This window comes from Capsicum annuum, chromosome 7 (assembly GCF_002878395.1).
Source record: "Capsicum annuum cultivar UCD-10X-F1 chromosome 7, UCD10Xv1.1, whole genome shotgun sequence".
NCBI lineage: Eukaryota > Viridiplantae > Streptophyta > Magnoliopsida > Solanales > Solanaceae > Capsicum > Capsicum annuum.
In genome coordinates this window covers 206896594-206968682 of record NC_061117.1, presented here as the reverse complement: position 1 = coordinate 206968682, position 72089 = coordinate 206896594, and the positions used below count along the sequence as shown (strand labels likewise).

General features: G+C 33.8%; 4 protein-coding genes and 1 pseudogene across 9 annotated transcripts; all 5 read right to left on the bottom strand.

Moving 5' to 3' along the window:
- Positions 1-18242: 18242 nt before the first annotated feature.
- On the bottom strand, positions 18243-21447 carry LOC107878339 (reticulon-like protein B17). 2 transcript variants are annotated; one of them, XM_016725292.2, is made up of 8 exons: positions 20702-21447; positions 20275-20419; positions 20113-20187; positions 19878-20019; positions 19709-19778; positions 19377-19442; positions 19162-19284; positions 18243-18708 (listed from the first exon to the last, which is right to left on the bottom strand). In XM_016725292.2, the coding sequence occupies exons 1-8, from the start codon at positions 21171-21173 to the stop codon at positions 18566-18568; spliced, it is 1236 nt and encodes a 411-aa protein (XP_016580778.2). In that variant the 5' UTR covers positions 21174-21447; the 3' UTR covers positions 18243-18565. The 2 variants fall into 2 exon arrangements, with proteins under 2 accessions (XP_016580778.2, XP_016580777.2); XM_016725291.2 differs by having other exon boundaries at positions 20275-20431; positions 20702-21443.
- Positions 21448-22802: 1355 nt separating this feature from the next.
- LOC107878340 (tyrosine aminotransferase) lies at positions 22803-34917 on the bottom strand. 2 transcript variants are annotated; one of them, XR_001676843.2, is made up of 7 exons: positions 34398-34840; positions 33244-33583; positions 32933-33151; positions 24852-24911; positions 23845-23929; positions 23657-23750; positions 22803-23365 (listed from the first exon to the last, which is right to left on the bottom strand). XR_001676843.2 is itself a non-coding variant. In XM_016725293.2 (7 exons), the coding sequence occupies exons 1-7, from the start codon at positions 34676-34678 to the stop codon at positions 23247-23249; spliced, it is 1266 nt and encodes a 421-aa protein (XP_016580779.1). In that variant the 5' UTR covers positions 34679-34917; the 3' UTR covers positions 22803-23246. The 2 variants fall into 2 exon arrangements, 1 of the variants encoding a protein (XP_016580779.1); XM_016725293.2 differs by having other exon boundaries at positions 23845-23997; positions 34398-34917.
- A 6821-nt stretch (positions 34918-41738) lies between these two features.
- LOC107878341 (tyrosine aminotransferase) lies at positions 41739-46747 on the bottom strand. 4 transcript variants are annotated; one of them, XM_016725295.2, is made up of 7 exons: positions 46170-46747; positions 44984-45323; positions 44682-44900; positions 43712-43771; positions 43271-43426; positions 43089-43182; positions 41739-42513 (listed from the first exon to the last, which is right to left on the bottom strand). In XM_016725295.2, the coding sequence occupies exons 1-7, from the start codon at positions 46442-46444 to the stop codon at positions 42395-42397; spliced, it is 1263 nt and encodes a 420-aa protein (XP_016580781.2). In that variant the 5' UTR covers positions 46445-46747; the 3' UTR covers positions 41739-42394. The 4 variants fall into 4 exon arrangements, with proteins under 4 accessions (XP_016580781.2, XP_016580782.2, XP_016580780.2 ...); XM_016725296.2 differs by having other exon boundaries at positions 41739-42607; positions 46170-46721; XM_016725294.2 differs by having other exon boundaries at positions 41739-42603; positions 46170-46721.
- Positions 46748-49198: 2451 nt separating this feature from the next.
- LOC107876785 lies at positions 49199-53616 on the bottom strand (annotated as a pseudogene).
- A 5766-nt stretch (positions 53617-59382) lies between these two features.
- Positions 59383-65886, bottom strand: LOC107878342 (probable aminotransferase TAT2). Its single transcript, XM_016725298.2, has 7 exons — positions 65487-65886; positions 62461-62800; positions 62158-62376; positions 61022-61081; positions 60585-60740; positions 60403-60496; positions 59383-59824 (listed from the first exon to the last, which is right to left on the bottom strand). Exons 1-7 carry the CDS (start codon positions 65765-65767, stop codon positions 59706-59708), a joined length of 1269 nt encoding a protein of 422 aa, XP_016580784.1. The 5' UTR covers positions 65768-65886; the 3' UTR covers positions 59383-59705.
- Positions 65887-72089: the final 6203 nt, after the last annotated feature.

The following is a 72089-nucleotide window of genomic DNA, read 5'->3' as shown; positions in this document are numbered from 1 at the left end:
TAAAGAATTGCAGTGCTATGTTATATACGTATGCAGATAACTAGGCAAAAAATATTAAAATAATAATAAATTGATAAAAATTCTAAAATTTATGAAACTAAAAATAATTATTTATAAATTATGAAAACTGAAATATGACAATAAATTAGTAAAAATTATAAAATAATGATGATTATCAACAATTTATTAACAATTGCAAAAAATATGTGAAAATTGCATTTTTGTCCCATTTAATGATCAAGAAGTCTAAATGTATTAATTTTAGGCATGGAGAGCCAAACTTGGGTGTCAACAAAAAAAATTTTGATGATTTTAGGAAAGCAATGAAGGAGGAAAAAATACACGAACTTTTTAAGAAGAGCTTCTTTAGACACATTCTTGAGCTGCCTGAGGACAACAAAGCTCGTTTCCAAATGAGCATGGTATATGGTCTTCTCAAGTGCAGAATCATGTACGTGGGGGATGATAAAGTTTCGAACGAGGAGGGCTAAAATAAGGATGAAATCTGGATCAACTACTGTGGCATGCCAGTTTATTTTGACATGAAAGCATTTGTTGTTGACACCTAATTTTTGCCCTCTACAACTAAATTTAATCCTAAGTTTCTTCGTTTTTTAATAAAATTAAAATATTTATTTAATCAGAATAAAAAAATTTAAAAATATTTTTTGTACGTGATTTTGTGATTTTAAGTAGCGATTATATATTATCGTGTTCAGTTATACGAGATTATATAATTTGATTACTTAAATATTTGTTCTATGAAATATTGGATTTTAATTAAGGATTATTTTAAAAATAAAAATAATGATTAAAATATTGATTTTCATATAATTTATAATCATAATAGTTTATTTGGATAAATATGCATTTGATTTTATTAAATCAAGAAGCTCGGGATTAAAAAAAATATTAATTCATATCGAATTTCAATTTAATTTAGTCAATCTATTAGATTTGGCCATAATTAAAATCAAATTGGCCATAATTGCAATGCAATCCGTCAATTGATTTTTAATTTGGTCAAATTAAATAAATGTGGCTAAATTTTAAATTCCAATTGGGGTTATATTTTAAATAACCCCAAAATTCCCAAAAACTCTCATAACTTCTACCTAATTCCCACCAAAAAATAATTTTAAATTGTATTACATTGTACTATTTCCCCTCAACTTTGTCTTTTCCCAATTTTGAGTTGGTCAGGTAATCAAAATTTTCGAGTTGCCGGCAATATTTTTCGGTAGTGGTTGGTTCCGACCAAGCTCGTAGTCTCATTTTGCTTCCCCAAAAAGGTACACACACATTTTTTTTTTTAGTTTTATTATAATTTTCTTCTTCATTTTTTTCTTCTTCGTAGTTCGTAGTTATAATTTTGTTTGTTGGGATTGTGCGCTATAGATGGCCTTGAAGGCCATAGGACGTTGTGGTATCTATATTTTAATTATTTTCATGTTCATGATATAAAAATGAGCAAGTAATAGTTGTACGTGCCTTTTTGACTTTATTCTTTGATTATTATAGATAAAGTTTCAATCTTTGCTTAAAAGATGTACTTATGGTTTGTTTAAACTCATTGTTGGTGGATATATAGAATGTAAAGTATTTTCTTTATGTTGAAAATAATAGTTAATATTGATTGTTTCGCCTTTTCACCTTATTCTTTGATTATTTTGGATAAAGTTTAGATCTTTGCTTGAAAAACGTACTCATGTCTTGTTTAAACTCATTGTTGGTGGATATGTTTGTTTTTAGCATGTAAAGTTATTTTCTTTATGTTGAAAAGAATAGTTAATATTGATTGTTTTGCCTTTTGACCTTATTCTTTCATTATTTTGGATAAAGTTTAGATCTTTGCTTGAAAAACATACCCATGTCTTATTTCAACTCATTGTTGATAGATATGTTTATTTTTAGCATGTAAAGTTATTTCCTTTATGTTGAAAAGAATAGTTAATATTGATTGTTTGTCTTTTAACTTTATTCTTTGATTGTTATGTATAAAGTTTTGATCTTTGCTCAAAAGACGAACTCATGCCTTGTTTAAATTCATTGTTGGCGGATATGTTTGTTTTAACATGTAAAGTTATTTCTTTTATGTTGGAAAAATTGTTATTATTGTTTGTTTCGCCTAGATAAAAATAGTAATTAGTTAAGTCAAGAGTTTGTCATTTGCTTGCTAATTATTTTATTGGATTTCAAAATCCTCATATAAGAGATAAAGTGTTAGCTTTATTTTCCATCCAAGATGTTTATTTCTCTTTTGTTCGCATGTTGCCTTGTCAAAATGATGAGAAAGTTCGGACTTTTGTGGCTAAATAGAATTATTTGGATATTTTTGACTCATGCATAGTGTGATTGTTGAACGATATTTCACTTTTAGAGATGCTAAACTTTTATTCTTATTTTCTTACTCCGGATTGTTATATGTTCTATTTGTGTGTATAGACTTGATTCATGTTTCTCTTTTATTCATAATGTCAAAAGAGAATCAACGATGTCTTAAAAATATAGGTCGTTACACGTTTTTCCATAAAATTTTGATTGTAATTTAGATGTATGAATTTTCGTTAATGTCGCCTTAATTGAAATTTAAAGATTCTCTTTCTTAAAAAGTTAACCTTTATTTTCTTTTGTTATATGAATTAGTGTCTATGTTTGTTCAATTTTAGAAGTCATGAGTATTTTCCTTGTTGCCTCATCTCTTTACTTTCGCAAGCTTACGTTGTTTGTTTCTCGCATTAATTCATTGAATATGACTTTCTTCCTTTTATCTTTATTCATTACTATATGAACATAAATCATGAGGCATGTAAGTGAGTGTCTTTGCTTTGCATTTTATATGTTGACTCTCATTCTTGTGCAAGCGTGCTTATCATTGTCATTCAAAAATTGATTCTTGATATTTTTTTTGCTTTGAAATATGTCACTTTTATGCCTTGAACATATATTAATTTTTTTATCTTTTCTTTGCATGCAAAAACTATATCGAGTCCAAATGTACTCCTCTCCTCTTGTATTTCGTAATGGGCCAATGAGGTCCACCTCTTCGAGTCAAGTTCGAAGTTTAAACCCAAGGTCGACTACATGGCGTGCGGGTGCTAGAATATAGATGAAGAAGGAAAATAGGTCAAAACCCATTGATGAGGTCGCTAAGAGACTTGAAAAATCTCGATTTTTATTATTGTCTTCTTTTTACTTAGTCATTTATTTATTCATTTATTTGGGAACTCAAAGTCAAGGTTGTATTCTAATAAAGGTGAAGCAGATTGTGGGCCAAAAAGTGCTCGCAAATATAGATTAGGACAGGTGACGATGGGCCAAAAGCCCAAATTAGTTTAGTACAGGTTTATTGGTTTAAGCCTAACAGCTTAAATCTTCTAATTTCTCCCTTTCCCCTTTTATGTGTTTATTTTGATTTTTATTTGCTTAGACTTGGTTAAATCCCCTGCTAAGTTGTCAAAATTTATTTTTTATACAAATCTTTTCCTAAAATCACTTTCTTTTAAAAAAAAAACAACAACTTCTTCTTTATTCAAAGATAGTCAAAAGATGTTTTCAAACAGTCCGGATAACCGCAAGTTAGCGGACATTTTAGGTGCCTTAAACCTTCCTAAAACGTTATTAGGAACCGCTTACTCAGACTCTTTAAATTTTAAACAATTTTACTGTTTTGGATCGTTTAAATTATCTTATAAAGGTTTCTTAATTCCATTTCAAAATTAAGTGGTGACTCTCTTAAGTCAAAATTGCCTCAAAACAGAAATGGCGACTCAGCTGGGAACATTTAACTAGGTTCTAACCAATGTTTGCTTTCATCCTTCGACTAACCATTTAAAACGCTTACGTGTTTATGTTTTTTGATTTTTTTAGAATTTAATTATTGCATTTCATGGCATGTTCCTGCATTGATTATTACATTGTTTTGGGGTTTCGTGGATGTACCGGCCCTTGTTAATTCCAAATAAAATGTTGGAAATGCAACAATTTACCGGCACGTTAGGCAATTAGAGGCTGCTTGTATTTCCAAACTCAAGTTGTCCTCTTGGGAACCTTTGTTCAAACCCACTCTAGACACTTAGGATAGAGCCAAAACAAAACCCTCTTTTAGGCGTAAGCCTAGGACGACCCAATACCCGAGGGGGTATTGGGCCCATTAGAAAACTTGCCCTGCGTCTATTGACCCCGAGTTAATTATCGATGAATCATATTTATGTGTTGAAGAATTATATGCTTATTTAATCCAATCCATTATCCTTTGGGGTCGGGAGAGGGCTTACTTTGCTTACTTTCGTGTAAGGATGCCTCAATCATAGCGAGCCAGTCAAGAAGTTAATTGATTTGAACGGTTGCATAATTTTCCAGACTAATGATTTAGAGCATAGTCATACGGAAATTGCTTGGTCATCAACAGATGTTGCCAATGATAAGAAATGGACAAAGCTAAGAGGGCGAAGGCCGATAGAAGAACATTCAGAAACTAGTATTTCCTATCCCTACACGGGACATTATTCTTTTTCTCATGTTATTTTCCCTTTCCCTACAGATTGTACCCCTTTTGTGCAACTTTTGTAGGCATTTATGCCATTTATGTATACCTATGAAGGTTTTGGGGGATAATGGATTGACTTTAAAAAGGCGTATATTTTCTTCAAAATTCGTTAGGCCTAAACCCTTGGCTCAAAACCCTAGTTAGGATACGCGTTAGTATAATAGTTTTATGTGATATAACTGTCTTATGTGTTTATGTGCGTTTGTTTGAATCAAATACAAATTTATCCACTATGTTCATGTGGATCAATTTGGCTATGACACAAATAACTCTACATGGTTACTTCTTGTCAAGTATCTTGCATTACTTATCGCATATGGGAACAAACACATCTACCTTTGAGTTATTTTACTTTACGGATAACAGAAAATTACTCTGTGTTGAAACAAGATGGCAGAACATCCTTACTTCACTCGGTCAAAGGCGCATAAGATCCCATCCTCTAACCATCATTCAAATATGACTGTAAGTGACGAGGAAAATGCATTGACCATCAGGGACAATGTAATAGCAGAACAAAGCGAGATGATTGCTAAACTCGCGAGAAAATTGGAAATGTTTCAGGAGGAGATAAATCATACTCGATACTTGGCTAACCTGGCCATCACTGTCAATGCTCCCGCTCCAGGAGAGCACGAGACTCCGCTCCAGATCCCTCCCCTTCAGTATGCCTGTTCTCGAGGACCATCCAAATAACATATCGTCTGCTTCCTCTCCTCAACCTGTCCAAAACACCAATTAAGAAAATAATCCAGATGCTTACCATCCACAAAATACATCCCTAACCCCACAAAATCTGCTTCCAAATCCACAAGATTCATTCTCGAATCCCCAAAACCCATTTTCAAACCCACAAAACCCACTCCCAAATCCGTAAAATCCATACTCGAATCCACAAAATCCACCTCCAAATCCACAAAATTCATTTTCAAATCCACAAAGTTCCTCCTATATTCCAGCAAACTACTCTCAAATTCCAATAATTTTTCTCAATTTTCTCCCCACCCACCACCCAACTTTCTCTCATCTTCAAAACCAAGCTCCATTCCAAATATCCAATCCGAGTACCAAGCTCTATTTCTAAATATCCAATCCCAATATCAAGCTCCACTGTCAAATATTTTACCCACTACCAAGTTTTGCAGCCAAATTATCAGTCTCATGTTTAAATCTACTCTTCCAAATAACCAAATAAATGTTTAAGCGCCTCCTAACTATCATCACTTACCTCATCCTACTAATCAAAACCAATATAACCTCCCACGTCTAAACCTTGAAAAGAAACCTCTTAGAAAATTCACTTCATTGGCTGAAAGTCATACCCAACTATTTGGATGATTGATGAAAGCTGGTTATTTACATCCTATTCCACCGAAGCCTACCAATCTCAATTCTCGATTCTTGCAGGTTGATCAAGTCTGTGTAAATCATTCAGGAGCACCCGGGCATAATACTAAAGATTGCATCAATCTGAAACACAAGATCCAAGACTTAATTGATCAGAAGATCATCACTCTTAAAGCACCGACACCAAATGTCACTAGTAATCCATTGCCTAATCATGGGGGAGCCACAGTTAGTATGATCAAAATAGCAGGCGAATGGGTATCTAGCAATACTATTACTAAGGTAGATTCGCAAAATTCCAAAAAGATAAAAGGAGTGGGAAAGATAGAGAGAGTTGTGGCTACCTTAAGTATCTTGGGTGAGAATTTGGAAGGAAATATTAAGCCCATTATGGTTCCAGAAATAGCATCTAAGTATTGGTTAGGATGTCATCCAAGAAAGGAAGATAAGATTAAAGATAAGTCAAAGATGAGTCTGTCCAACCCATCGCCACTCCTGTACCAGTCATGCATTGCGTGCGAGATGTCAAAAGATGATGGTCTTGGGGATATGATAAGAAATCTGTTCGAGGTATGCAATGATATACCAGAGGATTTCCCAATGTCTGATGGGGTGAGGAAGGTTGCACCAGGAGAGGCTTTGCAAAACTGGACCTCCACTCCGCTCATAATCTATCGCCCGTCGTAGTAGATGAAAGGGCAATTACTAGTAGTTTTAAAAATCGGTGATGATCCGGAAAAGGACTTGTGATCCACCCTTTTATGTCTCAAATTTTTGTTTCGTATTTTACAGCTTTCAAAAAGGCATAGGCCCGCATTTGCGTGGGTCATGAGCCTTAGTTTTAATTTATTTTCCAAAAAGATCTCCCTTTATTTAAGAAATTATTTTGAAATATGATTATATTATTATCTAACATGGTTTATTTTGGGTAGCAATAATTTAAAAACCTTCCAATGTCATGCAAAGAGAATAATGATGAGCAAAAAGAAGGTGATGGGGAGCAGTTAGTTGAAGATATAGAGGAATTTGAAAACTGAAAGAAGCCCTACCTGGAGGAGCCCTAATTCTACCTGAGATGGATGGTCAAGAATGGACCAAACCAATCAATTCTGATGTGGTAAAGAGATACTGTGTCTGAAAGATTTTTTAGTTTCCTTGGATTATTTGTAATCGCCTTTATGATAGTATCTGTTATATGATGTGCAATTGCCTAGAATCTCGTTCCTTTCATGTATGAACTACGTGATAACCTGAATTCTCAAAAAGTGATACGTACGCGGCCTATGTCGGCTTTGGTCAACCCAATAGATTTTTCTATATATCCTTAGTGTAGTCCTGAACTATGTTTGACCTGATTCCTGCTTCAACAGGATACATAGGCGCCCCAACGGCTCGGTTATATAGCCCTAGAACATGGAAAATGGGGCGGAATTTTTGAGAAGAAATCTCAAAAATTCACAAGAAGAAGGTCATCATCCAACAAAGAGAACGAAGACCAACAAAGACTTCGGATCCCCTCAAGTTGATATCATCTCAAAACACTTTAAACTGGGGCAGAAATTTTGAGGAAGGCCTCAAAATTTCCACAAAACACTAAAATATATTTCAAATTCCCCAGCACCAGAGGCCAAAGTCAAACTTTTGAAGTCACCAGCTGCGACAAAGTCTAGGTAGACTCAATTTTCGGCTATGACAGAACTATTTGAAGAACCCTCCAACAATGATGATGAGTTTTGTAAATCCTCCATTAGAAATAGTCAAAACCAAGAGGAAGACGTTTGTTGAGCTAGTACATAACATGACTGGCACAGATTTTCTAGATCTTTTACAGAAGTTTTGAAACTAGATTTTAAAATTAAGACAACTTTCAAAAATCTATGCAAATATTTTTACTTAGTGATTGCCTAGGCATCAATTGGGAAGGAGAGTTCGGGTGGAAGTCCCAACATGACGGAGTACTCGAAAGATGGTGAGGAGCAAACCAAGGATCGAAGAAGTTCAACACAGAGTAGTTTCACTCAAAACTAATCAATTTTTCTGTGGATGCAGGGATCAATACACAAAAATGAGAGTCTTTTTCAAAAACCATCAAGCAAGTTGGGAGCCACACCAAAGCATATAATGCTCAAGAACGGTATTTTTGGGTAGCCCCAAAAATGGGTTTTATACCCATTTATCGAGGGCCTTTTGAATTGTCTATCTCATTTCTTGAGATCATGAAGGACGAACAAAGGCATCTTATCTTCTTTATTAATATTATATTTAGAATTTTTCTAAAAAATAGTCGCTAGCAAAAGCGACTTTGTGTCTACTAAATATTTACCTTGAGCGCAGGTACATTCAAAGGAGTTGGCATAATAAATATAACAATCAAAGAATCACTCAATAGGAGAAAGAGAAAAAAGTCATCCTCAAAATTTGCCTTGAAGCAAAGCAAATGGTATTTGAGTAATCCCCAAACTAGGGTTTTGCCCCATTTACTTGCATCCAGTAGATTTGCTATTTGATCATTTCTTCAAAAAGAGAAGATTAATAGCAGAATAAGCCATTCAAATTATGATGCTCAGTATTTGTCATTAAACTATCCTAAAGATTGAGTTTGGTCGCCAGTGAGAGCGACATTGTGTCTACTAATTGTCTACCTTGAGTACAAGTACAAGTAGAAAGTAAGACGCAGACAAACAAACTCAGGTGAAACTATTTTCAAATAACCGGAAGAACCATTTCATATCATCTCATTGTCGAGAGGACCATTGTATCTAATATCTGTTGAAACGTGAGATATCATACACTGGCATCGAGGATATCATCATCATCAATATCTATTGAGACACGAGATATCATACACTGGTATCGAGGATATCATCATCATCAATATCTGTTGAAACGCGAGATATCATACACTGACGTCGAGAATATCATCATCATCAATATCTATTGACACATGAGATATCATATGTTGGCATCGAGGATATCATCATCATCAATATCTTTTGACACACGAGATATCATACACTAGCGTCGAGGATATCACCTGCATTAAATATCTAATGATGCATGAGATATCATACGCTGACGTCGAGGGTATCATCTACATTAAATATCTGATGATACGCGAGATATCATACGCTGGCGTCGAGGGTATCATCTGCATTAAATATCTAATGACGCGTGAGATATCATACGCTGATGTCGAAGGTATCATCTGCATTAAATATCTAATGATGCACGACATATCATACGCTGGCATCGAGGGTATCATCTACATTAAATATCTGATGACGCATGAGATATCATAAGCTGGCGTCGAGGGTATCATCTGCATTAAATATCATATGATGCATGAGATATCATACAATAGCATCGAGGGTATTATCTATATTAAATATCTAATAACGCGCTAGATATCATAAGCTGGCGTCAAGGATATTATCAGCATATAATATCTGTTAACACACGAGATAGCATACGCTGACGTTGAGAATATCTCATCATTTTATGAATTAGTATCTGAATGCATCAAAAGCACATGATTCAAAGGGACATCTTTAAGTCGCCATCTAAAAGCGAACGACATATGAGATTTCCTTGAAATTGACAATTTGAAGATCATCTATAAGTCATATTATTTTAAATAGGATAGTGTGAAAGATTACCTCTGAGTTGATAGCCCATAGGTCATCCGTAAGCCGCAACAACATCCTAATCGGAGAGTGTGCAAGGTTACCTAAAAATTTATAGTCCGAAGGTTATCCATAAGTCACAACTAAATCCTTATCGGAGAATATGCGAGATTATCAAATTGACAAATCCAAGGGTTCTCTATAGGTCACGTCATATCCCAGATCGACTATGTGAAGGATTACCCAAAGACTACCAATTTGAGAGATATCTATAAGTCATATTGTATCCAAGGTCGGATGATGTGCAGGAATACCTAAGAACTAGCGATTGGAGGGATATCTGTAAGTCATCTCTTATCCAAGGTTGGATAATATGCGGGATTACCTAAGGGATAGAAATTTAAAAGATATATGTAAGTCTCCTCATATCCAACATCAAATAATATGCAAGATTATTAATTCATGAAAAATCTATAAGTCGTGTTGATACAAAAGATGCGCAAGACTTACCCGAGATCATATGCAAACAATTATTGGCAATAACCGGAGAGGTTATCGTTTCACAAGCATTATAGGTGACTCAAAAGGGTTGCCAAATCAACACAAGATTACACTATTGCAGGGATCGTTCTACATAAAGTATCATCGATGTCCAAAAGGGCCACCCTACTTTGAAGAAATATTAAACCGACAAATAAGATAAGTATGCAACAACCAAGAGGCTTGTTGTGTCTATTTTTGCAAGCTATTTCCTTCCAAAAAGGTACATGAAGGGATGACTTTGTTTTTTAGGCGACAACCCATGTGAAGATATGGTAAAGGACTACATAGCTCTTTCGTGAATTAGCACTAACACTTTTGCTTGAAACATTGTCAAGAGGATCCGAGAAGATGAAAATCTCAAATTAAAACCACAGGTGCGGACGACTCCAGATAGGACATAGCACAACATGAAACTCTTTATTAGCAGTAAAATGGGACATATTCTAGAGAGGAAACTCAAACTCTCTGGACGCGAGAAAAAGGATGATCGCCACCACCATCAAACCACACCCCTATTAGAAGGCATGTGGGAATTTTGAGATATTCTAATTTTAGCTTTACCTTTGGGATTTTCTAAACTCATAGCGAGGGTAAACTTCTCTTTCTTTTAAATTCAAGTGATAGTGCACCTAGAGTTTGGAAATTATGTTCGGGTAAGTTCTTGCCAATAGATGTGAAGGATCCCACATTCATGGTTAAGAGGATACAATCCTCTTTTCCATAACTCGATCAACTTATCACTCATCCTGAGCCAAAGATCGTCTGAAATAAATGACTATCTTTTCAACCGATTGAGTCGAACTACAAACAGTTTGATTCCCTGAGTCTTGGGGATATATAGGATGTGATCTATTTTGAAAACTCGACTGCATTCCAATCTCCCCCCAAATCTCTTTATTCTCCCGCTTTTCGATTTCATCAAAAACTCCAAAATCGATATAGCTTGTGAATTTTTTGAAATCATACTTAAAATCAAGATTTATATCTACAAGTGGCCTGAATTCTCATTTAATCTGAGATATGTATGAAACATGATACCAAGGTCTGGCTATAACTCTATGAAACTCGTGCAAAAGCCAACCTCTTTCAGATTCAAATTTGTGGCCGGACAAAAATTAGGAACGTGAACCTCCCTTCGTCCAGGGTTACTTACATCCACACTACCCAAAGGGAGAGGACAGTTGTTGACACCTAATATTTTCCCTTCACGACTAAATTTAATCCTGAATTTCTTCGATTTTTAATAAAGTTGAAATATTTATTTCATATGAATAAAAAAAATTTTAAATATTTTTGTACATGATTTTGTCATTTTAAGTAGCGATTATATATTATCGTCTTCAGTTATATGAGATTATATAATTTGATTACTTAAATATTTATTTTATGAAATATTGGATTTTAATTAAGGATTATTTTAAAAATAAAAATAATGATTAAAATTTTGATTTTAATATAATTCATTATAAAAATAATTTATTTGGATAAATATGCATTTGATTTTATTAAATCAAAAAGCTCGGGATTAAAAGAAGTATTAATTCGTATCGAATTTCAATTTAGTTTAGTCAATCTATTAGATTTGGCCATAATTGAAATCAAATTGGCCATAATTGCAATGTAATCCGTCAATTGATTTTTAATTTGGTCAAAATTAAATAAATATGGCTAAATTTTAAATTTCAATTGAGGTTATATTTTAAATAACCCCAAAATTTCCAAAAACTCTCATAACTTCTACCTAATTCCCACCAAAATATAATTTCAAATTGTAATACATTGTACTATTTCCCCCCAACTTTGTCCTTTCCCAATTTTAAAATTCAAAAGTTGTACTACATTGTAAAATTTTCCCCCACACTATCTTCCACATTACCTTATCTTCAATTTTAAAATTTCAAAAACACCCTTAATTATTTTTTGTCCCACATTGGTGGATGACAATAAATAAATCTCCATCCTTTCCTATAAATACTTTTCTCCCACATTGGTGGAAGAGAGGAAAAAATCTCATTCTCTCCTATAAATACTATCACTACTTTGGTAGAAAAGGGTGGAAAAAGTAAAAAAAAAAAAAAAACGAGGCTAGAAAGGTGAAAAAATCCTTTTGAGCAAAATATTTATTTTTATTTAATAAAAAAAAATTTATTTCATAGAGTTGGCCGGCTAATCAAAATTTTTGAGTTGCCGGCGACGTTTTTCGGTGGTGGTTAATTCCGACAAAGCACGTAGTCTCATTTTGCTGCCCCCAAAAAGGTAAACACACATTTTTTTTTTAGTTTTATTATCGTTTTCTTCTTCATCTTTTTCTTCTTCGTAGTTCGTAGTTATAATTTTATTTGTTGGGATTGTTCGCTGTAGATGGCCTTGAAGGCCATAGGACGTTGTGGTATCGATATTTTAATTATTTTCATGTTCATGATATAAAAAGGAGCTAGCAATAGTTGTACGTGCCTTTTTTGGCTTTATTCTTTGATTATTATAGATAAAGTTTCAATCTTTGCTTAAAAGATGTACTTATGCTTTGTTTAAACTCATTGTTGGTGGATATATTTATTTTTAGAATGTAAAGTTATTTTCTTTATGTTGAAAAGAATAGTTAATATTGATTGTTTCGCCTTTTCACCTTATTCTTTGATTATTTTGGATAAAGTTTAGATCTTTGCTTGAAAAACATACTCATGTCTTTTCTTAGGACATGAGTATATTTTTCAAGCAAAGATCTAAACTTTATCCAAAATAATCAAAGATCTATTCAATATGGTGAGGTTATTACTTTGACAATATGGTGAGGTTATTACTTTGACAGACTTAAGCTATAAAGATCTACTCACCTTTAATGCCAATAATTCCTAAGAAAAGGTGAGGTTATTACTTTGACAGACTTAAGCTATAAAGATCTACTCAATATGGACAAGTTGTTCTTCATTTGATTCTATAGAATTCGGCTTTGATAGTCGTGGATCTTTAATGTTGCTTGCATATGGTTTCTGCGCTTTTGCTTCTCCGTATTTCCATAAAAGACTAGCATATTGTCAATGTTGCTCAGCAGTAGCTTGTACTTTGATATCCACCTAGAAAGCCAGAATTTTCAATGCTAATCACAGAGATACAAAAAATAGAAAAGGATAACTCATCTGTTTTAGCAAATCAAACAGGTCTTCATCCTGTTTTAAATTGTCCCAAAAAGATTATCTATCTGTTACAATATATGAATCGCCTGACAAATTAAAATACGAGGAAGACATATATGATAATTTTTAATGGATAACCCATTTATTGCAACATATAACTCATCTGTTTGGAAAAACTAAAATAGTAGGAAGTCTTGATTTAATTTATCCCAACAGATGACTCATCTATTGCAGAAGATAGGTCATTTGTTGGTACAAATAAAAATGTTACGAAGAGCTATTTGATTTTCTAAAATAGACGATACATATGTTGCAACAGATACTGCATTTGATGTAATATGTTAGTCAACTGTTGCAACAGATGTATATATTTGTTTGATAATTTTTAGCATATGTGTCATCTGTTGAAACAAATATGTGTCTATTTTTTAGATGGAACAAATGATATATATTCACCTTATTCAGCTCGAGCTGCTCCCCTGTGACCCTTGTACATTGCTCAATAGTGCAACAAAAGACAGAGGAGTTGTAATTTTGCTTTTTTAGATACTTGATAATACCCTATAAATTACTTTCCTTGTCCTCTTAGCCTTAATCTCTAATGGATTGGATGAATAATCCCTCTTAGATGTCAATTCCTTTACAGAAGTAGTTAATGCATTAATAGCATTAATCACTCTATTGTGTTTCGCCTTGCAGTCTTGACATTTGCATGCAGAACATTCTCTAGGAGGGAAAAAATTTATATAACCAATATGATCATACTCATAATGGTTTTTTATTTCAAAAACTGTAAGAGAAGCATCATTAGCCCTAATAGCAGCACCACTACCACCACCAACAGCTCCATCACCACTAACACCATCAACAATAACAAACCCACCCTCCAAAATTATTTTCTTGTAATGGTTATTGCTTCAAATAATTCATTTTTTATTCTATCAATGACCTTAGGGTCTGATAAAGTTTTCATATATTGTAAAGTAAGAAAAAATGGCATCTTCAGCTCTCAATTGGTCGAAACAAGTGACAGATGCACAATCTAAATTAAATCAGTACATATATTAGAATGATGATTAGATCATTCAAGAAAATTATTAATTAGAACAAAAAAATAAGTAGAATTAGACTTACTGCATCCTTTGGGAGGTTGAATAGATTAAGAAATTTTACATTTTTATCTATTTTGGCCGCACCCATCTCAGGATTCTTGGACATGAAACTTCTTCCTGGTAGTTCACTTGTTGTCTCAAATAAGGAATAACTTCAAATGCCCAAGCGTATACAATAACATCAATAAGTCAAAAGCATTATTCAATAAAATAAAAATGAATCATAATAAAAGAAATATTTACCATGAAATCCCATGGAAAGACATATAAGTTGACTGTCTTTGACGTTAATGGAGTCAACAAATATTTAACAGTCATTTTGAAGCTTTGATAACCCCAAGGATAGTTGTTAAATGCCTCAAGATCCTCGGAGAGCTTTATTAAATCAAGCGGTATGTTGTTGTTAATGTCTCTCGTCCAAAGAATATTATGTACAAACCAAACCAAGTACAATGATTGCTTGTGCTTCATTTAAAGTCTTTTATCTTTCAGCGCTTCTATCAAATTTTTGTTTTTGAAGCTTTGACCAACAAGGGACACCAAGTCATCACCATCACTTGACTTGCTTTTGCCTTTGCCTTTCTTTGGTGTGTGGGGTGGTTTCCTTGGGGTTATAATAGGTATAACTTGAAAAGGACAAGGAGGATAACATTTTAGTCCAGTGACTATGGTAAACTCCTTCCATCCAAAACAAATAGGCATTCCACAGTAATTTATCCACATCTCATCCATCTTATCTTTATTTTCATACATAAACCTACGCGTGAGAAGATTATATACCATTTTTATTTGAAAATGAGCATTGTTGTCCTCCGAAAAATCAAGATATTGCCCAAAGCAGCTTTCCTTGAAATAAACATCCAATTTTTGTTCTCGAAGTATTTTCTGAAAGGCGTCGAAAGATTTTTCCATAGCTGACTTAACTATAAAATCACCAGTTAAGTCGGTGGTACCATCGCACTGCATTCTTACAGGATAACTATCAATGCTGAAGGTTTTGACCAACTCTTCAGTGGAAGGGTTATTAGCATTTGGATCATCTCTTTTGAAACATTCCTTATCCCCGTGTTCATTATCTTTTATTTCTGATTGAGATATCGCTTGTAAAGCAAGCTCATAGTGTGGTGGATGTAGCCTAGCTGCTTCACTTATTTCTTTACTTGGACTTGATTAAGTTTTTTTTCTTTTGGGGGCCATATTATCTAAAAATAACAGAAAAATAAAAAAGATTATAATTGATTAATGCATCGTTAAAAAAAGATAACAGTAAATCTAACATGTACAGCAGTAAACTAACAATTCCAACATATCACACATCTGTTGCACCAGGCATATTATCTGTTACAACATATAAATAATCTGTTGGACCAGATGAGAAATTTGTTGGAAATAATAAAAATAAATCACTAATCTGTTGAAACAGATGAATAGTTTGTGCAACAGATCAAACATCTGTCGCAACATATGAGTGATTTATCGGAATTGTTATTAACTGTCAATATTATTTAGACTTATTCAAACAGAAGGGTCGTCTATCACAACAGATGAATGATCTGTTAGAAAAAATTAAGTCTTGGACATGTCATCTGTTGGAATTTTTGGAATAGTTGATAGGATTTTATCCAACAAATGGTTCATCTATTGTATCAGATAGTTAATCTGATGGTCAATCTGTTGCATCAGATGGTTAATCTATTACATTAGACTTTTAATTCAATGGTTCCTCTGTTGCATTAGATGGTAAATTTGTTGCATTTGATTTTTAATCCGATAGTTCCTATGTTTCATCAGATGGTAAATTTGTTGTATCAGATGGTTAATATGTTGCATTAGATTTTTAATCTAATGGTTTCTCTGTTGCATCTGATGGAAAATCAGTTACATCAGATGGTTAATCTTTTGTATCAGATTTTTAATTCGATGGTAAATTTATTGCATCAGATGGTTAATCTATTGCATCTGTTGGTTAATCAATTACATCAGATGGTTAATCTGTTGCATTATATGGTTAATCTATTGCATTTGATTTTTAATTTGTTGGTTTCTCTGTTGCATCAGATGGTAAATCTGTTGCATCAGACGGTTAATATGTTGCATTAGATTTTTAATCCGATGGTTCCGCTATTGGATTAGATGGTAAATTTGTTCCATCGGGTGGTTAATTTGTTGCATCATATGGTTAATCTGTTATATAAGATGGTTAATCTATTACAAAAAAAAACTGTAGCAAGATTTTATTCAATAGAACAATAACAACAACATCACCCTTTAATATCAAATACACCATTTTTACCAAGAACAAAAATAAATCAACCCAGCAACGGGCGCAACACCAAAAACACCAACATTGTTGTTTTGTTTGTATAAACACAAAAACAAAAATCAAACTTCAAAAAATGCAACAAACTACAAAAAATTAAATTTCACTCCGAAAAGAGAAGAGAAGAAATACTAGAAATTAGGCTTTTCTTCAGACTGCATTTCAAATTAAAGCAACAAATATTAAAATTGTTAACCAATACTTAGAAGAAAAGTTAGCTCAAGTTCCTCTTTTTCTTCAAAACTAAAAAGCCATATTTTTTTACCTGTGAAAGAAGAAAGGGGAAGATGAAGAACTCGAAGTTATTGTGGTCGGAGAGCAAGGTTGTCACGTTGATTGACAATTGAAAGTCGAAAAGGAACGCGAAGCCCAACTATTTGTCGACAGAGGTTGAAGTCGCCGGGGATTGAGGGGAGAAATTTGCAGAACTGTTGATTGGGAGAAGGTGAGAGAAACTGTCAAGAGAGAGGGGAGAGACGGTTGATTTGGAGAGGAGAGGGGTGTGAGTTGATTTGTATTTTTAAAAACATTAGAAAATTTTAAAAATATTAATCAAGTTCACAATTAACTTAATCAAGTTTTCTAATTATGTTTGACCCTTTAAGTTGGCAAATGTCACCAATCCTTCATTCAAGACTTAAATGACACATTTCCTTCAATTTTCTCTATTAACTAGTAGGGTCATTTTTTTTTTAGTTGTTTTCACCATGATTTCTTTGTTATTGTATTTATTTTACATACTTGATTTTTGATATGCTCATCAAATTGAGGGGTAAGACTATTTACATCATCTTCCACATACCTTATGTGTAGAATTACATTGAATATTATAGTATTGTTGTTGGATATATTTATTTAAAAAGAAAAATATATTACGCAGTAATAAAGATTTGAAAGTAAGAAAAGTCTCTAGAGAACAAATAGTACGTAGAAGTTTATTTTTTGTCTCTTTAGTTTGACTTAGTCCATTGTTTGGTTTGTACTTTGTATTTTGAATTTTGCATAATTAATTCATATAACATGATTAAGTAATACATGAATAAATCACTAAAACACCCTTTCATCAATTTAATTAAGCTTTTAAAACTAAATTCATATTTTATATTTTACCCTCTAATCTCATTTAGTACAAAGAATCAAACACTATTTAAGAATAAATATCTACATTACAATCTCTCAATAGTTATCCTTATTAAGGAATCACTGCATAACTTAGTTTTTGAACCTTTTTATTATACATGTAATAAGTAATATCACACCCTTATATTTTACCCTCTAATCTCATTTAGTACAAAGAATCAAACACTAGTTAAGAATAAATATCTACATTACAATCTCTCAATAGTTATCCTTATTAAGGAATCACTGCATAACTTAGTTTTTGAACCTTTGTATTATACATGTAATAAGTAATATCACACACACACACACACACACACACACACACACACCCACCTTATCTATTCTTCGAGTTCCTTCTGGGTTTTGGTAATAGATAAATAACAATAATAATTATGCCTCGATCCAAATAAGTTAAAATCGGCGAATTGAATCCCGCTTCATTCATTTAAGTTGATATCATATCATCTTCAAGAAAATAGATAAATAAGATAGTTGAAAAGTAAAGATCAGATTTCTTTATTTCGAGAAGAGCACTAGAAGATCTTCCTCCTTGCTTTGATTGGATATACAAAATACAAGGAAAATACAACAAGGTTTTCTTTTTCTTGATAGGAAAATACAACAAGGTTTTCTTTTTCTTGATATATAGATTGAGAAAAATAACAAAAGGAGGGGGGGTTATAGATTGAGAAAAATAACAAAAGGAGGGGGTTATAGATTGAGAAAAATAACAAAAGGAGGGGGGGTTATTGTGTTAGTAGCTTGGCACCACCTAGTATAGCAGTGGTACATTGGCATAACACAGTAGTGCAAAATTAGGTCCCTTTCTTGACAGGTTCTAACACAACCAATGCCTGCTGCTTCTCTTCTTCTTCTTCTTCCACTTCAACCATTTCTTCATCAACCTTTGCCGCGTCGTGTTGTTTACAGTATCTGAATATTACTAGACATATGAATGCTGCCAAGAACCGAAAAAACCACCTTTTAGTTCAGTGTGGAAGTTCAATCCATGGTAGGTAACTTCCATTTGTGTTAGGAATATGTTAAATTGGATAAATGACTTATGAAGGATTCCAAGAACCAAAAAGAGAAAAAAACACTCCTAGTTCAGTGTGCAAGTTCAATCCAAGGTTGATTGGTTACTTCCCTATTTGTTAGAAAGATGCTAGTTGTATAAATGGCTTATGAATGCAACCAAGAACCGAAAAAAGACACTTTTTAGTTCAGGGTGAAAGTTCAGTCCATTGGAAAGGTGCTAAATGATAAGCTTATGATTTGTTTTTTAGTTCAGTGCGAAAGTTCAACCCAAGGTAACACCATTTTGTTAGAAACATGCTACTTTGTATACATGCTTAGAGAATTGGTTCAATCAAAGGTAACAGAATAATGAACGAATTGGTTTGCGAATTACCAGTAAAGATTCGTGTTCTGACAGTGGTCAGGTTCCAAAATGCTGTCAATATTGATGCAGCTATCAGCTTCTTGTGAGAGCAAGCACCCCAAGTCACCAGCAACCGATTTTTCATATAGTTGGCTGCATCAACAAAATATGCACTTCATTCGATTAGATGACCAACCACCAGTAGGAAATAGTCTTTGTCTATCAAGTTGAAGCCACTTATTTACCTTTACTAGATATCTGACAAGAATAAGATGAATAAAGTTTTGGGGCAGTAAAACTGATGAAAAAACCTGTCACAAGATTGAACACCAACAAGTATTTAGTTTCAATTATTTTGAGACTTGGTACTAATAAGGCATAATACATCAATAGACACTCAAACTTGGCTCCAGCTGGTAAGTAATCCAACTTTGAGAGTGCACATCTAGACACCTCAATTCGTCTCCATTGTGTGAATTGAAAGACTGCTTACTTATATGTCGAGGCCAACTTTGAGTGTCTGTAATGTATTATGCCTACTAATAATGTGTATTTTAGGACAATTGAGTGATCTTACCAAGGGCACATAGCCTCCATATAGTTATCAAATGGCCATACTCAGCTCCAAGTATCAAGACTGGCACCAACTTAAAACCACAGGCACGCACAGTTCCAATCAATTACAAGAAATTCAAATTTTTAAGCTAAAATGTGAAATTTATAAACTTGAGAATAAGATAACATACTTTGAGGGTCATAGCAGGTTCTCCTGAAAAAAGCTCTCTTGTTTTTGAAATTGCAAGATTTGCAGCTGGAAGTATCAATCTTCCCATTCTCAAAATGTCATCTTCCGTCAGCTGAAATTCACACTTTACCTCTCTACCATCTCTGTAATTTAGTAATTATTGATCAACATTCAGCAACAACAGGGAACTTAATAACTTACTAATAGTAATAGTGTAAGGAAATTAAACTCTTTACCTTTGGCGAATCGAACGTGAGAAGAATGAAACAACTAAAAACAGTAACCCCAATCGCGATACGATAGAGAAAATGCTGCAATCGAGAATGAACAAAAATGTCATATCGAAAACTCTTCCTAAATACAAAGTGGGATATACAAGATAGGACAAGAAAATACACCTAAAGGTAACTCCTTTCGCGAAACAAGAAGATAAGAAACAAAGAGACCCCAAACCAAACCAAAGACTTGATCTTGCCACGTCCTTCCACATCACCAGATCACTTAACATCAGCTCAATTCTGTTTATTAAATCACACCCTTCTCCTTCATTTGATTCTATTACCAAAACAAAAAATTCTGATTACGCTCATGAAATGAAATACAATAACAACAAGAATTGCAGTGTAATTCCACAAGTGGGGTCTAGGGAGGGTAGAGTATACGCAAACCTTACCTCTACCCTCCTAAAGATAGAGAGGTTGACCCTCCGCTTAAACAAAGCATGCCAATCAGTTTGTAAACGGGGATACAGATATGGGAGCAATAACAAGAAGAAAACAGTGGAAACAACAGTAACGACAACGATTAGAATGATACGAAACATACTTGTTGAATTTGAAGGAACCAAACTAAGCTTATCCTTCTTGGATTTACCACCATTCCTCTTCTTTCTTGGTTTAACCACTTCTTCAACCAACCCCAAATCCCTCTCTTCTCTCATTTCTTGCTCTAACCTTCTCCTCGATCTCCGATTATTATTACGTGGGGAAACACCAATCGCAGAATTCCTACTCCTTCGCCTCCTTCTAACCCCATTAGGCTCAACCCCATCATCAATCAACTCAAGCTTATCAGCAAGACGAGTCTTGGATCTTCGTAGAGGAGAAGGAGAAAGAAGAAGAAGCTCGTGGAGCGGTAGGCCGTTACCATAAGGAGAAGAAGTTAGTCTTGGTGAAGGGACAATATCAAGAGAGACTGATTCACTTTCTTCATCATAAACGCGGAGTTTTGAGAGCCTTGAAGCTGATTTTGTTCGGGTTCGAGGTTCGGATCGATGAGACGGAGGAGTTGTATCCATAGTTGAGATTGAAAAAAATTCAGTTTCTTGAAAATTTGCAGTTTTTTTTTTTTTTTTTTTTTTTTGTTGGGGTTCTTGATTGTTCTTGGTGGGATTTTGAATAAGGAGGAAAAAGAGCCGTTGGAGGATGACAATTATTTACTTATCCTTTTTAATCATTTGATTTGAATATTTTAGGCGGCGGAATTTGGGCCCGTTTGGGCTTTTTGTTGATAACGGTAGGAAAGGGGAGGCAAATCCGTTTTGTAGCTTTTGACATTTGTTGGCTTTTGGTGCTCTTGGTTTCAACAGCTGCAGCTTTTGGTAATAGTATTTTATTGGTAAAATTATGTGATATGATAGCTTAAGTTCAATAATTACCCTCCCCCATTTCTCCTTGTTCCTACCACAAACTTTTTTAAAGGAAAAATAACAAAAACACACGCCTTCAACTTATCATGTTTATATAAATTCTCATCCTTATAAAATAAATATAAAAATTTAGACTAGTTATGCATTTTCATTGTATATATGTATTTCGATAAATTTAAAATCAAAAAAAATATATCGGGAGCTAATTATGTATCTTTACAAAATAAAAAATGTATTTGTTGAATGTATAAAGAGCTAATTATATATTTCGATAGACCTAAAATCAAAGCAGTCAATAATTATGTAAAATATCGAGATTTTTTGTAATTAAGCTCCAAACTATCAAAATCGATGTTGTTCGACCTTTTTTAGAAGTCCACTAATTATATATCCAGTATAATACCACAAAGTTAAATTTGTGAAGGGTAGAATGCATGTAGACCTTATCGCTATCTCAGTGGTAGAAGGATTATTTCCGACAAATCCTCAGAAAATAGTCCAAAGCATTTGAAGTGAGAAATACAAGAGAAGTCACTAATTTTCCGTATAAATAATATTTTAAAATTGTTATAAACAAATTAGCTGGATTTCATTTATAGCCGAATCTTACTACATGTATGTATATATGTATGATTGCATGTATGTACAACAGCTAGTGTATGTATCTAGGAGACTGTATGTATGTACGCCCACCAGTGTGTACGCGCACGCACGATGTGTTATGAAAAAAGTATGTTGCGACGTTCTGAAAACTCAATAATATTTCCATTATTTGTTACTCCCTCCGTTTCAAAAAGAATAATTTACTTTTCTTTATAGTCCATTTTAAAAAGAATGACCCTTTCCGTTTTGAGCAATACTTTAATTTCAATTTTCTCTATGACATGTTTGGCATTTTAGTACATTTGACACAACTTTAATTTAAGGCGACAAAAATCAAAAGTTTCTCTATTTTCTTATCCCAAGTCAAAGTAGGTCATTCTTTTTTAAACAGAGTGAGTATTAGGGGCATATATGATGTTATTTATGAAAATTCCCCTTTAATATTTCAAAGGTTTCTTTGTTTATTTATTGTAACAAGATTTAGGCATCCGTGAACTATTAGGATTCATTTCATTGAAATGTCAAAGAATTTATCTCTAAAGCAAATTAAAAGTTCTTCAAAATCTTAGTGTGTACGAAATCTAAATTAACATACAAGTGCCTGTTGAACAAGAAAAAACCGTTAGAAAACAACTCTTAACAAATCGTGTACTAGAAATGTAAACATTGTAAAAGTGTTAAACTACCACTTGTTATTAAGCATGTCCATTTGACAAATTCACTGCATAATGAACCAGCACATATGCAGTGTTAAACAAAGCCTTCAACGTCTTGTATAGAACAGTTCAATGAGATTTGAAAATACTTTGATTCCACAACGCGATCAATAACATTGGAAAGTGAAGACATTTGATACATTTCACAAGCACTTATTCTACTTCAAGACAATGATTGACAATGAGGTTCAGTGAGCACCTCCAGATCACCTCCTTTCACTCGGCTGTTATGCTTCTCGATAACTAGAATGCTTTCATCCATTGCAGACACTTTTCGAGCTATGATGGCTTAACTGCAATGGCTTAATTAGGAGTCAATTATCGAGCCCCATAGCAATACCTGTAACTTTTATTATTTGTGTTTGTGGTGGACTTGGACCAATGTTGACAGAAAACAAAAGGCTTATTGTTGTTTGGCATTTCTGAAACAAAAGGCTTTGATCCTGCTAAGGCCATCCTCAAGAACTGAAATTTCCACAGCAAAAGTTACTCTTACCCAATTCTTCATTCCAAGTGCTTCCCCTGCAATGCATTGAATTTATTAACATGCACAAATCTCGCTGCCTGCAGTTCTACATCTCAACAACATTGTACAGTAATTAAGGGCAGCCCGGTGCACTAAGCTCTCATTATACGTCAGGTCCGGGAAAGGGCCGGACCACAGAGGTCTATTGTATGCAATCCTACCCTACATTTCTTCATGAGGGTGTTTCCATGGCTCAAACTCGTGACCAGTGTCACATGGCAGCAACTTTACCAATTACACCAAGGCTCCCTTTCAATGTTGTACAGTAATGCAACTTGAAAAATTACCGGGTAGAACAACTACAGATTCCTCTCTAGCAAGCCTTGTGCAGAATTCCAGATCACTGTTGATGCCTTCCAGAAATGACAAGTTTAGTTTCGCCTGATAGAAATGATCGAAATAAGACTATTCAAATTCTTTTTTCAACTAAATCCTGAAAATTACCCATATTTGACTAAGGTGTTTATAGCAATACCATAAGAAACATGGATCCGTGTGGCTTGTATGGAGTAAAGCACCGAATCTCCCTTAGACCAGTATAGCAAATGTCTGCTGCTTTTCTGAGTAGGTTTATGGTATTAGAGTAGAAATCTTCAGGTGTTTCAACAAGAATACGAGTAATAGCACCCTCAAGAATGAAAGAGAACAACGTTAGATACTTAGATTTAGTTTCATTTGTTTGCAAGCAATATAATATCAACAGCACAAAAACTCTTCATGAAAAATAATGTTCATTAAGAGCAACAGCACATGATAATTCAGAAATATGGGAAAAGGTATTTGTCCGCGAAAAGGATTTTGATTGATGCCCGAAGGAAAACATAAGAGCTAACTATGTTATAATTTGGATGCTGATGCAGCGCGAGCATCGGGCAGTCTGTAGTTTTTTGTTCGTGGTGTTGTGTGATGATATCTATGATTTCAGGAAGATAGTTTTTAGTATTATCTTATGGTTGTAGTATTATCTTGTGGCTAGAGGTGTTAGTTTATTTTGCATACCGCACTACTTTATATGCACTTATATTTTGTGTTTGTTATACTGTTATCGGTTCTAAGATGGGGGTCTATCGGAAACAGCCTCTCTACTTCACCTGAGATAGTGGTACGGTCTGCGTACACTCTACCCTCCCCGGACCCCACTATGTGGGAATACACTGGATATGTTGTTGTAAAAAAGTTTAGGCCGGGTATCATCAAAACATTGTTAAAGTACTAAAAATAAAAGCATGACAAGCATGTTGAGATGAACTTGTAGGATACTGTTATCACACTTGTTGATCACACACAGTATTCTTTATATCAATTTGTCAAGAAAGACAAACGAGAACCAATAATTGCAGCCTCGAGTAGAACTTAAACAGAATAAACTGCTAAAAGAGTAGTTTTCCATGCTTTTAACGTGATAAAAATTTTGCTTGGTTTAACGTTTCAGTTAATTGCACACAATATTAAAAGTTCTGCATAAACTCTTGTGTAATATACCAGAGTGAGTGCAGGAGGTACAATCCCGAGGTTGAGGTAGTTCTTGATAGACTCCACAACCTGAGATCAAAAGACAAAAAGTATGATGTGTTAAGAGAAGAAGAAGAAAACAGCTTTAGGATGTAATGTAGTCTGCACAAGTATATAAGTGCTTTCAAGAAGCTAGTTATAACTAACTAATGGATAGGTAGTTAACATACTTAGTTAAGCCTAGACTTGTTAGCATACTATAAATACCTACTACTTGGATCATTCTGTTTACCACCTTATTTCTAATAAGAATTACTACTCTTTCTCTGAGTTAATACTCAATTCTTCAGCTCCCCCTCTTCCGCCTTTCTTCTCCTATTTCTTATTTCCATTATCTGCTTGACTGGGTTCATGGTGTCAAATGCACCTGAATAATTACATGGTATCAGAGCCATAAAGCTAGATACTCTAGCTAGAAGCTTATTCGATCTGTAAAGTGTAAAAAAAGGGTTCAAGATCACACTGGTATTAGTCAATCTTGAACCAAGGTTTCTGGTGATTGGGGTACCAGTTATCTGGGAATTTTTTCTTCTAATACTACATCTCTGTTTTCGTGTGAAACTCAACAATGACAAGTCTTGAGCGAGGTGCTGAAGCTGGAGCTTCAGCCACAGTCATTGATCACAATCATCCCTTATTTCTCAGCCCAGCCGATGTAAGTGGCATTCAAATAATTTCGTTTCAACTAACAGGTATGGAAAACTATGCCATTTGGTTTGGTTTCGATCCATGAGAATTGCCTTGTTAGGGAGAAACAAGTTAGGATTAGTGGATGGAACATGTACCAAAGATAAATTTACTGCAGATATGGGAAATCAGTGGGAAAGGGTCAATGCAATTGTATTATCTTGGATAATGAACTCTATTTCTAAGAGCTTACTGTAGACACGTAATTTTGTCCTTTCCCGAAAATATTTTAATCATTTTTATTTTTTTTAATTTTTATTTTTATTTTTATTTTATTCACCTTACCATACTTTTGTTTAATTGATAATTTCTCCAAAAAAAAAAAGAATTGAAAATAATTAAATACATAGCATCTTTGCCACCTCACTATGCCATCTCAACACCTCACTTTCCATGCCACTTCAACACCTCACTTTCCATTTTTCATTGGATACATGCAAAAGGCACACGCCCTACTCATTTTTCCACATGCCATACACTTATTCCCACAAGCCACCAATTATATGCTTCCACATAGGATAATAAATAAAGAAAAAGAAAAACCAAATAAAAATATAAAAGGAAAATTCTAAAAGGGGAAAAAGGGAGGCTCATTCTTTCATCATCATCTTCTCCACAATAACAACAATCACCAAATCATCTTCCTCAGAAGAAGAACCAAAAAAAAACGAGGGAGAGAAGAGAGAATCGCGAGAGAGAGAAAAAAATCGAGAGAGAAACAGCATCGTGAACAGTGTTGTGAACATTAACGTGAATAGTGTCGGTTTTCGGGTTCGATTGGATTTACGAGCTTCAGTTTTGGGTCTCAAATTTTTCAATGCAGAGTTGGAGTTCGTCATTGTTGAGGTCCTATTAGGAATTCTATAGTCCGGGCTTTCTTGATTTTATTATCAACAAAATCGATTCTTCAAAGGTCCATCTCTCAACTCTACTTTTTTATTATATCGAAGTTGGTTAATATCGTGATTTTGTGGTGCGGTTTTGAATATTTCGAGCAAAATGTTAATTGTTGTTGTGGATATGAATGATTGGTATGCTTAAATGTTTGAATCTTCGTTGGGGTATGTGTGTTGGTTTCGGATTTTGAAAAGTGATTTGATAGTCGAATTGGTTTAATAATGTGGTTAAAAATGGCTTTGAGGGATGAAATTGAGAAATTGATAAAAAAGTTGAATTTAGATTGGCTTTGGTTTATTGTTGTTTTGTTTAATTAGTAATGAGCATGAATATTGTTGGAATGTGATAAAATTATGATATGTTGAAATGGATAGGCGAATGTTGGTTCGGGTAGGCAAAAATTTAGGAATAAGTTTTCTTGTTGAATGTTTGAATGTGGAATTTGAGTTGAACGGTTTGGTTTAGTTCTTGCATTTGGAAATGTATTCATTTAATCGGGGAATGCCCCGCGATCACTTGTATTTATTCGCCGGGGAATGCCCCGAAGTATTTTGTATTTGGAGGACGTCCGTGATGAAGGCCCGAGGCATCGGGTAGCATGGGAGCGTAGTATAAAATTAGTGTAGGGTAGAATAGGATTTACATTTTCGCATTCTTTTTCTATTTTGGACTGTATAATTGGACTAGACATTGTTTTTTTTGAATTTGTTTGCTTGATTGATCGTTTTATTTATGTTTGGTGTGGTTTATACATTCATAGTGTTCAAATTAGCCGATATACTCCACCAAGCGACCGTGGTCGAACCACGGGATCGAGGGGTGCCTAACACCTTCTCCTCGGTCAACAGAATTCCTTAGCCGGAATCTCTGTTCGCGGATCAGTTGTATAGAGTCAAAACCGTTTTGAAGAAGGATATCCACGGGTGACTTGGCACACCTGATTTATGCCAAGTGGCGACTCTGAGTTTAAATGTAAATAATCCTTTTCGAAACAAAAATTTCATTTTTTGTCACTTTAATAATGAAAACCCTTTCAAACTTAAAAATAGAATCTTTTTTTGGGAGTTATAAAAAGGGTGTGACACTTACTAGGTGGTATCATGTATGCATCTGTCGCTCAAGTTGTTTGGGATGACCTACATGAAAGGTTTAACAAAATTGATGGTGCTAGGACCTTCAATTTGCATAAAGAGATAGCTACGTGTACACAAGGTAGTGCATCTGTATCTACTTATTTTTCTAAGTTGAAGGATCTTTGGGAGGAGTTTGAAGCCTTGGTAAATGCACCTGGGTGTGACTGTGAGAAGTCAAGAGACTTTGTGGTACACTTGCAAAAACTGAAGTTGTTTCAGTTCTTGATGGGCTTGAATGATGTATACATTCAAGCAAGAAGTCAGATTCTTCTTATGAGTCCACTCCCTACTGTCAATCAAGCGTATGCAATGATCCTGAGTGATGAGAGTCACAAGTCAGTAGTGGTTAATTCTGTAGGGATTCTTGGTGCTACTCCTGCTATGAGTTCAAGAAATTGTGACATTGCTATGTATTCAAGAAATGCTGGTGGAACTGGTCAATATCAGAAGTTCAAGAAATCTTATAATATCCAGTGTGAATTCTGCAAAATGAAGGGTCATACTAGAGATAATTGTTGGAAAATTATTGGCTATCCAGCTGACTTCAAGAACAAGAAGAAACCTAGAGTTAATGAAACAGCAGCCTATAATGTAACTTTGGATCCAGGTATTATCTCAGGACAAGTTCCTTACTCTCAACCCGTAGTTCAAGATGTTCTTGGCCAGAGTTCATGTGGTTCAAATGGTTCAAATGGAGAACAATGGGTTTATTCCACTAAGCCAGCAGCACAACAGGGATCAGGACTGCAGGTGTCTCACATAAGTCAGATGGGAACACCAGCGTTCACAAAAGAACAATATGATCAGATTGCAGATGATCAACCAGACAAAAGAAGTACCTACTGCTCATGATTCAGCCAATGCAGCAGGTATTAGTAATGTTTTTTTGGTGTCTTCTAAAGTGCAAGAATGGATAATTGATACCGGTGCTACAAACCATGGTGTTTGACTTAAATATGCTTGAAGGCAAGACAGTAGTTCACCTATAACCTCTAAGAAGGTTTACTTACCAAATGGTGATACCACCTCAGTTAAGCATGTTGGAAGTTGCTATTTGACGGATGAGAATGCCGTAACTAATGTCTATCACTTGCCTGAGTTTCAATACCACTTGCTCTCAGTACCGCAAGTAACAAAAGAGTGGAAGTGTCCAGTAAACGTTTTTCCTGATTTCTATGTATTTCAGGATCTTTGTACTGGAAAGGTGAGGGCGATTGGTAGAATGGAAGGAAGTCTATACTTGCTACAAAATCAAGATGTCAAAAGTAAACTCAAGGTGATGCCTCGTGAAGAATCAAGTGGATCATGTCTGACCAAAGGAAGACATAGTAAAGCAGAAGTAGATATTTGGCATATGAGATTTGGCCATGTGTCCACTAATGTACTACAAAGGTTAATTCATGGAAATGTCCAAGTAATTGATGAAAGTGTTAGACAATGCACAGTATGTCCTAGTGCAAAACAGCAGAGACTACCATTTACGTCTAGCAGTATTAAGACTTCAAAATGCTTTGATCTTGTTCATATGAACTTGTGAGGTCCTTATAAAGTTTCCACTATGAATGATAAAAGATTCTTTCTGACTATTGTGGATGATTTCTCAAGATTTACCTGGGTTTACTTACTAAAGTTTAAGTCTGAAACATGTGTGTTAGTTCAACAGTTTCTTGCTTATGTTAAAACTCAATTTGACAAAACTGTGAAGGTGGTTAGGACAGATAATGGGGCTGAGTTTGTTAACTCTGTGTGTGATGAATTGTTTAAAGCTTCAGGTATTATGCATCAGACAACTTGTGCTTACACACCTCAACAAAATGGTGAGGCTGAGAGGAAGCATAAGCATATTCTTGAAGTAACCAGAGCTCTAAGGTTTCAAGCAGGAATTCCTATACATCTTTGGGGCTATTGTGGTTTAGCTGCTGTATATATAATAAACAGGCTTCCAAACTCATTTCTAGCCTATCAAACACCCTATAAAAGATTACATGGGAAAGTACCAAGTTACAATCACCTCAGGGTCATTGGTTGTTTGTGCTATGCCAAGTTGGTTAATGAACATGACAAGCTGATGACAAGAGCCAAATCTATTGTATTGCTGGGATATTCTGAGGTTCAAAAAGGCTATGTATTGTATGATATGGTTAATAAAATGGTGTTGGTCAGCAGAAACGTGTCATTCAGGGAAGATGTATTCCCCTTCAAGCAACAAAATAGCCAGGCTGACAATACACAACATGTATTTCCTATAGAATCATCACAGGTGATTTTCTCTGATGCACAAGGGCACATGCCATCTAATTCTTCGCATCTGTTACAGCAGCATGAGGCTCGTGTACCTCAAGATCAACCAGAAGAATCAGTTAATATGCCTAATGAGGTATTACCAGTTGAACCAGTGCTAGTGCAGGATCAAAGGAGATAAAGCCGGGGAAGAAAGCCACTAGTTTGGATGACTGACTTTGTATCTCTTAACGTTCACAAAGAGGTACCTTATCCAATCTCAGAACATATTTCTTGTAGTGCTTTGTCGTTACTAAGCCTACTACATATTCAGAAGCTTGTAAAAATCCTAGATGGATAGCAGCTATGAAAAGTGAAATTGATGCTCTTACTTCTAACCACACTTGGGATGTGGTTACACTACCTGAAGGTAAAAAACCTATAGGGTGCAGGTGGATCTATAAAGTAAAGTACAAGGCCTCGGGAGAGATTGAAAGGTTTAAGGCTAGGTTGGTAGCCAAAGGATACAACCAAAGAGAGGGCATAGACTACACAGAAACTTTTTCACCAGTAGTTAAAATGAAAACAGTCAGAACTGTGCTAGCTACAGCAGCAAGGAAGAAATGGTTTGTGCATCAGATGGATGTCTTCAATGCCTTCTTGAATGGTGATCTCACTGATGAAATATACATGAAGCTGCCTGAAGGATTTGCAAGCTAGGGGAGAATGCATTATGTAGACTTGTCAAATCCTTATATGGATTGAAACAAGCTCCTAGACAATGGAACACAAAATTGTCAGAAGCTTTGCTAAAACAACAATTTGTACAAAGCAAGTATGATCCATTGTTGTATATAAAGAAAACAAATGAGGGCATGGTACTGATTTTGGTGTATGTTGATGATATGTTGATCACCGGTGAAAGTTTAAAACTGATAGAAGAAACAAAGGCAACACTGCAGCAAGCCTTTAAGATGAAAGATCTCGGAGAATTAAGATACTTTCCTGGCATAGAGTTTGCTAGGTCTGACAAAGGAATCTTAATGCACCAAAGAAAATATGCATTAGAGTTACTAGCTGAACTAGGTATGGGAGCTGCTAAGCCTGCTGTAAAACCTTCATATTACAATGGAAAGTTGACCACAAAAAAGTTTGATGATCATGTTAAACACTTGCAGTCAGGTGAGGATCCTCCAGCAAACCAAGAAACCTATCAAAAATTGGTTGGAAAACTACTGTACCTAACAATGACAAGGCCAGATGTTTCCTTTAGTGTTCAAACACTAAGTCATTTTCTTCAAGGTCCAAAAAAGTCTCATATGGAAGCTGCATTAAGGGTAGTGAGGTATATAAAGAATCAACCAGGTCAGGGCATCCTGCTGTCTAGTAGTGCTAATGAGCATGTGAGTGCCTACCGTGATGCTGACTGGGCATCATGCCCTCAAACAAGAAGGTCTATTACTAGTTATCTTGTAAAAATTGGTGATTCAACAGTCTCTTGGAAGTCGAAGAAACAAGCTACTGCGTCTAGAAGTTCAGCTGAAGCTGAATTCAGAAGTATGGCAGACGTAACAGCTGAACTAATATGGGTCTTAGACCTGGTGAAAGAGATTGGCCTGGACATAACCCTTCCAGCAGAGATATACAGTGACAGTAAATCAGCTCTACAAATAGCAGCCAACCCGGTGTATCATGAAAGAACTAAACACATAGATCTTGACTACTATTTTATCAGGGAAAAAATATTGCAAGGAACTGTTTCAACTAGCTATATATCAACACAACATCAACCTGCAGACGTGTTCACAAAAGGACTTAACAGAGTACAACACACGTATCTAAGCTCCAAGCTAGGAATGTGTGACATATTCACCCCTTCCTAGCTTGAGGGGGAGTGTTCAGAGAAGAAGAAGAAAACAGATTTAGGATGTAATGTAGTCTGCACAAGTATATAGGTGCTTTCAAGAAGTTAGTTATAACTAACTAATGGATAGGTAGTTAACATATTTAGTTAAGCCTAGACTTGTTAGCATACTATAAATACCTACTACTTGGATCATTCTGTTTACCACTTTATTTCTAATAAGAATTACTACTCTTTCTCTGAGATAATACTCAATTCTTCAGCTCCCCCCTTCTTCCTCCTTTCTTCTCCTATTTCTTATTTCCATTCTCTGCTTGACTGGGTTCATGGTGTCAAATACACCTGAATAATTACATGATGTTTAACTCTGCATATGGATGGTGAAGAAAATTCTGAAGGGGCAAAACTAAATAGCAGAAATTGGGATGAATGTGAATGAGATGGGAAATATTGCCAGTTTCTCTATCAGGAAATTATATGTAAAACTTAGGGGTGCATATCGAAAGGTATCATGGAGGAGACTAACTTGCAATAACAGTGGCCCTCCAAAGTGGACTTCCATTCTATACGTGGCAATACTAGGACGGTTATATACAGAGATAGACTATTTGGTTGGGGCATTGTTGATCACATGACATGTGCAACGTGTGGATAAGAAGATAACACAGTTGCGCATTTGTTCTTTCAGTGTAGACCATCTCATAGAATCTGCACTAAGGTGTTGCAATGGCACGGTATAGCAAGAGATGAAGTAGAGTGGGAAAGCACTGTGATGCAAGGCAAGAGTCCACAAGCAGAAATTTATAGGACTGTCTTGGCCGGAAGTGTCTACCATGTTTGTCTGGAAAGGAACCAACACGCATTCAAAAATACGCAGAAGCAACCTGAAGATATCACTAAACTCACTATATAAGATATCTTCCAGAAGAACAGTAGCAATAGGAAATTAGCAAAACCGTTAGAAAATATGAACGTTTATCCCTAAGTTTGTAGCAGTGGAAGCAGAGGCAAGTATAGGTAGATAGCTGTAGTGGATTTGCTTCCATATGGTTGTTTGTTGGTGTTTTGAGCTTTACAGTTTATACTTTTGGTAATGAAGTCGATGTTTAACCCAAAAAAACTTGAATATGTCAGTATTTGTGAAGTATAAATGGACACCAATACTTGCTATTTTGTCCGTCTTTCATATAATCTTCTCGCTTAATACAAGAAAGAAAAGGAAAAGGTAAAGTTTAAGAGAGAGAGAGAACCCCATGTTTTTGAAGGATGCCATTGGGATCACACATCGCGATCCAGCCAAGTCGCCAACCAGGAACCATCCATTTCTTTGATATGGAGCCAATTGTCAGAATAGGTGAAATTTCTCCAAAGACGCCCATTGGCACAAATGGATTACTACCAAACACTAGATGAGCATAGGCTTCATCTGATATCACTAGCATTCCAACCTTCCTTGCCGCCTCGGCTATCTGTTAATCTCATTCAAGAAACCAACAACTAATGAGCAAATCTAAAACCACATTTAACAAAATAATCACGTCTAACTCAAAGATGAAACGACCTTCTTCAAATGTTCTCGCTTGTACACATTCCCACATGGATTACCAGGGTTTATGACAACTATGGCAACAGTTCTATCATCTGCTAGAGCTTCAACCCCATCGATGTCCACCTCCCAATCCTGTTCAGGGAGAAGATCATAGTGCCTCATTTCGAGATGGGTAAATGTGGCAATTGCTTCATATGTTGGATACCCTGGTCTAGGTAGCAAAATATTTGCACCAGGAACAGCAAGAGCTGTAATTAGGACATCTATTGCTTGCTTTGCCCCAGCTGTCATAAGAACATCATTTGCTGACAATTCGTGTGGATAGTCATGAGACAGATATTCTGCTACTGCCCTGGTAATTGTTTGAAACAACAACAATACTCGAATCATTCTTCCCTTTCCGGAGTACAATTACAATGCTAAGCACACTAACCATGTAACACAGTCAGGTCATAACTATAAGCATTACCAATCATTAGTAAGCAGGTTAAAATGATTCCTAACCACCTATCACGGGTTGAACTACATCAGTGTATATGACACAACTCCTTTTAAAAGGCGTGCAATTAACACTGGGGTGCAGTTTCCTTATCCTACAACCTAAAATGATAGTCTAATATCGATTAACAACGTCAATTAAACTAGTCAGGGACAATCTCATATTTTCAATCAAGACTAAGTCAAAGTCAAGCAAAAATCACCTCCATGTAAAACAAGACAAACCCCGAAACAAATTATAGAAGCTGATCATCTATGAGCATGCGATCCCAATTCAATAACCAGTACTCGCTCCATCCTAATTTATATGACATTCCTTTCTTCTTTTTTAACAATTTACAACCACCACCACAACAACATACTGGATAGTCCCACAAAGTTGGGTCTGGGACCTCAAAGGTGAGGTAGTAAACTAATTTTTTTTTAGCAATTTAACAATAAATTTTCCATTTAAAGGCAGAATACATCATCAACCCCTTAACTTTCAAATATTGTGATTTTGAATTAAAGCCATACGTTAAATATATCAAAATATTCTTTAATCTTATGATCTTAAACATGTACCGTGGAAGTTGAAATTAAAGAGTTGCTTAAAAAACAAAGGGAAATTCATTCCGAAACAAACTAAAAAGGAAAGTAAATCAAACAAATTGAAACAACGGGATTACCTAGTGGCTTGAAGAATATAACAAGTTTGAGGATCTGGATAACCATTGTATTTAGCAGATTGGAGTGCATCAAGAAGAGCATCCTCTGATAACTTAGTTGTTCTAAAACTTGGAAATCCACTTGGATCTCCATGACTAAGAGGGATTACACTTTTTGTAATATCACTTTTATCAATTGTTTCACGTAAGGGGTTGAGGTAGCTTCTTATAGTGAAAGCTGATGCTTTCTTTGCTACTTCACTTCCTTCAAATTTCCATCTCCAGTTTGAGCTAAGTTCCATTTTCAACTTTGCTAAACAATACTTACTGTACTACTATGTAATAATATGTATATATGATTTTGAGCTGAAGATATTTGTCAATGGCTTTTGGGGTATCTTTGTTTTGGCTAAATCTAACCACGACTGAACTTTGAGTCACTGCTACTCCCGAGAAAAATGAGTACATTGACCCTCCAAAAGTATTTAATTAAAAAAAAAGGGACAAGTGGATCCTTCAATCTAAGTTAAAAAAATAAAATTGCTTCAACAATCAATTATTTGAAAATTGCATTAGTTGTCTTAACAACTTCATATAATTGTTCAATAACTTCGCACAGTTATTGAACAACTTTGTAAAATTATTGAATAATTTTGATAGTTATTGAACAATTCGAACAACTATTAAAGTTATTCTACAACTTTGCAAAGTTGTTGGAACGAAAATATTTTAAAAAAAAACTGAAAAAAAAATTATCCCTCTCACCTAATTTTTAAAACTTGAAGGACCTCAGTTAATTGAAAAACTTGTTTATCCATTTTAATCCAAAGTCCGGCTACTCCCGTTTGGTTTTAGCTGTCACTTGTTGTCATATTTTTTATTTTTTTTTGGAGTCAATTTTAATTAATTTTTAAAGTTAAATTTTCAATTCTATATTTTGAAAAACTAATTTGCATATTTATAAATTACACAAAATGTTTTAGGTATAATTTATAATTTCATCTCTTATTAATATAATGATAAAATTTATTTTAAACTGTTAGGATAAAGTTCATATAGTTTAAGGATCTAAGGAAGGGCAAGAAAATAAGAATATATTGTATACAGTCTCGTTTTATATTTTTTTAAGGGACTATTTTGAAGGCTTCAACTAAAATTCATGATTTTCTGATCATATAACAACTTTATCAGTTACTCTAATACTCTCCTTTGAATATACTTTATCATCTCATTTTATGTTGCATACGTTGATCGGATATGAAGTTTAAAAAAATAAGAAAAGATTTGATGATGTTTACCAAATTATTCTTTCTTAAAAAATACACTATCACTATCTTTAATTAAGTGAAGACTTATAAATGATACTTAATTAAGTGATATTTTATAAATGGGATCAATAAGGATAGAAGGGTAATTGTATTTTTAAAAGTTATCAAATAAGAAAATATAATATTCTTTCTAGGACAGATAAAAAAAAAGTATATCATATAAAATGGAATAAAAGGAAGTAATAACTAATAAGCACTCCCTTCGTTTTAAAAAGAATGACTTTTTTTTTTTTAATTAGTTTAAAAAGGAATAACCCCTTTTCTTTTTTGACAATACTGTTATAAAATAACAAAGAATAAAGAAGAAGAGCATAGAGAGAAGAGAGAGTAATTGTTATACCTCTATTTATAGGAGAAATTACCTCTCAGTTTCTCTCTAAAAGATAGATACTTTAAATCTTGATAGATATCAACTAGATCTTGATAGATCTTATCTATATTCTTAATAGATATTCACTATAATGGAAATACATTTATAACACCCCCTTGAATGTCTAATTAATAGATAATGTGTTTCGTTAAAACCTTACTAGAAAAAATTCAGTGGAAAAAAAATCTAGTGAAGAAAAGAGAGTACACATCTCTAACAATACGCATATAGGTTGCCTCATTAAAAACCTTACAAGGAAAATCTAGTGAGACAAAACCTCATAAGGAAAAAAGAGTACAATGCATATTAACTCTCCCTAATGAGAACTTTCTTGATCCTTTGCATCCCGATCTTATACATCATCTTCTTGAAAATTGCAGTTGAAAGAGACTTGGTGAATAAATCAGTCATATTATTACTCGAACGAATCTGTTGCATGTTAATATCATCATTCTTTTGTAGCTCATGTGTATAGAAAAACTTTGATGAAGTGTGCTTCGTTCAATATCCTTTTATGAATCCTCCCTTAAGATGTGTTATGTATATTGCATTATATTCGGATAAAATTATGGGTATATTGTACCATTTCAAACCACATTTTTCTCAAATGATATGTATCATGGACCTCAACCATACACATTCTCGTTTTGCTTCATGAATTGCTATTATCTCAGCACGGTTTGATGAAGTAACTAGATAGACTTCTTTGTATATATCCAAGATATGACAGTATCCTCACACATGAACATATTGCATGTTTGAGACCAAAATTTATGCGAGTTAAATAAATATCCAACATCAGCATAATCAACAAGATCGAGACTGCAATCTTTAGAAAAAAATAAGATCATGTGTTTGATCTCATTTCGATGTCTCCTAGTAGGAGCAAAACTATACCTTGCTAACAAATTAACTGAAAAGGTTACATCCGTCCTTGTAGTATTTGTAAGATACATTAGTACATTAATTGTATTAAAATATGGTACTTCATAAATAATCCAAATTGGTATATTTTTCATTTTAGTAAATAATCTATTGCTTTTGAAAATTTCAAGTTATAAATTCATGTAATATAAGAATTATAGATAAGTTTTTTAGAAACTTGTATATGCTTCAAGCATTTTGAATCCTTAAAAGTTTTTACATAAAATTTGTCAACTGATAATATTCAACATTTCATGTGTGACATCTTCAAGTATCTGGACTGCAAATCAAATAAGTTTTATGGTTACCAAGATCCATCCTTTCATGTCACTTGAAAAATGCTTCTAAGTCAGCATGCTTAAATAAACGTAGAATTCATATCCTCGTAATCTTTTATAATATTGCGCAAATATTGTATCAAATATATCGTTAATGATATATCATTTTGTATTGATTCACAATGCGACATAACATTTTGAGATTTCGTCACTTCATTATTTTCAGGTACCTGAACCTCTCATAAGGTTTCATGAAGTGTTATGTCGTAGGCTCTTCAAGAGCACATTGCCTTCTTATTATGATTATTTGTTCCTTACCCTTTGCAAGGATTATTTCATTTGAAACTGATTGGTCTACCACGCTTCACGCATGCATAGACTTTGTTTTATTTGGAATCGATTGGCCTACCATGCTTCACGCATGCATGGACTTTGTCTTTTAGAGACACAAAATAGGAGCACTTGCGGTTTAAATATGAGGTGCTTTCAACATTTGACTTAAATTATCTTTTGAACGAGGATATGATGATAATTCCTCACATATTTCTTAGCTGATTATAATCATCCCCTTATGTTAGGAAAACTAACATACATCCTCCATCTTTTTTTAGGAATTCATCTTTGTGCATCATGATATATTCATTAATCGTATACCGCACATCAAAATTATTAGATGGACAATGTGCGGTTCCTGACTCAGAACCAACTTTGAGAGAAATTAATCATAATTTATTGGTTTGATGCATATAAGTACTTTTGTATATAATATTTCAAACCAACACATGAAGCTTTTGTTCTCGTTAGCAATGGTTCAACTATTTATCGAAGACATTCAATGCCAAATTCATTATCAAGATGAATTATCATGATTACACAATCTGAAAGTTGTGCTCTTAATTCAATTTTACTGAGCAAACAACTTTATGAATGTCAAACTCTAGGTTGACAATAAACGTGCAACTGATCATCTTATATCGATGCATCTTAATAGATCACATGACTGGTGAACGGGCCTATATTCACCTTTTATACTTTTCCGAATTTAGGGGATCCAACCTCAACATTAGTTGGTCCAACCAACTTATCGTGAGAACACACAAGAATTTTCTAATTCTTCAATATTTGTTTAATACTTAATATGCACATCTTTGAAATGTCATAATCGTTCATGTCAACTTATGAACTTATTTGTGCTAGTAAACTCCATGTTTATCATGATCTGTGCCTTTTAATTTATTAAATTTGAGATTTACTATTTCATGAATAAAATTCAGATTTACTACTTTAGAAGTAGATTTCAGAATAACTCTTCTCAGTTATTCTGCCTCTTTCGGAGGTGAGTTATGATACCATCACAATCAAGTGCATGTTTGTATTAATAAGCTTCTCATTCCCCAAGAATGAACTATAATCGTGTCTTAAGCCTATCAAATTCCGATAGCTTATAACCTCTTTCATGATATTGCTACTTCAGGAGAACATCGAGTCGTAAATATTTTTTAAAATATATCATATATTGCTACCACATTCACTTCAAGAATGAAACAAATTGTCACCTTTCAGACCTATCATATATTGCTACCATATTCACTTCATGGAATTGAGCATATTCAATGGATAAGCTTCATGACTTTTCATCAAAAAAATACTATTCTACCTTAACCATCATAATATCATCAATATGGTGCATTGAAATTCAAACTCAATGTTTTATCCATACAAAGGCGTCTTAGGCTATAAATTAATTGGACTTGAATTCAATATTTTATCATCCCTTTAAACAATATTATTCTCCGGGAATAAATTTTAAAGTCTAAATGGTTCCAAATCATTACTTTCCCTTAGATCCAACAAATACAACAATAATTATACCATTAATAACAAATACAAATAAGAGAAAATGGTCTATTACCCTCCCAACCTTTAGTCGAAATTTCAGCTACGCACTGAACCTTTAAAGGTGACCTATTACTCACTAAACTTATTTTTACCTAATTTATTACCCCCAGTTGCTGACGTATCAACGGACGTGACTACACCGCCCATGAGCGCGTTAGTTGAGTCTATTTCACTTAAAATTCTTATTTTTTTATTGCCACATCATTATAATTACCACATCATGTCTTCTTCTTCTTCTCTTTTTCAAAACAAAAATTCAAGAACTCATTAATGGAGTTCTTCATCTTTCTCATCTCTAAATTCTGATTAATGGTGTTTTTTGATAATTTGAAAAATGTTATTATCGAAACCAAGAAACACTTGAACTAAGGAAACAATAAGATTTATCCGATTAATGAATTCTTGAATGAGTTATATGAGGAACTCCGATTCAAAAAACTTGCAAAAATTCAAGAACTTCGATTTCCTCTCTTTTTGTTCAAGATCGCCATTAATGGCGAGTTCAAAGTTTTGAATTTTCACAATGCCATATATAATTTCCAACATAACCCACGTATAATTTTCAACCCATTTCTCCAATTTTTTCTATTTTTGCTCAAGATCCGTCATTAATGGCGAGCTCAAAGTTTTAAATTTCCACAATGGGGAGAATTCGTCATTAATGGCGATCTTGAGCAAAAAGAGATGAAAAGCTTTGATGAGCATTTATCCGCCATTAATGGGTTGAAGAAGAACATACATGTGTATGTATGAGGTACATTTACATACTCATTTTTTATTTTTGACCCAAGAAGATGAAATTGGGTTGAAGAAGAAAATGGAGCAAAATGAAAAAGGGAAGAAAAAAGAAAATAATACTGTTAAATAATTATTTTTTTAGAGTAAAAAAAAAATGACGTAGCATGACGTGGCAGCGCGTGCATCACACCACATGCCCAAATGACTGGTTGTCAGTTTTCGAGGGGGTAATAATTTCACTTTAAAATAGTTCAGAAGGGTAATAATTCCACTATAAAATAGTTTAAGGGAATCACAGAACCTCAGTAAAGTATAAGTGTGTAGTTGAGATTTGGGGTAAAGGGTGGGTGAACTTTTGACCATTTTCTCTACAAATAAATAAGAAACTAAAAATAATATCTTCCTACAACTCAAGAATAAGTGTGAACATAGACTTGTAATTATATCAGAGCCAATAAAATTACTTTAAACACTATATAAAATACTATTGTTTGTATTTTACCAATTAGCAGACACATTCTTATTTTAATTATGTACAAACAACATTGATACGGTTATTGTAAAGCATAGCTTCCATCTTATGTATAAATAATATAATAATACATAAGGTTATATAATATAAGTAAATAGATCATGAACACAAACAAAGAGCAAACACGAATAGAGAGAAAAAAAATTCGCTCAACCTTTTGTAAAATACTCTATAAATTTTATGAATTAACAGACACATTCTTATTTTAATTATGTACAACAATATTGATATGGTTGTTGTAAATCATAGCTTCTATCTCATGTATAAATAATATAATAATACATAAGGTTATATAATATAAGTATATAGATCATGAACACAAACAAAGAGCAAACACGAATAGAGAAAAGAAAATTGGCTCAACTTTTTGTATTCAAAATATGCATGACCTTGTGTCACAAACTTTGTTCTTACTGACTGCACTTTTCTCGTGGCATATGAAGAGTACTAAAATTTCTTGTCCATCTATCTCAGCTGGTTTGAGACTCGTGCTGATAACATGTTACAAAATAACAAAGATTAAAGAAGAGTAGAGAGAGTAATTATTATTTTTCTTGAGGGATTCTTGAAGATAATTTACAATGAATAAAATCCCTCTATTTATATGAAAAATTACTCTCATCCCGATAGATATCAATTAGATCTTGATAAATCTTATCTATATTCTTCATAGGCATTCACTATAATGTAAATACATTTATAACAAATACTTTAATTTTAACTTTTCACATGACATGTTTAAGATCACAAGATTAAAGAGCATTTTGTTACATTTGATATAACTTTAATTTAGGATCATAAGATTCAAATATCTTTTTTATTTTTTAAAATTCCGTGTCAAGTCAAATTAGGTCATTCTTTTTGAAATAAAAGAGTATTTATTTTGGAACGGAGAAGGTAAGCACGTGTGTTTATGATGAGACTGACACAGTTACCACAAGTGATTTTCGCTCTAATATTACAAACCAAGGCCGGTAGTTTGGCCGCAATTTTTATTGCTCGAATGATAAGCAACCCTCATTTCTAATTTTAAGATTGTGAATTTGAATCATTAAAAAAACAAAAAAGAGTGTGACTTCCTAGAGGGGGTAAAAAACAACAGGAATCATATTTGGACATAGAAATTAGAATAGCTAAAAAATTCTTGAAATTCAAAATGTTTTGAATTTCAAATTATTTAGAAATACGAAAAACTCTAAATACCTGTTTTCACTCTAAATTGAGCCAAATGCCCCCTTGAAGTGATTTTTGCCCTCTAACTTGCTTGGAAAATTTTAAAAAATATACCGCCCAAACATAAAATGTTACATCATGCAGTCCAATATATAGTATCATACAATATTATACCTAGGGGAAATTATTATACGTAATGTATCAACCTTGTATAATAATCGTGAATGAAACATATTTATACATAAATATGGGCTAAACCAGGTAACAAACTCAAAAAATATGGGCTACATGATGTATACATTTTCTCCCAGTAAACACCAAAGAGACTCCGATCTTCTTTGAAGAAGTTTCAAAGTGGAGAAATTGTGCAAGAACTGTAAGATCAATGTTGGTCCTTACTTAGCAATAGTAAAACTTAAGTTGTGCCCAACAATATTCAACAATCTGCACATTTCACAAACACTTGTTTTAGTTAGCTAGTTAAAGACTGATCTTACAAACACATGCAACAGTAATGGCGTATTATGGATAGTCTGTAGCAGGAGTTTGAAGATATTCCCCAGAATGTTAGCGTCTATGATAATCCAGAAGTGGATACCGTTTAGAAAAACATATTTCAGTCCTCTAGTGACTTGAGGATATTGTTGAAAATCTAGCCAACTTATGTATGATCTATTGTACACCGTACACCACACGAGGTCCAACAAGTAGTTGAAGATCACAGTTGCCACTCCATAATGCAGTGCAGTACAGATAAGGTTGCTTCTCCGAGTAGCTTATTGTTTCTTGGCATGCCTTTGATAGAAAGAATTTAGTCTCTGGAAGCCATCTTCCAGATATGATGGCTCACATGCAAAGGTTATCCTGAGCCAATTCTTGAGTCCGACAGCAACACCTGCACAAGGCGTTATCTTCAGATATCTATACAACGTAGCATCCCACCAGTTTGAGTTATTCATATGCTTGCTCTTCGAGTAATGGTCTACTTCCTTGCAGCGAATTAATGCACCAAGACAAAAAGTACAAACTTTCACATTCATATAACATAGTTACATCCATGAAGTCTAATAAAATTTGACGCATGCCTGCCTTTCTATCAGCTGCAATGATACTCAGATATTTATACACCTCAGTTTTTTTTTTTCTTTGGTTGTTGGAAACTGGTGAAGTTGTATATACCTCAGTTTTTATGGGTAGAAATGAACTATATATCACCAGAAGTGATCACTAGCATGACAGAATATTATATGGATGGATGATTTCTGTTTGTACTTCAGGAATTCGATGCAATTAAGGCTTGTTTGGCATAATAAAAGAATCAAATGACACTATGACCCATGAATACGAAATCTCTAACGACTAAAAGCATATGAGAAACATTCCAAGACATCAAAGAAAATAAAGGAATTCGAAAAGCTGGAGTCCAAGAAAGAGTTTGATTAGCTTTCTAAGAGATTTGTTTTCTTTTACCTGGTAAAATTATCAAAGATTCCTCCTTAGCCAGCTTGAGACAGAAGTCCAGGTCATCTTCAATGTCTTTTAGAAGGTTTAAATGAAGTTTGACCTACAAGGGAGAAAGGCCTTCATTAGACTATTGAATACATCATCTAATCTCAAGCTAATCGCTAATTAAGCCTCCATTTTCCACTTACCATCACAAACATAGATCCTTCAGGTTTGCTTGGGCAAGTGATGCAAGGAACATCCTTGATCCTGTCATAACAGATATCGGCACCTTCTCTCAACATATTTACTATTTTAGAGAAGAAATCATCTTTTGTTTTCTGAAGGATCTGAGGAATTGCCCCCTGTCAAAGAAGAACAAAAATAAACCAGATACATCAGTAAGCGATGTGGAAAATTACACCTACACTAGTCAATTCTTTAATAACAACTATCCATTAGCTGGCAAACATAAGAACCTGAATATGTTTACACAATACAAAGAGCTGTTAAACTAAAATAAAATTCAATCCCTTAGCAAATCCATTTCATATTTCAGGGGGAGAATACTACCAAATATGTGGGTAAAAGGAGTAACAGGTACTAAATTCTTAAAAGAATGCAGGCAGAAGAGTCTATAAAGAGCAAACCTGAATAAAGGTTGGCGGGTCAGAAGATATTTTGAGATATCCATTGATGGAATCTATGACCTGAAAATAAGAAAACACAAGATGACAAGAAGCAGACATTGGTAGTTTCAAGATAGAGACATTGGTAGTTTTAAAATAATCTTATCCTCCTCCGAAAGAATGCTAGTCAGTCTGGTCAGTCTCAATCAAAGATTTTACAAAGAGAAATGTAATAAGGCCCCCCCATAACATATATACTTCTACTGTTCTACACTTCTTTAAAGTTACCCTAATCTTATTATAATGCATCAATAACCTTCAACAGATGACATCTTTTCTAAACTTTTTATCAACAGCTCCACTGATTTCGATGCTAAAAGGAAATTCATCAATATCTACTTAGTTACCCCTCGTATTGCTTTCCTGTTACTCCTCCAAGCTACTGCATCCCGTTACCTCAACTCCCAACATATTATAGATGTCATTCAGTCGAGCACAGTCCATTAACAAAACACAATAGAATAAAATATAGGCCTTGGAACATTCACCAGTGAAGTGGCTTGCATCAAAAGTTCTACATTGATGTATGCCTTTCTCATTCTTATGCAAATTCTATGTCATCCTGTTCAAACTTTAGCATAGCGAATCAAGTGTCTGTCAAGTTCTATGATTGATTTATGTGTTTCTCGTTCTTATACAAATTCTAGTTATTCTGTTCAAACTTTAGCATTAGAGAATCAAGTGTCAGTCCAATCGGTTATTGTCTAGTGTCAGTCTGATTGGTTTTCTTTTGATAAAGAAAACTATTGCAAAAGGTTCGCCATTTGTAAAAATTACCATGGAAAAGAGCTTAGCGGAGAAACAGCAGTTCACGGGGCTGAAGTGCTATTCAACACCTAAATTTGGCTTTATAAGTGAAAGCTAAAATTAATGTTTCCACTATAAACATATGTCGAAGCAGTGAGGATGACCATCTTTAAAAGGAAAGTACCCCATGTTCTTTAAGTATGCCGTTTGGATCATTTGTAACAAGCCAACCAAGTCGACAGCCCGGGACAATCCACCTCTTTGATATGGATCCAAGTGTGATAACAGGAGCAATCGATCCAAAGATTCCCATGGGCACAAATGGTTTACTTCCAAATGCGAGATGAGCATATACCTCATCAGCAATAACCAAAATTCCAAGCTTTCTTGCCGTCTCTGCCACCTGATAGAAATTAAAGCACCTCTTTATATTCAAAATGACTTTGCATTTCATTATATTACAACAAAAAGAGGAAGTACACGTACCTTCTCCAGGTGTTGATCTGTGTAGATATTGCCACAAGGATTCCCAGGATTAATGATGACCATAGCCACAGTATTTTCATCGGCCAAAGACTCAACCGCATTAAGGTCCACCTCCCACTCGTTCTCCGGGAGCAGATTAAAGTGACGTATTTCGATATGGGTAAATAAAGCCCACGCTTCATAATACGGGAATCCAGGAGTTGGAAGTAGAATATTGGAGTTTGGGCATGCAAGAGCACTCAAAAGTACTTCAATTGCTTGATTACATCCAATTGTCAAGTAAATATCATCAGGGGACAAATTGAATGGGAGATCTTGAGAAAGGTACTCTGCTACAGCCCTTTCAGAAAACAAAATTAAATTAATTATTCTGACTTTGAAGAACATGAATGATGTCTCCAAGAATCAATCAGCCATGTTCCCTTTTAGTTTGTTCTTATTCTTCGCAGGATAAAATAAGCTAAATAGCTTCTTAATTGCTTCATAGTCCAGTATCCCATAAATGTAGATTAGAATGCAACGCAGGAACTATAGGACCAACAGAAGTGGAAAGTCCATCTCAAAACAAGCCGGTGCACTAATAAAATGGAATACTTGCATCCAATAAAGGATACAGCATTCAAATTAACCGTACGGTATGAATAAAGAATAGCACCTAATTAGTAGCATAAACAGAAGCTACCCTTACTTACTGGAACAACATTAACTTTAGACTAGATACAGGGCGGAGCTAGACTATTGATTAGGGATCGGCAACACCAGTAGCTTTGGTCCAAATCCTATATTTAAATTAAGAAATCCAAGATGTATAAATAACTTATTCAGAAGCCTACTAAGTTGTCTTTTCTAGAATCCAAAACTCATAAACTCAATTTTTTGAATCCGCCCTAGTAATTCAACTTAAATGTGATACATACGCCGGAAAAAAGCAAAGAATATCCCATGCAAGATATTTTACAACTAAACAGATTAATGGAAGAATGCAGAGAGTTACACATTTAACTAAACACTTCCAAATGAGAAACACTAATATGAAATCAGTGACATAGACACCTGAACCAAGCTATGCCAAAAATTAGACTTAAAACTCCAAGGTCCCAGATTCAAACTCTTTACAAAACCAATTGCAACATTAAATTGACACTCTTCGTGTAAATATTGAGTACACAATGCCAGTGAATGGTACCTTCTAGCAGGAAGGATGCCAACAGTTGATGGATAACCGTTAAATGTAGCAGAATGAAGGGCATCAGAAATAGCATCTTCGGCTATCGGAGTGGTCCGAAAACAAGGGAAAGAAGAAGGGTCACCATGGCCGAGAGGGATAACGGGCCGCGTATCAGCAGGATCAACGCAAGACATCAACTTGTTAAGAACACTTCTTACAGTGAGACCAGATGCACTCACCAATTTCTTATTCTCCTTAAAGTTCCATCCTCTTGTTGCAGTTCTGTTCTCCATGCTTGATGCTTGAATTTCAGCAAATATGGAGTTGAAGGAGGAAAGGAAAGAGAAATCAAAATGGATTTCTAATTGCAATATAAAGCCAAACTATAGAAAAGAGGTGTGCCAGCGGTAAGCTTGCTTACCGTGGTGTGCCAGGGTCGGGGGTTCGAAACGCCCCTCCAGCGAAGCTGGGGTGAGGGCGCGTAGGTCAGGCCCAGAGTGGTCCCCCTCCCCGACACCTACGGAGTAGGTATGAACCGGGTCGTCCCTTATAGAAAAGAGGTGGGAAAATGACACAAACATTCTGGTTTAAATAGTGCTTCAATAATATACCCCTTATTCTTTCTCAAAATGGAAAAGGGACAAACTATGATAAATGATAGGTATGTACAGTTAATAAAATGGTATGTATATTCCCCTCACACTAACGGTAATGGTAGGGGCATATGTGTAGCCAAAGTATGACAGAGATATATACGTACCATTTTTACCTTTTCTATTCTAGTTTTTTTACCTCAAATAATTAACCCAAACCCACTACCCGACCCAATAAACCCATTGAACCCTTTCAAACCAACTTAATCTGACCTCTATCTTTTATTCTAAACCCGATACTCCCGTTGTTTTTCTGTTAAACGTGAACCTCAATCAAATTGCAGTGATTGATAGCTGCTACTAGTTAGTGTTTACTGGTTGGAGAGAGTGAAGATTAGGCCGAAGGTGGCCGAAGATAGGGATGTGGCAATGGTTCGCTAGTGGGGTTTTTTTGGTTCGACGGAATCGGTGGCTATGTGGTGTTGGATAATGTTTTTCCGATGAAATTTCGCTGAAAATTGAAACGTGAGGAGTTCAATTTATTTGGTGTTGTTTTGGGGTATTATGGATTAATTATTTTTTTCTAAAAAAAAATTGATGGTAGTGAGTGGTACTGTATTGTGTATGTATATCGTTATAGGGATGGAAAAAACGTGTTAGTTAAATAGGCGTCTCTTGAATTTTAATGGAGAAAGGACAGAAACGGCACTACAAATTAAACTATTTCCACGAAAATGGCCATGAAATTTAAATTCCACTTTCTAGTCATTTCAATTTGATGGTTTGTTCTATACCGTTTCTACACACAGTTTCTATACATATCAATATTCTATACGAAAATTATACAGGTTCGATACACAATTTATACAATAATTGTACATTTTTTTACATATTTTATACAACAATTATATAATTTTTATAAGCTTTCAATATATTTTTTTATATATACATATTTGATAGAACTATTTAATTTCTATACATATATCTTATATAGATACATATTCTATATACATTTTTATATAATTATAAAGCAAAATATTTTTTCAATTAAAAAATTTATAGCAAATAAAAAAGGAAAAAGAACACTCTATAGCACTTTTTAAACAAATAACCCAAGTTTGAAAACTTTTCAAAAAATGGCCAGTCGGATATGCTATTTCCGCTTTATAGACATTTCTTAATTTGGGTCATTTTGGCTTACGTAGTCCATATACAATACTGATACAGTCTATATACAATACTAATACAATATTCAACTTGGGCAATTCGACACTTTTAAAAATATTTCAATGTTTTTTTGTTATAAATTTTTTAACTGAACAAATATTCTATTTTTTTTATTGTTTAGAAATAAAATTAAATTATATAAAAACGATATAATTGTTAAATAGAATATGTATCTATATAAGATATATGTATAGAAATTGAATAGTTCTATCAAATATGTATATGTATAAAATATATATAAAAAATATATAGAAAGTGTATGAAAATTATATAATTGTTGTATAAAACGTGTAAAAAAAATGTACAGTTATTGTATAAATTGTGTATCAAAACTACATAATTTTCGTATAGAATATTTATATGTATAAGATATGTATAGAAACTATATAGAAGGTGTGTAGAAGCGGTATAGAACAAAACAGTAAATTAAAATAGCTAGAAAATGGATTTTAAATTCCATGGTCATTTTCATGGAAATAGTTTAATTTGAAGTATCGTTTCTGTCCTCTCTTCAATAAAAAAACTAAAATATTTTTAAAAGGGTCGAATGACCCAAGTTGAAAACTGTATCAGTATTGTATATGCACTGTATCAGTAATGTATATGGACTATATCTGAACTACATTGGCCAAAATGACCCAAATTAGGAAATGACTATAAAGTGAAAATAGTACACCCGACTGGCCACTTTTTGGAAAAATATCAAACTTGGGCTATTTATTTTAAAAAGTGCTACAGAGTGTCCTTTCCCCAATTTTAATTGGGACTGGATCGAGCAGTGGGTTTGGGCTAATTATCTGAGATAAGAAAATTAAAATGAAAAAGGGACAAATATAACCCCAAACTATGATAAATAGTATATATATATCCTCCGTTATACTTTGGTTACGATATACCCCTAACGTTAGTGTGAGGGACATATACGTACTATTTCATTAATGGTAGGGGCATATGTATATTCAAAATATAATGGAAGGTATATAAGTACTCCCTCCGTTTCACAATAAATGAATTGTTGAATTTTGGCACACAAATTAACATAAAAAATTAAAGATATAAATTTAATATAACTTTCTATTTTTAACCCCAAAAAAAGAAAAAGTTGAACTTGTAATACCTTTTCAAAAGTTAATTGGTTATCAAATCATAAAAATTCAATGATTCATTTATTTTGAAACACCAATAAATACCCCAATAATTTACTTATTGCGAAATGGAGGGAATACCATTTATCAAAGATATAAGTATTTTTAAAAAAAAACATCATACCCTTCGTTATAAAACAAAGTTGTACGGAAAAAAAAAAAAAGAATGCCCTAGCTAGTAAAGTAGGTAGATGTCCTTTTCTATAGGGAAAAATGGGGTAAAGCACACTCAGAAGCACGTTTTTACTGTCTTATGGGGCCGTATCACTCTCCAAGATTCTTTTTAAGTGTATTATTTGCTGACCTTGACAAGTGACTGATCAAAACTTAAAAGTTTTGTTTGCACGCACTTGTCAAAACCAAAAAATTTAGAGGGGTCCACCTTATTATTGATTTTAGGAAAAATATCTCATCCAAATCTCGTACAAAATACTATTCATTCATTCATTCATTCATCGTACTTTCTATCAAAATCACTCAAATTCTTTTCATTTACTTATGTTTTCCATTTTGACTCGTAGTATACACAATTGTAATGAAGCTGTGGCTTGCAACTTGTTGGTGAAATTTCTTTAGAATTGCGAAACTGTTGATGATTTAGTTCATGATGTGTTAAACCGTGCGTGTCAAAACTCTGTATTGGACTGAAACTTTTCTGGTAGTTGTGTTCTTCGTCACTAACCTAAACGAAAAATTGAATGTTTCATCACATGTGATTAATTAGGTGAAATTACTTCTCTTTGTCGTCTGAAAATTCTATGTTTGGGGATAAATTAGGGTCTTTTTTAGTTTAAATTGGATTTATGTATGCGCTTGGTTATGCAGTGTGTTATTGTTGTTACATGTTTGTCCAGTCCAATTTTTTTTCCAAAAATTAGAATTTGTACCATGTTTCCCCATGTATACTTAACTATTTGATTCTTTCCTTCCCAGGTTATGTTTGTTTTTTTTACTATGATTGTTGTCTAATTTTAGCTAAGGCATGGTCGGTTTTATATTGGTACTATTGAGAGGGTATCATGGTGAAGTTTTGGATGTTAGCAGCGGGGAACCAACATGTGTTGGTGGACAAATCACTGTATTTTTGGATGTCGATGAGGATAGGATGTCCTTTTCTAAACTTACGAACTATATTAAAGAACTAGGGTATACTACAAAGTACTCATTTAGTGTTAGGCGACCTAGTAGTGGCATTCCTTTAGATACTTAAATATTAAAATATAAAATGAAATAAAGAATACTCACATTTCGAGCTATGATGGCTTAACTGCAACAATTATCAGAAGCCATTTATCGAGTCCGATAGCAATACCTGAAAGTGTTATTATTTGTCTTCTTGGTAGACTTGGACCAATGTTGACAAAGTTGACGGAAAAAAGGCTTTGATCCTGCTAAGGCCATCCTCAAGAGCTGAAATTTCCACAGCAAAAGATACTCTTACCCAATTCCTCAATCCAAGTTCTTCCCCTGCAATGCATTGAATTTATAAGCATGCACGCATCTCGCTGCCTGCGGTTCTTACTCAATATTGTTGTACAGTAATGCAACTTAAAAAAATTACTGGGTAGAACAACTACTGACTCCTCTCTAGCAAGCCTGGTGCAGAATTTCATCTCATTGTTGATGCGTTCCAGAAGTGACATGTTTAGTTCGTCTGATAGAATTGATCGCAAATAAGAATATTCAGATTCTTTTTCCAACTAAATGTCGAAAAAAAATTGTATTTTACTAAGGTATTTATACAAATACCAAAAGAAACATGGATCCCTGTGGCTTGATGGAGTAAGCACAGAATCTCCCTTAGACCAGCATAACATATGTCTGCTGCGTCTCTCAGTAGGTTTATGGTATTAGAGTAGAAAGTTTCAGGTGTTTCAACAAGAATAATAGTAATAGCACCCTCAAGAATGAAAGAAATAATGTGCATCACAAGAAACACCACATGATAATTCAGAAATATGGGAAAAGGTATTTCTCTGTGAAAAGGATTTTGATTGATGCCAGAAGGAAAACAGAAGAGCTAACTATGTTATAATTTGGATGCTGATGCAACCCAAGTATCGGGCAGTATGCATTTTTGTTGACACAAAAAAGTTTAGGCTGGGTATCATCAGAACATTGTTAAAGTACTAAAAATAAAAGCATGACAAGCATGTTGAGATGAACTTGTAGGATACTGTTATCACACTAGTAGATCACACACAGTATTATTTATATCAATTTGTCAAGAAAGACAAACGAGAACCAATAATTGCAGCCTCAAGTAGCACTTTAACAGAATAAACTGCTAAAAGAGTAGTTTTCCATGCTTTAAAGGTGATTTAACATTTTTATTGGTTTAACATTTCAGTTAATTGCACACAATATTAAAAGTTCTGCATAAACTCGTGTAATATACCAGAGTGAGTGTAGGAGATACAACACTAATTTTGAGGTAGTTCTTGATAAAACTCCACAACCTGAGATTAGAAGACAAAAAGTAAGATGTTTAACTCTGCATATAGATGTCTGTATTTGTGAAGTATAAACGAACACCCTTATAAGCAAGTAGAAATGCTGCTAGTGTGGCTGCATGGTTCAGGGTGTCAGTGATAGGCATGAATGGAAGTCTAATGCTTGCTATTTTGTTCCGTGATTCATATATTTTTCTCACTTAAAACAAGAAAGAAAAGGAAAAGGTAAAGTTCTTCCGTCAGAATTCCCTCTTTGCTTTATCTTTTAAAGAGAGAAATGGAGAGGGAGAGAGAACACCGTGTTTTTTGAAGGATGCCATTGGGATCACACATCACAATCCAGCCAAAACATCAACGAGGAACCATCCAACTCTTTTATATGGAGTCAATTGCCAGACTATGTGCAATTTCTCCATAGGTGGTAGATTGGTTTTGATCAACTCTGTGTTAGATGAATTACCAACTTATTTGATGTTTGTGTTTCCACTTCCTGTCGAGGTGGAGGAAAGAATAGATGCATTGAGCAGGAACCTTTTCTGGCATGATGAGAAGGAGTATAAAGGTTTTCATCTAGTCAATTGGAAAACTTTGCTACTGTCCAAGAAGCAGGGCGGACTAGCCATTAGAAACTTGAGAAAACAGAACAAAAGTCTACTCATGAAATGGTTGTGGAGATTCCCTTTAGAAGATCAGGCGCTTTGGGGAAGGTGATTCAAGCCAAATATGAAAAGGAAGGACCCTAGAAGACTACGGAAGTAAGCTCCTGCTCCGCAAATGAAACCAGATTGTGGAGATCAATTAGGAGTCTGGCATGGTTTCTTTAATAAAACTGGTTTCAAGGTAAGCAATGGTAGGAAAATCAGATTTTGGGAAGATAACTGGCTAGGGAATGGAAGTTTAAAATTGTTGTTCTCAGATATATACCAAGTAAATCAACAACAGATGTCTACACTTTCAGGAATTTTGGTCTGAACATGGTTGGAACCTGACCTATAGAAGATTGATGCAAGACTGAGAAATGGAGAGGTTAGCTGAATTTTATGGCACTCTTGATCAGTTTTCAGGCTTCAAGGAAGGAGAAGACACCCTCAGATGGAACTTGGAGGGTAGTGGCAGCATTGATAAGAGCAGGTGGAGAATTGTCCCAGCAGTCATTTGTTGGACCATATGGAAGGAAAGGAATTCCAGATGTTATGAGAACAAGAGTAGCCCATTACGCAAGATTAAAATGAACTGCATTATCACCTTTTGCTATTGGTGTAGTTCTGAGCATATAGATGATCCAGTGGCTATTGTAGACATACTAGGATCCTTATGAGACGGAAGAGGATATAGGAATAGTTTTCTTGTTCTTGTTGTCTCTTTTGGCTGCTATTCCCACTTTGGGGATATACGATATAATGTAAATTTTTGGATAACAGCCTCGAGCTGATGATTAATATACAAAATGTTACCGTTGTCAAAAAAAAAAATATGTGTAATTTCTCCAAAGACACACATTGGCACGAATGGATTACTACCAAACACTAGATGACCATAGGCTTCATCTGATATTGCTAGCATTCCAAGCATCCTTGCAGCCTCTGCTAGCTGTTACTCTCATTCAAGAAACCAACAACTAATGAGCAAATTTAAAACCACATTTAATATATAAACACGCCTAATGCAACGATGAAACGACCTTCTTCAAATGTTCTCGCTTGTACACATTCCCACATGGATTTCGAGGGTTTATAACAACTATGGCAACAGTGCTATCATCTGCTAGAGCTTCAAGCCCATCAATGTCCACTTCCTAATCCTGTTCAGGGAGAAGATCATAGTGCCTCATTTCAAGACGGTTAAATGTGGCAATTGCTTCATATGCTGGATACCCTGGCCTAGGAAGCAAAATATTAGCACCAGGAACAGCAAGAGCTGTAATTAGGACATCTATTGCTTGCTTAGCCCCAGCTGTGACATGAACATCATGCTCTGACAATTAGTGCGGATAGTCACGAGACAGATATTCTGCTATTGGCCGGGTAAATGTTTGAAACATCAACATTACTCAAATCATTCTTTCCCTTCTGGAGTACAATTACAATTTGAAAAGAGTTTTAAGTTTTATGCTCACTAACCGTGTAACACAGTCAGGTCATAACTATAAGCATTACTAATCATTAGTAACCAACTTAAGATGATTTCTAACCTACTTCACGGGTTAAACTGCATCAAGTGTATATAACTAAAATCCCTTTAAAAGGCGTGTAATTAATATTGTGGTGACTAAAATCCATTTAAAAGGTGGGTAATTAATATTGTGGTGACTAAAATCCATTTAAAAGGCGTTAATCAATATTGCGTTGCAGCTTCTTTTATCAGAATATTAGATGTTAGCGGAGTCAGCAAGACAAGTTTGCAAGGTAGTTAGTTGTTAGCCAAATCAGTTAGCCAGTTTTAGCGGGAAAGCTAGTCGTGAACAGTAGCAGTCTAAGAATTTTTATAGCAACTGAATTGAATTCAATCTATTCCCCCGTATCCAGCAATAAGTACTTGTACAATTCATTGAGAAGGATATGACTAAACACTTTACTTGTCATTACAAATTCTCTTAAACTTCATCTTCTCTCTTCCATCGAAATAAGGTTACATTCTCGATTTCCCTCTGTTGAGTTCCTGATAATCCTCGAGTTCTATAACTCCTGCTATTCAGATGAAAAGTAGACACCAGGACACAAATGCAAAAACTTGAAGCAACTGTAGTTGTTGGAATTTGAAGACTCAAATGACGTTCAACGTTCAATTACAGGAGCAATTGGAGGAGTGGAATGATCATTAAATAAAGCAAGGGGTTCATGCATTAGAACAGATGGAAATTTTTGTTCATGCATTGAGGGGTTCACTAGGCTACAGAACTCAAGAAAGCCATTAAACATCTAAGTTGAAACTGGCAGTTCCTTTAAGTTCATAGATCCTGACTTGGTGAAAAATTTGGGCACCATACTAAGGCCTCTATGCCTTGAATGGTGGGTGCAGCTAATGAATACATGATGAAGATGGACAGAGTGTGTCTAATCACTTGGCTATTGCAAGGAGCTGACATCTATGCTGAGTTCCTTCTACTGCCACTGGGTCTTGTGCAGTTGTTTTAAGGTGCCATGGCTGCTGACTTTGGGGGATATCAAAACGAATTTTAGCAAAATCACTACGGAGTTTTGGTACAAAGGCAGAAAATACAATACTAAGAGGAGAAAACACACAGATCTCATTTGTTGGAGCTGGCAAACTAGAGAAGATCTCAGGTAACCAGTCTCAGTTATGTATGATTCAAGTGGCTCCTGCTATATTTCCTGAATTGCTTGCATTAGAAACTAAAGACCGTGCTGAGAAAAACTCGTTAGCTGAGTCGGCAGGACAAGTCAGCGAAGCAGTTAGTTGTTAGCCAAATCAGTTAGCCAGTTTTAGCTGGAAAATTAGTTGTGAACAGTAGCATTCCTAGAATTAGTTAGCAACTGAATTGAATTCAATCTATTCCTCTGTACCCAACTACAAGTACTTATACAATTCATTGACAATGATATGAAAAAACACTTTACGCTTTTGTCTCTCCATCAAAATTAAGTTACATTCTCGAAACCCCTCTGTTGAGTTCCTGATTTAACCATCTGAATTCTCCAGTTCTACAACTCCTGCTTTCGGATAACAGTTTCCTTATCCTACAACCTAAAAATGCTTGTCTAATATCGATTGACATGTCAATTATACTAGTCGAGGCCAATCTCATATTTTCGTTCAAGACTTGGTCATATTAGAGTTAGTCATTTCCTTCCCAAAAAGGCTATTTAAGCGGAATACATTCCAACCCGCCCAAACCACCTCATACACCAACAAAATGAACCTGGCATATGCAAATACCCTATATGGTCTTGTTCAAAGTCTCAAAACATAAAGTAAAATGCTACAACACAAAGTCTAATCCTCAAGTGAAGGAAAACTCAATCTAAAAATCAACTCCATGTAAAACTAGAGTATACCATCCCAATTCTACAATCAAGAACCCACCCCCACCTCCACCCCGTTAAAATTTATACGACACTCTTTCCTTCTTTAGATAACAATTTCACTATAAGGGGTTGTTTGGTATGGGGGATGGGATAAACAAATTTATCCTATGGATTGGGATATCCATGGATAAGTTATACCAACGTATATATAGGATAACTTATCCTATATCCTGGCATCAGTATAGTATAAATAGTGAAATAAGTAATAAGGAGATTAATTAATACCCCTAACCACAACAACAACAGCTACATACCCAGTGTATTACCACAAAGTGAGGTGTCTCGAGTGTACGCAGACCCTAACCAAATTGCAGAATAAAATAATCTAGTAATGTTTTATTCCGTGACTATTATCCATTGTCCCTCGTACCAAACGAGCTCTAAGTTTCCCATTTGACCAAGTTTCTACTTTAGGATATTATTCATTTTTAAAAAAAAAAAATCAGAACTTCAACTAAAACAAACTTTGAAAAGGAAAAACTGAAAAAAAGAAATACTCTAAGTAGGAGAAAGTGTTAAGGATTAACTAGTGATTTAAGAAGAGCAAACTTCAGGGGATAGAGTTCCATTTCCATTTTGAACAGATTTTTTTATCATTCATTTCAACTTTTAGGTTCAAATTACTAGGTGATTCTTCCTATTCTAAATATCTCGTAAATTCAATTGATGTGCGTAAAAACTATCTGATCACCATCATTAATATCTCTATGATTTTGAGCTGAAGATACTAGTGAATGGCTTTTGTAAAATCTTTTTCTCAACTAACCAAGCGTTTGGCCATAGAAACTAAAAAGAAAAAAATTAATTTGAAATTGGAATTATATTTGACCATGAAAATAACTTTTTGTGAGAAAATTAATGTGGAAAAAAAGAAAATAAGTTTTTAATATAATTTAAAATTTTTATGAACAAACACTACAATTTTTATCAATATAAAATAATTTTTTTAAAAAAATTCTCATAACTAAACAAGCTCGGTCGTTTGGTAGAGTGTACAAGAATAATACAAAATATGGTGTATTAGTAATACTTGTATTAATAATGTTTGTGTTAGTTATGCTTGCATTAATTATGCTTATATTTTTCCTATGCAGTATTTGATTCGATGTATTAAAAATAAATGAATTACATAATTTCTAAAAAAGAATTTTTTTTTTTTAAATAATACCCTCAATATATATGTTGAAAAGGATGCGGAATTTTTTTTGAGGGATAATAATGTCTTTTAAGCATGTTAATACATGTATTAGATCCATTACATTACTAATATCATAGATTTTGATGTATTAGTAATACACGTCTCAATACACATATATGGGGTCGTTTGGTAGATTGTATAAAAATAATACAAACTATGGTGTATTAGTAATGCTTGTGTTAGATATGCTTGTATTTTTCTTATGCAGTGTTTGATTCGATGTATTAAAAAAAACTTGAATTACATAATTTCTAAAAAAAAAAAAATCTTTTACATAATACCCTCAATATATATGTTGGAAAGGATGTGAAATTTTTTTTGAGGGACAATAAGGTCTTTAAGCATGTTAATACATGCATTAGATTCATTGCATTACTAATGCCATGGATTTTAAGGTATTAGTAATACAGACCTCAATACACAATAGAGTGTATTTGCATTAGTTATACATAGGGTAAAAAGATATATCAAATAAAGTACTTCTAATACACATTAAACTAATGCATATATTAACATTTCAATACACTCTACCAAATGACCCCTCGTAAAAAGATATACCAAATAAGATACTACTTAAGGGTCGTTTGGTAAAGTGTATAAGAATAATACTAAATAAGGATTATTAGTAATGCTTGTATTATTAATACAAGTATTAGTAATGCTGGTATTAATCACACATCCATTATTTTTTAGACATTGTTTGGTTTGATGTATCAAAGATAATATATATTTATATAATTTTTGTAAAAAAATATTTGTTTACCAAATTACCTTTTCCTTAATCACATAACCATTCAACCATCGTTAAATTTTTACCAATATAAGTACAAGATAACTCATTAACAAGTGTAGGTTCAAAGCAAATTAATCAGTTTCTGGAAATATGCTCCGAAAAAATTATAACAAAATAACAAGTTTTCGTTGATATGATTATACCGTTGAACAAGCTCTGCAGTAATTGCATTACCAACACAATCTCTACCAAATTACGCCTATATTCAAGATTATATAGCTCTTTTTCTCCCCAAGGAATATTTATAAAGGCATACAGACCAAAATACTGTCCAGTAAGATAAATTTTTTTCATAGACTTTACGATTTACATTATAGACATAAGGATTTGCCTACGATGAAAATCAAATTTGGGAATATAAATTTACTAGAATTATTAACCTTATGAGAAAAGCAAATATTGATTAAGGAGAAGATGCAGTAAGAAGAGGAAGATGCAGCAACCTTTTCTTTTTCGAAAAAACAGAGAGTAATTTTTATGGTGGGAAAAGAAAAGGGAGTGTGATATGGTGCGAAAAGAAGGAGGGAAAATAATTTAAGAGGTAATAATGTCATTTAATAAATTAATACATGTGTTGAAAGTCTTGCATTACTAATACATGAAAAATGGTGTATATTATTAATACACACTTTAATATAAAATACAGTGTATAATTAGTACAAATATTATTTATGCATAGTAAAAATATTGTACCAAATAAGATATTACTAATGCTCATTAATTAATGCATACATTAGTTTTTCTAATACACTCTACCAAACAATCCCTAATACACATTAAACTAATACATGTATTAACTTTTCAATCCACTCTGCGAAACGACTGGCCAAACTCAACGCAATTGTTCATCAGTTGAATTAATGGACTGGTACAATTATTACAAGTGATTTTCGCCATCCAACTTCGTTTCAGAAACTAACGTCTCATTTGTTTATAATTTAATGAAGGCATTAATTTTAATTATTTTATTTTTGTTTGTTTTCCGATAAATGTAATTAAAGAACTCATATAACTAACCAACCATAAAAGAATTACAAAACATTTACTAATTTATTAGTTGAGTCGAGGATTTATCGAAACAATACTGCTACTTCACACAATAGTAGTAAAGTATGCATTCACATTACTTTCCACAAATCTTATTTATGGGATGACATTGAATATGTTGTTGGATTTTCTGATTCATATCAAACAATAGGAACACTCTTATATCAAGTAAAATTTATGTCTATAGTAGGTTTAAATTACTCTTTAGATTTTTTTTATTTATGTTTTTTATTGAGGGCAGGGGAAGGAGAATGGGGGAGGGAATTATAATGTGGGAAATTGAGCTCTCACCAACAAGGTGGAAGTTCATGTAACTAACCAACTAAACTACTAGCATTTCCCAATTACTCTTTAGATATCACTTAAATAGTTTTGATATTTTAAGTTTCTCAAAAGTGAGCACTTTCGTTCTTCATCGAATATTTGCCTAACTCTGAAAATATAGAAAGTATTTACTGGGAGCTTACACTGCAAGTACAGATTTTGCAGTTTAAGTTTATTTTGCTCTATTTCAAGTGTATGGTACAACTTTTGAAGTGCAAATCTTCTATTTTTGGTCTATTTCTTTAGTCTGGTGTAGTTTTTTATGTTGCAATTTCTAGAATTTTGCCAAAACAATTTAATGTTTCTAGTCAAAAAATTTCTTCTGCAGTTTGGATTGAATTTAACAATCAGAATTCCTTATTTATACAAAATTAAAAAATTTAACCTTGATAGGTACAAATAAAATGAAAATACAAATTTACAGTACACGTTATATACAAGTAATTATTTTTGTTTTCAACCAGTAGTTGAAGATAACAATTGCCAATCCATAATGCAGAGATATCCACCAATATTGTTTACAAAGTTATTTGAATTCAATGAAAGGATAAGCAGAAATTTATTCCAGTTTTCGAGTACTTTTAACTCAAGAGATTGCAGGTTCTCTCATAATGAACCGGCACCATAGGTCATAGGAAGAAAAGATGTGAATTCATCTTGCAGCGTCCATAACAAGATCCATATCAGGGGACCGTAACAGATATCAAGGTTGTTTCTCAGATAGTAAGTTAATGTTTTTTGGCATGCCTTTGATAGAAGGCATTTAGTCTCTGAAAACCATCTTCTAGACATGATGGCTCACATGCAAAGGTGATCCTGAGCCAATTCTTTAGTCCCACAGCAACACCTGCACCAGGAATTATTGTCAGATGTCTACACAACATAGAATCACACCAGTTTTTGTGCTTACAGAACTACACAAACTTCATATGTGTATACTTGCTCTTTTGAGTGACAGTCTACTTTCATGCTGCGAATCCATGCACCAACACGAAACCTACACAAATTTCATGTTCATACAAGATGGCACATTCATGGAGTCTAATAAAATTTGACAAATGTCTGCCTTTGCATCAGCTGCAATGATACTCACATGTGAATATACCTTAGTTTTTAGGGGTTGAACTGAACTATATATCACCAGAAGGGAGCACTAGCCTGACAGATCTTATATGTATGGATGATTTCTGTTTGTCCCGCGGGAACTTTCTGAATTGGATGCAATTAAAGGCTTGTTGGCGTAATAAAAGAATCTACTTATGACCCGTGAATACGAATTCTCTAACGACTACAAGCATATGAGAAACATTCCAAAATAAAGGAATTTGAAAAGATAGTCCTCCACTAAAGAGACATTTGTTCGAGTAAGGAAACCTGTCTACTCGACAGTTTTATTAGCTTTCTAAGAGATTTGTTTTCTTTTACCAGGTAAAATCATCAAAGATTCTTCCTTAGCCAGCTTGAAACAGAAGTCCAAGTCATCTTCGATGTCTTTTAGAAGGTTCAAATGAAGCTTGACCTACAGGGGGAAAAGACCTCCATTAGAATATTGATTACATGCTCTAATCACAAGCTAATGGCTAATTAAGCTTCCATTTTTCTCTTACCATCACAAACATAGATCCTTCAGGTTTACTTGGACAAGTGATGCAAGGAATATCCTTGATTCTGTCATAAACGATGTCTGCATCTTCTCTTAACATATTTACTATTTTGGAGAAGAAAACATCTTTTGTTTTCTGAAGGATCTGAGGAATTGCCCCCTGTCGAAGTAAGAACAAAAAGAAATCCGATACCTCAGTAAGTGATGTAGACAATTACACCTATAGTAAATTCTTAAATCACTATTCCGTTAGCTTACAAATAAGAACCAGGAATATGTTTACATAATGCAAAGAGCTGTTCGACCAAACAAAATTCAATTCTTTGGCAACTCCATTTCATATTTCAGGGAGACATACTACCAAATGTGTGGCTAAAAGGAATAACAGGTATTAAATTTCTTAAACAACGCAAGCAGAAGAAAGTACTATCAAGAGCAAACCTGAATAAAGGTTGCAGGGTCACAAGTTATATTGAGATACCCGAGGATGGAATCTATGACCTGAAAATAAGAAAACCAAGATTACAACATTCAGACATTTTCGTTAGAAAATAATCTTATCCTCCTTTTAAAGAGCGCCAGTCAGTCTCAATCACAGATTTTACATGACAGATGTATCAAAGCTCCCTATGACATTCTATTTTGAAACTACATTTGTTTAATTCACCCTAATCTGCTTTTACTGCATCAAAAACCTTCCACAGATTACACCATTTTCTCTTCTTTTTTTGTAATCAAAAGCTCCATGGATTTTGATGCTATAAGGAAACTCATCAGAATCTCTTTAAGTTTTCCCATATTGCTTTCCTGTTAATCCTCCAAGAAACTGCATCCCGTTACACCAACTCCCGACCCATGACAAATGTCTGTCGCTCAATCACAGTCCATTAGCAAACACAACAACAACATACCCAATGTAATCCCGTGAGTGGGGAGGGTAGTGTGTACGCAGCCTTAACCCTACCTTGTGAAGGACCTGAACGTAGGGAGGTTGTTTCCAATAGACCCTCAGCTCAAGGTAAACGCAAATCAAATATAGGCCTTGCAACATTCACCAGTGAAGTAACTTGCATCAAGTTCTATGATTGATTTGTATTTCTCATTCTTATGCAAATTCTATGTCATTCTGTTCAAACTTTAGCATTAGAGAATCAAGTGCCACTCAAGTTCTATAATTGATCTATGTGTTTCTCGTTCTTACGCAAATTCAGTGTCATTCTGTTCAAACTTTAGCATTAGAGAATCAAGTGTCAGTCAATTGATCTATGTGTTTCTCGTTCTTATGCAAATTCAGTGTCATTCTGTTTAAACTTAGCATTACACAGTCAAGTGTCAGTTCAATTGGTTGTTTAATGTCAGTCTGATTGGTTTTCTTTTGATACAGAAAACTATTGCAAAAGACACACCACTTGTAAAAATTACCACAGAAAAGATCTTAGCGGATAAACAGCATTTCACGGGGCTGAAGTGCTCTTCAACACCTAAATTTGGCTTTATAAGTGAAAACTAAAATTAATTTTTTCCACAAAAATAAATATATGAGAGCAGTAGAAAGACCATCTTAAGTAAGAAAGTACCCCATGTTCTTTTAGTATGCCGTTTGGATCATTTGTAACAAGCCAACCAAGCCGCCAACCAGGGACAATCCATCTCTTTGATATGGATCCGAGTGTAACAACAGGGGCAACCGATCCAAAGATTCCCATAGGCACAAAGGGTTTACTTCCAAAAGTGAGATGAGCATAAACTTCATCAGAAATAACTAAAATTCCAAGCTTTCTTGCCATCTCTGCCACCTGATAGAAATTAAAGCACCTCTTTATATTCATAATGACTTAGGATATCAATATATTACAACAAAGAAGTGGAGGAGTACATACCTTCTTCAAGTGTTGTTCTGTGTAGACATTGCCACAAGGATTCCCAGGATTAATAATGACCATAGCCACGGTATTTTCATCGGCCAAAGACTCGACCTCATTAAGGTCCACCTCCCACTCCTTCTCTGGGAGAAGGTTAAAGTGACGCATTTCGATCTGAGTAAATCCAGCCCACACTTCATAGTAAGGGAATCCGGGAGTTGGAAGTAGAATATTTGCGTTTGGACGTGCAAGAGCATTCAGAAGTACTTCAATTGCTTGACCACATCCACTTGTCAAGTAAATATCATCAGGGGACAACTTATATGGGAGATCTTGAGAAAGGTATTCCGCTACAGCACTTTTCAAAGAAAAAAATCATCAATATTGTGAATTTGAAGACCATGAATGATGCCTTCAAGAATCAAGAAACCATATTTGATATTTCCTTTTGAAATAGCTCTAGAATTGCTTCAATTCTTGTATGCCATAAATGTAGACACAATGCAATGTTGTTAAGAGTTAAGTTGCACGGACTCTTCAATTTCAAGGTTACACCCATGTCAGATTCTAAAAAAAACAATACTTTTGAAGAACCTAACATGCACCCATTGACATTTTTGAAGAGTCCGATTGTCCAGGCAACATAGGTTAAGAGTAACGTTCCCAACTGATACAGAGTCCAAGAACTATATGATAAACAAAAGTGGAAAGATATTTCAAAATAAGCTGATGCACTAAACAAAAACCAATTAAGGAAAACAAAGACAACGCACTACTTATATTCGACAACAGATAGAATATACACATCAACCGAACAGTATGAACCAATAAAGCCCCTACCAAGTACTACAAAGTATAAAGGAAGCTACCCTCAATTATTTAAACAGCATTAACATTAGACTAGATTAAGGGGCAGAGCTAGAGCATTGGTTGCAGGTTCAGCAGAATAAGTAGCTTTGAACCAAACTCTATATTTAAGTTAAGAAATCCAATATGTATTAATAATTTACCTAGAATCTAATAGACGGTCGTTTCTAGAATCCAAAATCTATAAACTCAAAATTTTGAATCCGCATTTGTATGAGTACACTTAATGTAATACATAAAAGACAGTCCAGGGCACCAAACTCCCGCTATGCACGGGGTTCAGGAAAAAATCAGACCACAAGGATCCATAATATGAAGACTCTTGCAAAATAGGTTGATTCCACACATAAATGTGATACATAAAGGGCAGAAGCTCCCACTATGCGCGGTTCAGGGAAGGGCTATACTGCAACGATCTATTATACACAAACTTACTCTGCATTTCTACAAGAGGCTATTTTCACAGCTCAAAGATGTGACCTCCTTGCCACATTAAAGCAACTTTACTAGTTACATCAAAAACTCCCTTGTGATACATATGACAGAAAAAAGCAAGGACAATTACATGCATGCAAGATATGTCACAATTAAATAGATAGCTAGAAGAATACACTGCGGTACACATTTAACCAAACACTTCCAAATGAGAATCACTAATATGCAATCAATGACAGACACCCCTTAACCAAGTGACGTCAAAAATTAAATGCTAACAACTCCATGGTCCCAGATCCAAGCACATTACAACAAGATTAAATTTACAATGGCACCAAATGTTAGTCCCTCCGTCCAACAATACTTGTCTAGTGTATTAAAAATAAATATCCAATAATATACTCAGTGGCGGAGCCAGGATATTCACTAACAACCTGTTTAGATGGTGGTTTGCCATGGTTTCATAATGTATGGTATGGTGTAGTATGGTACGGTATAGTATGGTATGGTACAGTACCATGTTTGAATGGACTGTATCGTTCACTGCGGTTTAATAATAGATTTTTTGTTTGATTTGATGGTATGGTAAGGTATGATAACAGGTAAATTTACTAAAATACCTCTAATTGTAATACATTTGAGATATCAACTCTTTTATCCATATCAGTGCTAGCGTAACCAGTTGTCCTTTCTTTCTTGATGCTTCTCATAGCTATCCGATGATCCTTTTAAGACGCCAAATTCACAAGGGTATTTGCTAAACAAAGATTTGACGAACGCAAACTAATGCAATCGGGAAGTACTTCTCAATCAATAAAACAATTGGTATACATGTATGTATCTTAGAGTTCAAAAATCACTTCCCATGTATATACTTTTTGTGCATTCACTCTGTTTCCCTCCATTTCAATTTTCAAATTTTTTTTGATCGAATTGAGTTTTTATTGGCATTAAAAACTACTACTACTACTAAATAACTGTGATTATTTTTCTCACTCTTTGAATTTTTATATTGCTAATAGGAAGTCTTGCAATCTTCGATCTTGTTAACAAATGCGTAGTCTTAGCATGTATTTTGTTGATAAGGATAAAATAGGATTAAAGAAAATTATATAAGGGTATAGTTGAAAAAGAAAAATGAAAATCATGGCACACCACCAATTTGGTGGTTCTATAAATTGCTTCATTCGATGGTTATCAAACCATGGAATAGTAACATACCATACCACCATTTTTAAAAAATCATGGAAACAAACATGATTTTCATGGTAACCATACCATACCATGGGAAACCACCATCCAAATAGGCCGTAAGGGGCACAAGTAAACATACGAACTAACCGAAGGGGGTTCAACATCTGATATGCCTGCATAAAAAAATAATTTTAACCATGCATATATAGCATAATTTTTCGTCGAAGATGGGTTCGGATGAACCCTCGGCAAAGGGTAGCTCCGCGCCTGATATACCTGTCCGATTTAAAAGAGTCAATGGATAATTTACTTTTTCCTATCCATTTTTTCCATGCTATTAAATACTAATCATCACGGAGAGAGTACTCCGTCATGTGATACAGTTCAGATTTAAAAAGTCAAACAATTTAAGAAGTTACACAAGAATACTCTAGATCACAAAAGCTGACAATTCAAACATATTTAAAAGATATATGAAAAATTTACAGCTAAAAACATATACTTATTTGAATCTCGAAATGTGACATAAATTGTGACGGATGGAGTACCTTCTAGCAGGAAGGATGCCTACAGTGGATGAATAACCATTAAATTTAGCAGAGCGAACAGCATCAGAAATTGCATCTTCAGCAATCGGAGTAGTCCGAAAACAGGAGAAAGCAGAAGGATCACCATGTCCAAGAGGGATAACAGGTCGAGTATCATCAGGGTCAATGCAAGAGCTCAACTTATTAAGAACACTTCTTACTGTATGTTCCGATACACTCACCAGCTTTTCGTTCTCTTTGAAATTCCATTTTCTTGTTGTTGTAGATGTACCATTCTCCATGGTTGGATGTTTGAATTTTTCGGGAGAAAGGATTAGATAAATGTAAATGGATTTCTAATGCAATATACTTGCAAATATATAAAGCCAAAATTTAGAAAAGAATTGACAAAATGACAAAAGAAGTAATGCTTTAAGAATATACTATCCAGCAATATGGGCAGAAAATGCAACTTGTAATCATCCTTAAGAATACTAATAATGGCCAATAAAATATTGTCACGTCACGTATGTAACTTTGTTATTTTAAGATTTTTTTCTTTCTTATCACGCACCTAAGACAAGTGAATATACTTCCGAATTTGCTCACGGGTGTATTAGGTTGCCTGATTAATAAAACAGTATATTTGACTTATTGGGATATAAGTATAACAACGTTAAGGTGCATTTGAAGTCTTTATGATTTGAAGTAATGTAATGAATTTTTTTGTTCTATGATATTATGATTAGTGTATTTTAAATTTTTTATTTACACTTTATAGAACGTGGAGTTAAGTTGCTTTAAAATGATTTAGATCATGTTCAATGTGATGCCTCGAATTGGTGAGAAAATTTGTTACAATTTAATGATATATCCCTTTATAAATGCAATTTCATAAATTGTTGCATAATCATAACACCTCTTGGTGGTTTTGCTTTTTTGATAACAATGGTGTTCGGGTTAGCTTACGCGCATCTCGACTAATTTTATAGGATATCTGCCACCTCTCATCAATAATAGGTAGCAGACAACTCTGTCCACCAAAATTAAAATAGATGAGAAGAAATCACTTAATGTTCGTCTCTGTTGGGAATTGAATCAAAGACATCATGATACTCAATTCAATTTTATTGAACTATTAGGTCACACCTTTGGGTGTGATTTTGCTCTCTCCCAAAATTCCTCAAAAGTTAGCGTTTTATTTTTATTTTATCAAATACTTACGAAAATCTTACTATTAGAAGTATGTGATTAAGATAAACTATGAGGAAAATAATATAATAGAAGCTCATTTTGGAAGAACGGTTTCTATATTTTGCTATTTTAATTTATTTATGATGTCCATAGTGTTACATTTTTTATTAGTGTTTATAGTATCTTTTCGGTGGTGCTTTTTTTGTGCTACAGTTGGCAGAGTACCCACTGGAAAGATATTAAATGGAGTTATAGCACCAAGCACCAAACCTCGAATGGACAATTTTTTGTTTTTAGGTTACCCAAGGTGTTCCTACATTCGGGGAAATGTCGTGAGACTAATTCTTCGTTCCTCGGTTAGCGTATTTTGCGGTAGAAAACTGGCCACAGAATTTGCTCCATTCGTCAAAGGTGGGGATCGAACCCCCGACCTTTTGCTTAAAGGACATAGTGCTGAACCACTATGCTAACTCTGGTGGTTAACGGACAATTGCTTGTTTGTGCCTCTTCACATACTAGATACAACAGTTTGTGTTTGTACAGACCCAATATAAATTATTTTTTATATTATTTTATATGATACAGATAAAATTTTGAGAGCCAATTAAATTTTTAATATATTTTTTTGATAATTTATGTTTTAATTATTGTAATTTTCAAATAATATATGTGACTCCAGTGCTTCAATTTCTAATTTATATGACATTAATAGAATTTTTTTATTTGAACAGTCAATCAAATTTCTTATATGTATTTATCTTTTTTATATTATTTATTACTATGATTTATAATACTTTTATTTTATTTTTAAATAATATTTGTTATGTCCAATAATAAAGCTTAGAGTGAACATATATGCTTACCAGTAAATAAAAATCATAAGTGATAAGGGTATTAACCAGTAAATAAAAATCATAAGTGATAAGGGTATTTTGAATTTTTAATTTATGTCATTAAGGTGTCTTTCATATTGAAAGCTCCATCGTTTCTTCATCCTTCTTCATTGCACAACATTCTTCTTTTCTTTCTTTTCGCATGGTATTTGAATATCCAAGTTTTGATTTTAAAATATCAATTGAATTTCATTTAATTTATATTTGAAAATTAGTCAAATTGACACTCGAGAAGCAAAATAGTACAACTATTTTAAATGGAAAGAGTATATATTTTTTATGAAAAATTACATAACACCACAACGTATCTTTACTAAACTACTAAAAACTTTCACCCTTTTTATTAATTACCTAAATTCTTTTTTCTTTCAAAATAACCATATACATTCACAAATTCATAAATTTATGGATACATAATTTTAATTATATATCTTCCTTTGATCTAGTTTATGAAATATGTATCTCGACCAAATAGTTTCAGAAATGAATATATCTCAGTAATCAAAATTATGTATCTCAATTTCTAATTATGTATTCGGATGCTGATTATGTATCTGAACAAAAATGAAGCAATTACCAGTTACATTCTTAAGTTTAAAATTATGTATCTCAACTTTAAAATTATTTATTCGGATGCTAATTATGAATCCAAAAATTAAAAAATAAGAAATTATTTATAATTTAGTAAAAAATAAAGATAAAGAATAATAGGGGTAAAATAAAAGATGATCAGTTTGTTGAAATTTATTTAATTTATTTTATTAGTAGATGATCGATTATTGGACAAGAAAAAGAATGTATAAAATATATATGTATTTAGTTTTATCTTAATAAGTTTGAATAAATCTTTATTTTTAATTTTAGTCTCGATGTGTGTGCTTTGTGTTTTTTTAATTCATACAAAGGGCATTTTGGTCATTGATTCTACAGGCTGATAATGAATTGTTGACGTTGTATACGTGTTGCAACTACACATTTAATAAAATATGTGATTGTCTCCTCCTTTTTCTAATTCTCTTCCTAGGGCCTTTCTGTCTTTCTTTTCTTCTCTGTTAATCAAGAGAAGAAGAACACCAAAGCTAAAATTTGTATCAAGTATGGTTTCTTCTCAAAACGATTTTATATTAAACATCTTCAATTTTTTATTGGATGTATGCTTATATCATTGGTATCACTGAAATTTTCTTTTCAGCTTTATAGACATTAAAATTTTGTGAACTCTACAAAAAGAGTTCAATTTTTGTTAAAGTTTTGGAGCTATTCTACCCTAAATTTAGCTTGGTGGCTACTTTACCTATACCCTAAATTACGCCTATATAAAAGGGACAAATATCCCTTTAAAGAGGCATTTCTAAGATCCACAAATTCAAGACATATTCATAAATAAATCAAATATCTCTAAATAATTTCATAAACTCATGGAATATCACAAAAGGATTAAAATCCTCTCTTCTTGATAATCAAATACATCAAGAAGATTCACAAATCCTCCTTTTATAGAGATCAAATTTAAATATTCTTACGTTCGAGAAATACGTCACTAACGGCTCTCGAATTACGGAGAAATCCATATCAAATCTATATATGCCTACGTTCGAGAAATACGCTACTGACAGGCCCTCGAATTACGGTGAAAATCAAGAGAGAAGAATCAAGGGAGGAACAAATTTGTATCCACTTCGTTTATTAATAAAAAATCATGTTTCTTCATATTTTTTTTGTGATTACAATTTATTTCAGTCACCATAAAAATTTGTTGGAAACAGAATCTAACAGGTTAGCCCATATATTTCTTTCCTCCCCCTTCACATTTTTTCTTACACCCAGAACATGCAGCAACACCATGATGTGTTTGTCTCCTCCTCTATCTACTGCAACATCCCCTCCACCCCTAACCATTGTTTATGGTCGGCACTGGATTTCGAAATGAAATTTTCGATGGTTGAAATTGCGGTAAAATGATAAAAAAAAGAAACACCCTTTAGATGAGGGTTGTGATAGCTAAAATTGAGGGAGAAATGACAAAAAAAAATGCTCTTTCGTTAAGTTGGTAGACAGTCGTGCTTTGAGGCTCTTATAGGGTTTGAGATCTACCCTTTCGCTTCTTTTTCGTTGTTATGTCGTCATCGTCGCGTCAAATGAAGTTTTGTGGTGGTTGAAATTGCTGTGAAATGACACAAATATCCTTTGGAATGGAGTTTTGTACTGATTGAAATTGTTGGGAAATAACACAAATGCCCTTTAGTAAGCTGACACGATCCTACTTTCTTCAAGCCACTTGTATAATATAGTTCTTCACATATGTATGTGACTATGACGAAAAGGGTGTTTGGTACTGAGGGTAATGTTTTTCGTGAAAAAATGATTTCTTAGAAGATATTTTTGAAAAAAAATAGAATTTTTTTATTTATTTTTTAGTGTTTAAAAGTAAATAAGAAAATATTATTTCAAAAGTGTTTATATGTTACCTTTTTTGTCTAATAATACTTGTTTATTATTAAATTGACATATATATTAAAAAACAATAAATAATTATGATAATTTTATTATTTCATTCTTTTAATATAATAAATTTAATCTATTAAAAATGCATTTAGTGATAAGTCGGTACCATTTCTTTTAGAATGGATAAAAAAAAAAATAATAACACATAAAATAAGATAGAAGAAGTACTAAAAATAATTGAGTTAAAGTACATTGTTCCTCTACTGGCCGGCCTTACTTTGGCTGTTCATGGATTGTTTTTTCACCAAACCAAATAGTAAATCAAATCAAATTAATTAAAAAGATCGATATTTAATTTGATTTAAATTAAAAATAAAAATGCTTAATTTGATTTTAATTCTTTTAAAAGTGAAAGAAACGAAAAAAATAATTAAAGTGAAACCGATAAATCATATACACAAGTGTCATGTATTATGTGTATCAAGTGATTGTATTGTAGTATCACAAATAAGATTCCCTAGTCTATAGAGTACTGGTAAAGCATGAGTAACGAAAGAAATCCTAGCATATGCCCATAACATATGTGTAACGAAAGAAATCAAGGAAAAGAGCTGAAGTTTGACATATTGTGAAACTTAGGGTGTGTTTGATACGAAGAAAAGTATTTTTTCAAAAATATTCTCTTGAAAAAAAAATTGATTTATTACTATTTTCTAGTATTTGATAAGTAAGCAAGCAAAAAAGATACTATCTCAAGATCATTTATATGCAATATACCATAAAACTATAATAGTGGGAAGGGGTAAGGTGTGGGTCCCGGAGGCAGATGCGGACTCACATGTATAGGTGGGGGTGCATGTGCACCCGTTAACGTCGAAAAAATTGTATGTATATATGTGTATACCTTGAGAAATTAGATTTAGGTAATAGTGCACCCCAAGAAGAATGAATGTGCACCTTGGTGCATTGGTTGGAGCCAGCGCTTTCCCCCACACAATCAGGGATCAATCCTGCAGTAGCAGTATTTTTGCGAAACCGCGACCATCTTGTATGATAAACCCACCTTGACCATTAAGCTACCACAATCGATGGTTCAAAAATGTTGATACTAAATTTATAACACAAAAATTACTGCAGTGGGGGGATTCGAACCAAATGTTAAAAGTCCACATATTAGTTGAACTTCATATTTTAAGAAAGTAAGGGGCCGTTTGGTTTGCGGTATTAAAGTCAATAATTCCAGGATAAAAATTTTAATCACTCGTTTGGTTGTAAATATTTGAGATAACTTATCCTGAGACTAATAATTAGTCCCGAGATAAGTTATCCATCCATTTGGTGGGATAACAATCCCAAGACTATTTCTCTTTGGTATAAAATTATAAAATGACTAAAATACCCTCAAAACCTATGATTTCATTTCACACATCTCTACATATATACTAGTATTTTAATTATGGATTTTAATAAAAGTTATATGAAGTACTTAATAATTTTGACATAAATTTTATATTTACATTAAAAACTTATTAGTAATATATAATAATTTATCAAAAATTTAAATCTAAAATTCAAAATTCTTATTCCATCATTATCTCCAATTATCCGCTTTCATTGACCCGCCTTACATAAAGTATTTCTTTTAATTCACCCATATATATTTTTTATTTATGAATATATTATACGTTAAATTTTTTTGAATAATTATTCTCTAAAAAATAATAAAAATATCAACACCATTTATTCAGCAACGGTTGAAAACAGCCCAAAGTCGACACAAGTCATATGCGGATAGTAGAAGAAGAGGGCTAGAGTTTTCGTTAGGAGATTGGGTATTTTTGAAGGTATCGCCAATGAAAGGGGTGATGAGATTTGGCAAGAAAGGAAAGTTGAGTCCACGATATATAGGCCCGTATAAGATTATTCGAAGATGTGGGCAAGTTGCTTATGAATTAGAGCTACCCCAGGAACTCTCATCAGTGCATCCAGTATTTCATGTATCGATGCTTCGAAAGTGCATCGGAGATCCGTCCCTTATTACTTCTACTGAAGATGTGCAAGTAACAGAAGATCTTACCTATGAGGAAGTGCC

Bases quoted from the DNA above. Each gene is read 5' to 3' on its own strand.
- LOC107878339 (XM_016725291.2), bottom strand. From the start codon at position 21,173: ATGGATACAACTCCTCCGTCTCATCGATCCGAACCTCGAACCCGAACA. The intron at 20,432-20,701 runs GTATGTTTCGTA...TTTTGGTAATAG, and splicing joins GGTTCCTTCAAATTCAACAA to AATCAAATGAAGGAGAAGGG. The intron at 20,188-20,274 runs GTGTATTTTCTT...TCTCGATTGCAG, and splicing joins GCGAAAGGAGTTACCTTTAG to CATTTTCTCTATCGTATCGC.
- LOC107878340 (XM_016725293.2), bottom strand. From the start codon at position 34,678: ATGGAACTTAGCTCAAACTGGAGATGGAAATTTGAAGGAAGTGAAGTA. The intron at 33,584-34,397 runs GTAATCCCGTTG...AACAATTACCAG, and splicing joins TATATTCTTCAAGCCACTAG to GGCAGTAGCAGAATATCTGT. The intron at 23,366-23,656 runs GTAATTTTTCAA...AATGCATTGCAG, and splicing joins ATCTGTAGTTGTTCTACCCG to GGGAAGCACTTGGAATGAAG.
- LOC107878341 (XM_016725294.2), bottom strand. From the start codon at position 46,444: ATGGAGAACAGAACTGCAACAAGAGGATGGAACTTTAAGGAGAATAAG. The intron at 45,324-46,169 runs GTACCATTCACT...GTTTTCTGAAAG, and splicing joins GGCATCCTTCCTGCTAGAAG to GGCTGTAGCAGAGTACCTTT. The intron at 43,183-43,270 runs GTAAGTGGAAAA...TCTCCCTTGTAG, and splicing joins AAGGATCTATGTTTGTGATG to GTCAAACTTCATTTAAACCT.
- LOC107878342 (XM_016725298.2), bottom strand. From the start codon at position 65,767: ATGGAGAATGGTACATCTACAACAACAAGAAAATGGAATTTCAAAGAG. The intron at 62,377-62,460 runs GTATGTACTCCT...AATTTCTATCAG, and splicing joins CAGAACAACACTTGAAGAAG to GTGGCAGAGATGGCAAGAAA. The intron at 60,741-61,021 runs GTTTGCTCTTGA...TTACTTCGACAG, and splicing joins ACCCTGCAACCTTTATTCAG to GGGGCAATTCCTCAGATCCT.